This window comes from Schistocerca americana, unplaced genomic scaffold, assembly GCF_021461395.2.
Source record: "Schistocerca americana isolate TAMUIC-IGC-003095 unplaced genomic scaffold, iqSchAmer2.1 HiC_scaffold_25, whole genome shotgun sequence".
Taxonomy (NCBI): Eukaryota; Metazoa; Arthropoda; class Insecta; order Orthoptera; family Acrididae; genus Schistocerca; species Schistocerca americana.
Genome location: NW_025725961.1, coordinates 806838 through 878926, shown reverse-complemented (window position 1 = coordinate 878926; position 72089 = coordinate 806838).

Below are 72089 nucleotides of genomic sequence, written 5' to 3'. Positions count from 1 at the left end.
CAGTCCTCTTGTACTTAAGTCGGCATTGTGCCTTTTGAATTTATTTCCGATGCAATTTCTGTGTTTCATCGTCACTAAGAAGGTCCAAGGGATACACTAAACCTGTAGTGAAGCATCGGAATCTAAAACTGGACTCACAGGAGGGGTTAAAATCATAGAAGTTAGAGAGTCAGTCCTCTTGTACTAAGTTTTGCATTGTGCCCTTTGTATTAAATTCTAATGCATTTTCTGTGTTTCATCTTCAATAAGAAGGTCCAAGGTTACAGTAAAACTGAAGTGAAGCATCGGAACCTAAAACTGTACTCACAGGAGAGGTTCGAATCACTGAAAGTTAGAGTGTTAGTCCGCTTGTACTTAAGTCAACATTGTGTCTTTTGTATTAAATTCGGATGCAATTTCTGTGTTTCATCGTCAATAAGAAGGTCCAAGGTATACTATAAACCTGAAGTCAAGCATCGCAATCTAAAACTGGACTCACAGGAGCGGTTCAAATCATAGAAAGTTAGAGTGTCAGTCCTCTTGTACTTAAGTCGTCATTGTGCCTTTTGTATTAAATTCGGATGCAATTTCTGTGTTTCATCGTCAATAAGAAGGTCCAAGGGATACTGTAAACCTGAAGTGAAGCATCGGAACCTCAAACTGGACTCACAGGAGAGGTACAAATCATAGAAAGTTAGAGTGTCAGTCCTCTTGTACTTAAGTCGGCATTGTGCCTTTTGTTTTAAATTCGGATGCAATTTCTGTGTTTCATCGTCAATAAGAAGGTCCAAGGGATACTGTAAACCTGAAGTGAAGCATCGGAATCTAAAACTGGACTCACAGGAGAGGTTCATGTCATAGAAAGTTAGAGTGTCAGTCCTCTTGTACTTACGTCGGCATTGTGCCTTTTGTTTTAAATTCGGATGCAATTTCTGTGTTTCATCGTCAATAAGTAGGTCCAAGGGATACAGTAAACCTGAAATGAAGCATCGGAATCTAAAACTGAACTCACAGGAGAGGTTCAAATCCTAGAAAGTTAGAGTATCAGTCCTCTTGTACTTAAGTCGGAAATGTGCCTTTTGAATTTAATTCCGGTGTAATTTCTGTGTTTCATCGTCAATAAGACGTTCCAAGGTATACAGTAAACCTGAAGTGAAGCATCGGAATCTAAAACTGGACCCACAGGAGAGGTTCAAATCATAGTAAGTGAGTGTGTCAGTCCTCTTGTACCTAAGTCGGCATTGTGCCTTTTGTATTAAATTCGGATGCAATTTCTGTGTTTCATCGTCAATAAGAAGGTCCAAGGGATACAGTAAACCTGAAGTGAAGCATCGAAATCTAAAACTGGACTCACAGGAGAGGTTCAAATCATAGAAAGTTAGAGTGTCAGTCCTCCTGTACTTAAGTCGGCATTGTGCCTTTTGTATTAAATTCGGGTGCAATTTCTGTGTTTCATCCTCAATAAGAGGGTCCAAGGTATACAGTAAACCTGAAGTGAAGCATTGGAATCTAAGACTGGACTCACAGGAGAGATACAAATCATATAAGTTAGAGTGTCAGTCCTCTTGTACTTAATTCGGCATTCTGCCTTTTGAATTTAATTTCGATGCAATTTCTGTGTTTCATCGTCAATACGAAGGTCCAAAGGATACAGTAAACCTGAAGTGAAGCATTGGAATCTAAAACTGGACTCACAGGAGAGGTTCAAATCATGGAAAGTGAGAGTGTCAATGCTCTTGTACTTAAGTCGGCATTGTGCCCCTTTTATTAAATTCGGATGCAATTTCTGTGATTCATTGTCAATAAGAAGGTCCAAGGAATACTGTAAACCTGAAGTGAAGCATTGAAATCTAAAACTGGGCTCACAGGAGTGGTTCAAATGATAGAAAGTTAGAGTGTCAGTCCTCTTGTACTTATGTCGTCATTGTGCCTTTTGTATTAAATTCGGATGCAATTTCTGTGTTTCATCGTCACTAAGAAGGTCCAAGGGATACAGTAAACCTGAAGTGAAACATCGGAATCTAAAACTGGACCCACAGGAGAGGTCAAATCATAGAAAGTTAGAGTGTCGGTCCTCTTGTACTTAAGTCGGCATTGTGCCTTTTGAATTTAATTCCGATGCAATTTCTGTGTTTCATCGTCACTAAGAAGGTCCAAGGGATACACTAAACCTGTAGTGAAGCATCGGAATCTAAAACTGGGACTCACAGGAGGGGTTAAAATCATAGAAGTTAGAGAGTCAGTCCTCTTGTACTAAGTTTTGCATTGTGCCCTTTGTATTAAATTCTAATGCATTTTCTGTGTTTCATCTTCAATAAGAAGGTCCAAGGTTACAGTAAAACTGAAGTGAAGCATCGGAACCTAAAACTGTACTCACAGGAGAGGTTCGAATCACTGAAAGTTAGAGTGTTAGTCCGCTTGTACTTAAGTCAACATTGTGTCTTTTGTATTAAATTCGGATGCAATTTCTGTGTTTCATCGTCAATAAGAAGGTCCAAGGTATACTATAAACCTGAAGTCAAGCATCGCAATCTAAAACTGGACTCACAGGAGCGGTTCAAATCATAGAAAGTTAGAGTGTCAGTCCTCTTGTACTTCAGTCGTCATTGTGCCTTTTGTATTAAATTCGGATGCAATTTCTGTGTTTCATCGTCAATAAGAAGGTCCAAGGGATACTGTAAACCTGAAGTGAAGCATCGGAACCTCAAACTGGACTCACAGGAGAGGTACAAATCATAGAAAGTTAGAGTGTCAGTCCTCTTGTACTTAAGTCGGCATTGTGCCTTTTGTTTTAAATTCGGATGCAATTTCTGTGTTTCATCGTCAATAAGAAGGTCCAAGGGATACTGTAAACCTGAAGTGAAGCATCGGAATCTAAAACTGGACTCACAGGAGAGGTTCATGTCATAGAAAGTTAGAGTGTCAGTCCTCTTGTACTTACGTCGGCATTGTGCCTTTTGTTTTAAAATCGGATGCAATTTCTGTGTTTCATCGTCAATAAGTAGGTCCAAGGGATACAGTAAACCTGAAATGAAGCATCGGAATCTAAAACTGAACTCACAGGAGAGGTTCAAATCCTAGAAAGTTAGAGTATCAGTCCTCTTGTACTTAAGTCGGAAATGTGCCTTTTGAATTTAATTCCGGTGTAATTTCTGTGTTTCATCGTCAATAAGACATTCCAAGGTATACAGTAAACCTGAAGTGAAGCATCGGAATCTAAAACTGGACCCACAGGAGAGGTTCAAATCATAGTAAGTGAGTGTGTCAGTCCTCTTGTACCTAAGTCGGCATTGTGCCTTTTGTATTAAATTCGGATGCAATTTCTGTGTTTCATCGTCAATAAGAAGGTCCAAGGGATACAGTAAACCTGAAGTGAAGCATCGAAATCTAAAACTGGACTCACAGGAGAGGTTCAAATCATAGAAAGTTAGAGTGTCAGTCCTCCTGTACTTAAGTCGGCATTGTGCCTTTTGTATTAAATTCGGGTGCAATTTCTGTGTTTCACCCTCAATCTGAGGGTCCAAGGTATACAGTAAACCTGAAGTGAAGCATTGGAATCTAAAACTGGACTCACGGGAGAGATACAAATCATATAAAGTAAGAGTGTCAGTCCTCTTGTACTTAATTCGGCATTCTGCCTTTTGAATTTAATTTCGATGCAATTTCTGTGTTTCATCGTCAATACGAAGGTCCAAAGGATACGGTAAACCTGAAGTGAAGCATTGGAATCTAAAACTGGACTCACAGGAGAGGTTCAAATCATAGAAAGTGAGAGTGCCAATGCTCTTGTACTTAAGTCGGCATTGTGCCCCTTTTATTAAATTCGGATGCAATTTCTGTGATTCATTGTGAATAAGAAGGTCCAAGGAATACAGTAAACCTGAAGTGAAGCATTGAAATCTAAAACTGGGCTCACAGGAGTGGTTCAAATGATAGAAAGTTAGAGTGTCAGTCCTCTTGTACTTATGTCGGCATTGTGCCTTTTGTATTAAATTCGGATGCAATTTCTGTGTTTCATCGTCACTAAGAAGGTCCAAGGGATACAGTAAACCTGAAGTGAAACATCGGAATCTAAAACTGGACCCACAGGAGAGGTCAAATCATAGAAAGTTAGAGTGTCAGTCCTCTTGTACTTAAGTCGGCATTGTGCCTTTTGAATTTAATTCCGATGCAATTTCTGTGTTTCATCGTCACTAAGAAGGTCCAAGGGATACACTAAACCTGTAGTGAAGCATCGGAATCTAAAACTGGACTCACAGGAGGGGTTAAAATCATAGAAGTTAGAGAGTCAGTCCTCTTGTACTAAGTTTTGCATTGTGCCCTTTGTATTAAATTCTAATGCATTTTCTGTGTTTCATCGTCAATAAGAAGGTCCAAGGTTACAGTAAAACTGAAGTGAAGCATCGGAACCTAAAACTGTACTCACAGGAGAGGTTCGAATCACTGAAAGTTAGAGTGTTAGTCCGCTTGTACTTAAGTCAACATTGTGCCTTTTGTATTAAATTCGGATGCAATTTCTGTGTTTCATCGTCAATTAAAAGGTCCAAGGGATACAGTAAACCTGAAGTGAAGCATCGGAATCTAACACTGGACTCACAGGAGAGGTTCAAATCATAGAAAGTTAGAGTGTCAGTCCTCTTGTACTTAAGTCGGCATTGTGCCTTTTGAATTAAATTCCGATGCAATTTCTGTGTTTCATCGTCAATACGAAGGTCCAAGGGATACACTAAACCTGAAGTGAAGCATCGGAATCTAGAACTGGACTCACAGGAGAGGTTCAAATCAAAGAAAGTGAGAGTGTCAGTGATCTTGTACTTAAGTCGGCATTGTGCCCTTTGTATTAAATTCTAATGCAATTTCTGTGAATCGTTGTCAATAAGAAGGTCCAAGGAATACAGTAAACCTGAAGTGAAGCATTGGAATCTAAAACTGGGCTCACAGGAGTGGTTCAAATCATAAAAAGTTAGAGTGTCAGTCCTCTTGTACTTAAATCGGCACTGTGCCTTTTGTTTTAAATTCGGATGCAATTTCTGTGTTTCATCGTCAATAAGAAGGTCCAAGGAATACAGTAAATCTGAGGTCAAGCTTCGGAATCTAAAACTGGACTCACACGAGAGGTTCAAATCATAGAAAGTTAGATTGTCAGTCCTCTTGTACTTAAGTCGGCATTGTGCCTTTTGTATTAAATTCGGATGCAATTTCTGTGTTTCATCGTCAATTAAAAGGTCCAATGGATACAGTAAACCTGAAGTGAAGCATCGGAATCTAACACTGGTCTCACAGGAGAGGTTCAAATCATAGAAAGTTAGAGTGTCAGTCCTCTTGTACTTAAGTTAGCATTGTGACTTTTGTATTAAATTCGGAAGCAATTTCTATGTTTCATCGCCAATAAGTAGGTCCAAGGGATACAGTAAACCTGAAGTGAAGCATCGGAATCCAAAACTGGACTCACAGGAGAGGTTCAAATCATAGATTGTTAGAGTGTCAGTCCTCTTGTACGTAAGTCGGCATTCTGCATTTTGAATTTAATTCCGATGCAATTTCTGTGTTTCATCGTCAATACGAAGGTCCAAGGGATACAGTAAACCTGAAGTGAAGCATCGGAATCTAAAACTGGACTCACAGGAAAGGTTCAAATCATAGAAAGTGAAAGTGTCAGTGCTCTTGTACTTAAGTCGGCATTGTGCCCTGTGTATTAAATTCGGATACAATTTCTGTGATTCATTGTCAATAAGAAGGTCCAAGGAATACAGTAAACCTGAAGTGAAGCATAGGAATCTAAAACTGTACTCACAGGAGAGGTTCAAATCATAGAAAGTTAGAGTGTCAGTCCTCTTGTACTTAAGTCAACATTGTGCCTTTTGTATTAAATTCGAATGCAATTCCTGTGTTTCATCTTCAACAAGAAGGTCCAAGGTATACAGTAAAATTAAAGTGAAGCATCGGAATCTAAAACTGGACTCACAGGAGCGGTTCAAATCATAGATTGTTAGAGTGTCAGTCCTCTTGTACGTAAGTCGGCATTCTGCATTTTGAATTTAATTCCGATGCAATTTCTGTATTTCATCGTCAATAAGAAGGTCCAAGGTATACAGTAAACCTGAAGTGAAGCATCGGAATCTAAAACTGAACTCACAGGAGAGGTTCAAATCCTTGAAAGTTAGAGTGTCGGTCCTCTTGTACTTAAGTCGGCAATGTGCCTTTTGAATTTAATTCCGATGCAATTATGTGTTTCATCGCCAATAAGACGTTCCAAGGTATACAGTAAACCTGAAGTGAAGCATCGGAATCTAAATCTGGACCCACAGGAGAGGTTCAAATCATAGTAAGTGAGTGTGTCTGTCATCTTGTACCTAAGTCGGTATTGTGCCTTTTGTATTAAATTCGGATGCAATTTCTGTGTTTCATCGTGAATAAGAAGGTCCAAGGGATACAGTAAACCTAAAGTGAAGCATCGAAATCTAAAACTGGACCCACAGGAGAGGTTCAAATCATAGAAAGTTATAGTGTCAGTCCTCCTGTACTTAAGTCGGCATTGTGTCTTTTGTATTAAATTCGGATGCAATTTCTGTGTTTCATCGTCAATAAGAAGGTGCAAGGTATACTATAAACCTGAAGTCAAGCATCGCAATCTAAAACTGGACTCACAGGAGCGGTTCAAATCATAGAAAGTTAGAGTGTCAGTCCTCTTGTACTTAAGTCATCATTGTGCCTTTTGTATTAAATTCGGATGCAATTTCTGTGTTTCATCGTCAATAAGAAGGTCCAAGGGATACTCTAAACCTGAAGTGAAGCATCGGAACCTCAAACTGGACTCACAGGAGAGGTACAAATCATAGAAAATTAGAGTGTCAGTCCTCTTGTACTTAAGTCGGCATTGTGCCTTTTGTATTAAATTCGGATGCAATTTCTGTGTTTCATCGTCAATAAGAAGGTCCAAGGGATACTGTAAACCTGAAGTGAAGCATCGGAATCTAAAACTGGACTCACAGGAGAGGTTCATGTCATAGAAAGTTAGAGTGTCAGTCCTCTTGTACTTACGTCGGCATTGTGCCTTTTGTTTTAAATTCGGATGCAATTTCTGTGTTCCATCGTCAATAAGTAGGTCCAAGGGATACAGTAAACCTGAAATGAAGCATCGGAATCTAAAACTGAACTCACAGGAGAGGTTCAAATCCTAGAAAGTTAGAGTGTCAGTCCTCTTGTACTTAAGTCGGCAATGTGCCTTTTGAATTTAATTCCGATGTAATTTCTGTGTTTCATCGTCAATAAGACGTTCCAAGGCATACAGTAAACCTGAACTGAAGCATCGGAATCTAAAACTGGACCCACAGGAGAGGTTCAAATCATAGTAAGTGAGTGTGTCAGTCCTCTTGTACCTAAGTCGGCATTGTGCCTTTTGTATTAAATTCGGATGCAATTTCTGTGTTTCATCGTCAATAAGAAGGTCCAAGGGATACAGTAAACCTGAAGTGAAGCATCGAAATCTAAAACTGGACTCACAGGAGAGGTTCAAATCATAGAAAGTTAGAGTGTCAGTCCTCCTGTACTTAAGTCGGCATTGTGCCTTTTGTATTAAATTCGGGTGCAATTTCTGTGTTTCATCCTCAATAAGAGGGTCCAAGGTATACAGTAAACCTGAAGTGAAGCACTGGAATCTAAAACTGGACTCACAGGAGAGATACAAATCATATAAAGTTAGAGTGTCAGTCCTCTTGTACTTAATTCGGCATTCTGCCTTTTGAATTTAATTTCGATGCAATTTCTGTGTTTCATCGTCAATACGAAGGTCCAAAGGATACAGTAAACCTGAAGTGAAGCATTGGAATCTAAAACTGGACTCACAGGAGAGGTTCAAATGATAGAAAGTGAGAGTGTCAATGCTCTTGTACTTAAGTCGGCATTGTGCCCCTTTTATTAAATTCGGATGCAATTTCTGTGATTCATTGTCAATAAGAAGGTCCAAGGAATACAGTAAACCTGAAGTGAAGCATTGAAATCTAAAACTGGGCTCACAGGAGTGGTTCAAATGATAGAAAGTTAGAGTGTCAGTCCTCTTGTACTTATGTCGGCATTGTGCCTATTGTATTAAATTCGGATGCAATTTCTGTGTTTCATCGTCACTAAGAAGGTCCAAGGGATACAGTAAACCTGAAGTGAAACATCGGAATCTAAAACTGGACCCACAGGAGAGGTCAAATCATAGAAAGTTAGAGTGTCAGTCCTCTTGTACTTAAGTCGGCATTGTGCCTTTTGAATTTAATTCCGATGCAATTTCTGTGTTTCATCGTCACTAAGAAGGTCCAAGGGATACACTAAACCTGAAGTGAAGCATCGGAATCTAAAACTGGACTCACAGGAGGGGTTAAAATCATAGAAGTTAGAGAGTCAGTCCTCTTGTACTAAGTTTGGCATTGTGCCCTTTGTATTAAATTCTAATGCATTTTCTGTGTTTCATCGTCAATAAGAAGGTCCAAGGTTACAGTAAAACTGAAGTGAAGCATCGGAACCTAAAACTGTACTCACAGGAGAGGTTCGAATCACTGAAAGTTAGAGTGTTAGTCCGCTTGTACTTAAGTCAACATTGTGCCTTTTGTATTAAATTCGGATGCAATTTCTGTGTTTCATCGTCAATTAAAAGGTCCAAGGGATACAGTAAACCTGAAGTGAAGCATTGGAATCTAAAACTGGGCTCACAGGAGAGGTTCAAATCATAGAGAGTTAGAGTGTACTTAAGTCGGCATTGTGCCTTTTGTATTAAATTCGGATGCAATTTCAGTGTTTCGTCGTCAATAAGAAGGTCCAAGGGATACAGTAAACCTGAAGTGAAACATCGGAATCTAAAACTGGACCCACATTAGAGGTCAAATCGTAGAAAGTTAGAGTGTCAGTCCTCTTGTACTTAAGTCGGCATTGTGCCTTTTGTATTAAATTCGGATGCAATTTCTGTATTTCATCGTCAATAAGAAGGTCCAAGGTATACAGTAAACCTGAAGTGAAGCATCGGAATCTAAAACTGGACTCACAGGAGCGGTTCAAATCATAGATTGTTAGAGTGTCAGTCCTCCTGTACGTAAGTCGGCATTCTGCATTTTGAATTTAATTCCGATGCAATTTCTGTGTTTCATCGTCAATACGAAGGTCCAAGGGATACAGTAAACCTGAAGTGAAGCATCGGAATCTAAAACTGGACTCACAGGAGAGGTTCATGTCATAGAAAGTTAGAGTGTCAGTCCTCTTGTACTTACGTCGGCCTTGTGCCTTTTGTTTTAAATTCGGATGCAATTTCTGTGTTTCATCGTCAATAAGTAGGTCCAAGGGATACAGTAAACCTGAAGTGAAGCATCGGAACCTCAAACTGGACTCACAGGAGAGGTACAAATCATAGAAAGTTAGAGTGTCAGTCCTCTTGTACTTAAGTCGGCATTGTGCCTTTTGTATTAAATTCGGATGCAATTTCTGTGTTTCATCGTCAATAAGAAGGTCCAAGGTATACAGTAAACCTGAAGTGAAGCATCGGAATCTTAAACTTGACTCACAGGAGCGGTTCAAATCATAGATAGTTAGAGTGTCAGTCCTCTTGTCCTTAAGTCGGCATTGTGCCTTTTGAATTTAATTCCGATGCAATTTCTGTGTTTCATCGTCACTAAGAAGATCCAAGGGATACAGTAAACCTGAAGTGAAACATCGGAATCTAAAACTGGACCCACAGGAGAGGTCAAATCATACAAAGTTAGTGTGTCAGTCCTCTTGTAATTAAGTCGGCATTGTGCCTTTTGTATTAAATTCGGATGCAATTTCTGTGTTTCATGGTCAATAAGAAGGTTCAAGGTATACAGTAAACCTGAAGTGAAGCATCGGAATCTAAAACTGGACACACAGGAGCGGTTCAAATCATAGATAGTTAGCGTGTCAGTCCATTTGTACTTAAGTCGGCATTGTGCCTTTTGAATTTAATTCGGATGCAATTTCTGTGTTTCATCGTCAACAAGAAGGTCCAAGGTATACAATAAAATTGAAGTGAAGCATCGAAATCTAAAACTGGTCTCACAGAAGAGGTTCAAATCATAGAAAGTTAGAGTGTCAGTCCTCTTGTACTTAAGTCGGCATTGTGCCTTTTGTATTAAATTCGGATGCAATTTCTGTGTATCATCGTCAATAAGAAGGTCCAAGGGATACTGTAAACCTGAAGTGAAGCATCGGAATCTAAAACTGGACTCACAGGAGAGGTTCAAATCATAGTAAGTGAGTGTGTCTGTCCACTTGTACCTAAGTCGGTATTGTGCCTTTTGTATTAAATTCGGATGCAATTTCTGTGTTTCATCGTGAATAAGAAGGTCCAAGGGATACAGTAAACCTAAAGTGAAGCATCGAAATCTAAAACTGGACCCACAGGAGAGGTTCAAATCATAGAAAGTTATAGTGTCAGTCCTCCTGTACTTAAGTCGGCATTGTGTCTTTTGTATTAAATTCGGATACAATTTCTGTGTTTCATCGTCAATAAGAAGGTCCAAGGTATACTATACCCCTGAAGTCAAGCATCGCAATCTAAAACTGGACTCACAGGAGCGGTTCAAATCATAGAAAGTTAGAGTGTCAGTCCTCTTGTACTTAAGTCGTCATTGTGCCTTTTGTATTAAATTCGGATGCAATTTCTGTGTTTCATCGTCAATAAGAAGGTCCAAGGGATACTGTAAACCTGAAGTGAAGCATCGGAACCTCAAACTGAACTCACAGGAGAGGTACAAATCATAGAAAGTTAGAGTGTCAGTCCTCTTGTACTTAAGTCGGCATTGTGCCTTTTGTATTAAATTCGGATGCAATTTCTGTGTTTCATCGTCAATAAGAAGGTCCAAGGGATACTGTAAACCTGAAGTGAAGCATCGGAATCTAAAACTGGACTCACAGGAGCGGTTCAAATCATAGATTGTTAGAGTGTCAGTCCTCTTGTACGTAAGTCGGCATTCTGCATTTTGAATTTAATTCCGATGCAATTTCTGTGTTTCATCGTCAATACGAAGGTCCAAGGGATACAGTAAACCTGAAGTGAAGCATCGGAATCTAAAACTGGACTCACAGGAGAGGTTCAAATCATAGAAAGTGAGAGAGAGTGTCAGTGCTCTTGTACTTAAGTCGGCATTGTTCCCTGTGTATTAAATTCGGATGCAATTTCTGTGATTCATTGTCAATAAGAAGGTCCAAGGAATACAGTAAACCTGAAGTGAAGCATAGGAATCTAAAACTGTACTCACAGGAGAGGTTCAAATCATAGAAAGTTAGAGTGTCAGTCCTCTTGTACTTAAGTCAACATTGTGCCTTTTGTATTAAATTCGAATGCAATTCCTTTGTTTCATCTTCAACAAGAAGGTCCAAGGTATACAGTAAAATTGAAGTGAAGCATCGGAATCTAAAACTGGACTCACAGGAGCGGTTCAAATCATAGATTGTTAGAGTGTCAGTCCTCTTGTACGTAAGTAGGCATTCTGCATTTTGAATTTAATTCCGATGCAATTTCTGTATTTCATCGTCAATAAGAAGGTCCAAGGTATACAGTAAACCTGAAGTGAAGCATCGGAATCTAAAACTGAACTCACAGGAGAGGTTCAAATCCTTGAAAGTTAGAGTGTCAGTCCTCTTGTACTTAAGTCGGCAATGTGCCTTTTGAATTTAATTCCGATGCAATTATGTGTTTCATCGCCAATAAGACGTTCCAAGGTATACAGTAAACCTGAAGTGAAGCATCGGAATCTAAATCTGGACCCACAGGAGAGGTTCAAATCATAGTAAGTGAGTGTGTCTGTCCTCTTGTACCTAAGTCGGTATTGTGCCTTTTGTATTAAATTCGGATGCAATTTCTGTGTTTCATCGTGAATAAGAAGGTCCAAGGGATACAGTAAACCTAAAGTGAAGCATCGAAATCTAAAACTGGACCCACAGGAGAGGTTCAAATCATAGAAAGTTATAGTGTCAGTCCTCCTGTACTTAAGTCGGCATTGTGTCTTTTGTATTAAATTCGGATGCAATTTCTGTGTTTCATCGTCAATAAGAAGGTCCAAGGTATACTATAAACCTGAAGTCAAGCATCGCAATCTAAAACTGGACTCACAGGAGCGGTTCAAATCATAGAAAGTTAGAGTGTCAGTCCTCTTGTACTTAAGTCGTCATTGTGCCTTTTGTATTAAATTCGGATGCAATTTCTGTGTTTCATCGTCAATAAGAAGGTCCAAGGGATACTGTAAACCTGAAGTGAAGCATCGGAACCTCAAACTGGACTCACAGGAGAGGTACAAATCATAGAAAGTTAGAGTGTCAGTCCTCTTGTACTTAAGTCGGCATTGTGCCTTTTGTATTAAATTCGGATGCAATTTCTGTGTTTCATCGTCAATAAGAAGGTCCAAGGGATACACTAAACCTGAAGTGAAGCATCGGAATCTAAAACTGGACTCACAGGAGGGGTTAAAATCATAGAAGTTAGAGAGTCAGTCCTCTTGTACTAAGTTTGGCATTGTGCCCTTTGTATTAAATTCTAATGCATTTTCTGTGTTTCATCGTCAATAAGAAGGTCCAAGGTTACAGTAAAACTGAAGTGAAGCATCGGAACCTAAAACTGTACTCACAGGAGAGGTTCGAATCACTGAAAGTTAGAGTGTTAGTCCGCTTGTACTTAAGTCAACATTGTGCCTTTTGTATTAAATTCGGATGCAATTTCTGTGTTTCATCGTCAATTAAAAGGTCCAAGGGATACAGTAAACCTGAAGTGAAGCATTGGAATCTAAAACTGGGCTCACAGGAGAGGTTCAAATCATAGAGAGTTAGAGTGTACTTAAGTCGGCATTGTGCCTTTTGTATTAAATTCGGATGCAATTTCAGTGTTTCGTCGTCAATAAGAAGGTCCAAGGGATACAGTAAACCTGAAGTGAAACATCGGAATCTAAAACTGGACCCACATTAGAGGTCAAATCGTAGAAAGTTAGAGTGTCAGTCCTCTTGTACTTAAGTCGGCATTGTGCCTTTTGTATTAAATTCGGATGCAATTTCTGTATTTCATCGTCAATAAGAAGGTCCAAGGTATACAGTAAACCTGAAGTGAAGCATCGGAATCTAAAACTGGACTCACAGGAGCGGTTCAAATCATAGATTGTTAGAGTGTCAGTCCTCCTGTACGTAAGTCGGCATTCTGCATTTTGAATTTAATTCCGATGCAATTTCTGTGTTTCATCGTCAATACGAAGGTCCAAGGGATACAGTAAACCTGAAGTGAAGCATCGGAATCTAAAACTGGACTCACAGGAGAGGTTCATGTCATAGAAAGTTAGAGTGTCAGTCCTCTTGTACTTACGTCGGCCTTGTGCCTTTTGTTTTAAATTCGGATGCAATTTCTGTGTTTCATCGTCAATAAGTAGGTCCAAGGGATACAGTAAACCTGAAGTGAAGCATCGGAACCTCAAACTGGACTCACAGGAGAGGTACAAATCATAGAAAGTTAGAGTGTCAGTCCTCTTGTACTTAAGTCGGCATTGTGCCTTTTGTATTAAATTCGGATGCAATTTCTGTGTTTCATCGTCAATAAGAAGGTCCAAGGTATACAGTAAACCTGAAGTGAAGCATCGGAATCTTAAACTTGACTCACAGGAGCGGTTCAAATCATAGATAGTTAGAGTGTCAGTCCTCTTGTCCTTAAGTCGGCATTGTGCCTTTTGAATTTAATTCCGATGCAATTTCTGTGTTTCATCGTCACTAAGAAGATCCAAGGGATACAGTAAACCTGAAGTGAAACATCGGAATCTAAAACTGGACCCACAGGAGAGGTCAAATCATACAAAGTTAGTGTGTCAGTCCTCTTGTAATTAAGTCGGCATTGTGCCTTTTGTATTAAATTCGGATGCAATTTCTGTGTTTCATGGTCAATAAGAAGGTTCAAGGTATACAGTAAACCTGAAGTGAAGCATCGGAATCTAAAACTGGACACACAGGAGCGGTTCAAATCATAGATAGTTAGCGTGTCAGTCCATTTGTACTTAAGTCGGCATTGTGCCTTTTGAATTTAATTCGGATGCAATTTCTGTGTTTCATCGTCAACAAGAAGGTCCAAGGTATACAATAAAATTGAAGTGAAGCATCGAAATCTAAAACTGGTCTCACAGAAGAGGTTCAAATCATAGAAAGTTAGAGTGTCAGTCCTCTTGTACTTAAGTCGGCATTGTGCCTTTTGTATTAAATTCGGATGCAATTTCTGTGTATCATCGTCAATAAGAAGGTCCAAGGGATACTGTAAACCTGAAGTGAAGCATCGGAATCTAAAACTGGACTCACAGGAGAGGTTCAAATCATAGTAAGTGAGTGTGTCTGTCCACTTGTACCTAAGTCGGTATTGTGCCTTTTGTATTAAATTCGGATGCAATTTCTGTGTTTCATCGTGAATAAGAAGGTCCAAGGGATACAGTAAACCTAAAGTGAAGCATCGAAATCTAAAACTGGACCCACAGGAGAGGTTCAAATCATAGAAAGTTATAGTGTCAGTCCTCCTGTACTTAAGTCGGCATTGTGTCTTTTGTATTAAATTCGGATACAATTTCTGTGTTTCATCGTCAATAAGAAGGTCCAAGGTATACTATACCCCTGAAGTCAAGCATCGCAATCTAAAACTGGACTCACAGGAGCGGTTCAAATCATAGAAAGTTAGAGTGTCAGTCCTCTTGTACTTAAGTCGTCATTGTGCCTTTTGTATTAAATTCGGATGCAATTTCTGTGTTTCATCGTCAATAAGAAGGTCCAAGGGATACTGTAAACCTGAAGTGAAGCATCGGAACCTCAAACTGAACTCACAGGAGAGGTACAAATCATAGAAAGTTAGAGTGTCAGTCCTCTTGTACTTAAGTCGGCATTGTGCCTTTTGTATTAAATTCGGATGCAATTTCTGTGTTTCATCGTCAATAAGAAGGTCCAAGGGATACTGTAAACCTGAAGTGAAGCATCGGAATCTAAAACTGGACTCACAGGAGCGGTTCAAATCATAGATTGTTAGAGTGTCAGTCCTCTTGTACGTAAGTCGGCATTCTGCATTTTGAATTTAATTCCGATGCAATTTCTGTGTTTCATCGTCAATACGAAGGTCCAAGGGATACAGTAAACCTGAAGTGAAGCATCGGAATCTAAAACTGGACTCACAGGAGAGGTTCAAATCATAGAAAGTGAGAGAGAGTGTCAGTGCTCTTGTACTTAAGTCGGCATTGTTCCCTGTGTATTAAATTCGGATGCAATTTCTGTGATTCATTGTCAATAAGAAGGTCCAAGGAATACAGTAAACCTGAAGTGAAGCATAGGAATCTAAAACTGTACTCACAGGAGAGGTTCAAATCATAGAAAGTTAGAGTGTCAGTCCTCTTGTACTTAAGTCAACATTGTGCCTTTTGTATTAAATTCGAATGCAATTCCTGTGTTTCATCTTCAACAAGAAGGTCCAAGGTATACAGTAAAATTGAAGTGAAGCATCGGAATCTAAAACTGGACTCACAGGAGCGGTTCAAATCATAGATTGTTAGAGTGTCAGTCCTCTTGTACGTAAGTAGGCATTCTGCATTTTGAATTTAATTCCGATGCAATTTCTGTATTTCATCGTCATTAAGAAGGTCCAAGGTATACAGTAAACCTGAAGTGAAGCATCGGAATCTAAAACTGAACTCACAGGAGAGGTTCAAATCCTTGAAAGTTAGAGTGTCAGTCCTCTTGTACTTAAGTCGGCAATGTGCCTTTTGAATTTAATTCCGATGCAATTATGTGTTTCATCGCCAATAAGACGTTCCAAGGTATACAGTAAACCTGAAGTGAAGCATCGGAATCTAAATCTGGACCCACAGGAGAGGTTCAAATCATAGTAAGTGAGTGTGTCTGTCCTCTTGTACCTAAGTCGGTATTGTGCCTTTTGTATTAAATTCGGATGCAATTTCTGTGTTTCATCGTGAATAAGAAGGTCCAAGGGATACAGTAAACCTAAAGTGAAGCATCGAAATCTAAAACTGGACCCACAGGAGAGGTTCAAATCATAGAAAGTTATAGTGTCAGTCCTCCTGTACTTGAGTCGGCATTGTGTCTTTTGTATTAAATTCGGATGCAATTTCTGTGTTTCATCGTCAATAAGAAGGTCCAAGGTATACTATAAACCTGAAGTCAAGCATCGCAATCTAAAACTGGACTCACAGGAGCGGTTCAAATCATAGAAAGTTAGAGTGTCAGTCCTCTTGTACTTAAGTCGTCATTGTGCCTTTTGTATTAAATTCGGATGCAATTTCTGTGTTTCATCGTCAATAAGAAGGTCCAAGGGATACTGTAAACCTGAAGTGAAGCATCGGAACCTCAAACTGGACTCACAGGAGAGGTACAAATCATAGAAAGTTAGAGTGTCAGTCCTCTTGTACTTAAGTCGGCATTGTGCCTTTTGTATTAAATTCGGATGCAATTTCTGTGTTTCATCGTCAATAAGAAGGTCCAAGGGATACTGTAAACCTGAAGTGAAGCATCGGAATCTAAAACTGGACTCACAGGAGAGGTTCATGTCATAGAAAGTTAGAGTGTTAGTCCTCTTGTACTTACGTCGGCATTGTGCCTTTTGTTTTAAATTCGGATGCAATTTCTGTGTTTCATCGTCAATAAGTAGGTCCAAGGGATACAGTAAACCTGAAGTGAAGCATCGGAACCTCAAACTGGACTCACAGGAGAGGTACAAATCATAGAAAGTTAGAGTGTCAGTCCTCTTGTACTTAAGTCGGCATTGTGCCTTTTGTATTAAATTCGGATGCAATTTCTGTGTTTCATCGTCAATAAGAAGGTCCAAGGGATACTGTAAACCTGAAGTGAAGCATCGGAATCTAAAACTGAACTCACAGGAGAGGTTCAAATCCTAGAAAGTTAGAGTGTCAGTCCTCTTGTACTTAAGTCGGCAATGTGCCTTTTGAATTTAATTCCGATGTAATTTCTGTGGTTCTTCGTCAGCAAGACGTTCCAAGGTATACAGTAAACCTGAAGTGAAGCATCGGAATCTAAAACTGGACCCACAGGAGAGGTTCAAATCATAGTAAGTGAGTGTGTCAGTCCTCTTGTACCTAAGTCGGCATTGTGCCTTTTGTATTAAATTCGGATGCAATTTCTGTGTTTCTTCGTCAATAAGAAGGTCCAAGGTATACAGTAAACCTGAAGTGAAGCATTGGAATCTAAAACTGGACTCACAGGAGAGATACAAATCATAGAAAGTTAGAGTGTCAGTCCTCTTGTACTTAATTCGGCATTCTGCCTTTTGAATTTAATTTCGATGCAATTTCTGTGTTTCATCGTCAATACGAAGGTCCAAAGGATACAGTAAACGTGAAGTGAAGCATTGGAATCTAAAACTGGACTCACAGGAGAGGTTCAAATCATAGAAAGTGAGAGTGTCAATGCTCTTGTACTTAAGTCGGCATTGTGCCCCTTTTATTAAATTCGGATGCAATTTCTGTGATTCATTGTCAATAAGAAGGTCCAAGGAATACAGTAAACCTGAAGTGAAGCATTGAAATCTAAAACTGGGCTCACAGGAGTGGTTCAAATGATAGAAAGTTAGAGTGTCAGTCCTCTTGTACTTATGTCGGCATTGTGCCTTTTGTATTAAATTCGGATGAAATTTCTGTGTTTCATCGTCACTAAGAAGGTCCAAGGGATACAGTAAACCTGAAGTGAAACATCGGAATCTAAAACTGGACCCACAGGAGAGGTCAAATCATAGAAAGTTAGAGTGTCAGTCCTCTTGTACTTAAGTCGGTATTGTGCCTTTTGTATTAAATTCGGATGCAATTTCTGCATTTCATCGTCAATAAGAAGGTCCAAGGTATACAGTAAACCTGAAGTGAAACATCGGAATCTAAAACTGGACTCACAGGAGCGGTTAAAATCATAGATTGTTAGAGTGTCAGTCCTCTTGTACGTAAGTCGGCATTCAGCATTTTGAATTTAATTCCGATGCAATTTCTGTGTTTCATCGTCAATACGAAGGTCCAAGGGATACAGTAAACCTGAAGTGAAGCATCGGAATCAAAAACTGGACTCACAGGAGAGGTTCAAATCATAGAAAGTGAGAGTGTCAGTGCTCTTGTACTTAAGTCGGCATTGTGCCCTGTGTATTAAATTCGGATGCAATTTCTGTGATTCATTGTCAATAAGAAGGTCCAAGGAATACAGTAAACCTGAAGTGAAGCATAGGAATCTAAAACTGTACTCACAGGAGAGGTTCAAATCATAGAAAGTTAGAGTGTCAGTCCTCTTGTACTTAAGTCAACATTGTGCCTTTTGTATTAAATTCGAATGCAATTCCTGTGTTTCATCTTCAACAAGAAGGTCCAAGGTATACAGTAAAATTGAAGTGAAGCATCGGAATCTAAAACTGGACTCACAGGAGCGGTTCAAATCATAGATTGTTAGAGTGTCAGTCCTCTTGTACGTAAGTCGGCATTCTGCATTTTGAATTTAATTCCGATGCAATTTCTGTATTTCATCGTCAATAAGAAGGTCCAAGGTATACAGTACACCTGAAGTGAAGCATCGGAATCTAAAACTGAACTCACAGGAGAGGTTCAAATCCTTGAAAGTTAGAGTGTCAGTCCTCTTGTACTTAAGTCGGCAATGTGCCTTTTGAATTTAATTCCGATGCAATTATGTGTTTCATCGCCAATAAGACGTTCCAAGGTATACAGTAAACCTGAAGTGAAGCATCGGAATCTAAATCTGGACCCACAGGAGAGGTTCAAATCATAGTAAGTGAGTGTGTCTGTCCTCTTGTACCTAAGTCGGTATTGTGCCTTTTGTATTAAATTCGGATGCAATTTCTGTGTTTCATCGTGAATAAGAAGGTCCAAGTAATACAGTAAACCTAAAGTGAAGCATCGAAATCTAAAATTGGACCCACAGGAGAGGTTCAAATCATAGAAAGTTATAGTGTCAGTCCTCCTGTACTTAAGTCGGCATTGTGTCTTTTGTATTAAATTCGGATGCAATTTCTGTGTTTCATCGTCAATAAGAAGGTCCAAGGTATACTATAAACCTGAAGTCAAGCATCGCAATCTAAAACTGGACTCACAGGAGCGGTTCAAATCATAGAAAGTTAGAGTGTCAGTCCTCTTGTACTTAAGTCGTCATTGTGCCTTTTGTATTAAATTCGGATGCAATTTCTGTGTTTCATCGTCAATAAGAAGGTCCAAGGGATACTGTAAACCTGAAGTGAAGCATCGGAACCTCAAACTGGACTCACAGGAGAGGTACAAATCATAGAAAGTTAGAGTGTCAGTCCTCTTGTACTTAAGTCGGCATTGTGCCTTTTGTATTAAATTCGGATGCAATTTCTGTGTTTCATCGTCAATTAGAAGGTCCAAGGGATACTGTAAACCTGAAGTGAAGCATCGGAATCTAAAACTGGACTCACAGGAGTGGTTCAAATGATAGAAAGTTAGAGTGTCAGTCCTCTTGTACTTATGTCGGCATTGTGCTTTTTGTATTAAATTCGGATGCAATTTCTGTGTTTCATCGTCACTAAGAAGGTCCAAGGGATACAGTAAACCTGAAGTGAAACATCGGAATCTAAAACTGGACCCACAGGAGAGGTCAAATCATAGAAAGTTAGAGTGTCAGTCCTCTTGTACTTAAGTCGGTATTGTGCCTTTTATATTAAATTCGGATGCAATTTCTGTATTTCATCGTCAATAAGAAGGTCCAAGGTATACAGTAAACCTGAAGTGAAGCATCGGAATCTAAAACTGGACTCACAGGAGCGGTTCAAATCATAGATTGTTAGAGTGTCAGTCCTCTTGTACGTAAGTCGGCATTCTGCATTTTGAATTTAATTCCGATGCAATTTCTGTGTTTCATCGTCAATACGAAGGTCCAAGGGATACAGTAAACCAGAAGTGAAGCATCGGAATCTAAAACTGGACTCACAGGAGAGGTTCAAATCATAGAAAGTGAGAGTGTCAGTGCTCTTGTACTTAAGTCGGCATTGTGCCCTGTGTATTAAATTCGGATGCAATTTCTGTGATTCATTGTCAATAAGAAGGTCCAAGGAATACAGTAAACCTGAAGTTAAGCATAGGAATCTAAAACTGTACTCACAGGAGAGGTTCAAATCATAGAAAGTTAGAGTGTCAGTCCTCTTGTACTTAAGTCAACATTGTGCCTTTTGTATTAAATTCGAATGCAATTCCTGTGTTTCATCTTCAACAAGAAGGTCCAAGGTATACAGTAAAATTGAAGTGAAGCATCGGAATCTAAAACTGGACTCACAGGAGCGGTTCAAATCATAGATTGTTAGAGTGTCAGTCCTCTTGTACGTAAGTCGGCATTCGCATTTTGAATTTAATTCCGATGCAATTTCTGTATTTCATCGTCAATAAGAAGGTCCAAGGTATACAGTAAACCTGAAGTGAAGCATCGGAATCTAAAACTGAACTCACAGGAGAGGTTCAAATCCTTGAAAGTTAGAGTGTCAGTCCTCTTGTACTTAAGTCAGCAATGTGCCTTTTGAATTTAATTCCGATGCAATTATGTGTTTCATCGCCAATAAGACGTTCCAAGGTATACAGTAAACCTGAAGTGAAGCATCGGAATCTAAATCTGGACCCACAGGAGAGGTTCAAATCATAGTAAGTGAGTGTGTCTGTCCTCTTGTACCTAAGTCGGTATTGTGCCTTTTGTATTAAATTCGGATGCAATTTCTGTGTTTCATCGTGAATAAGAAGGTCCGAGTGATACAGTAAACCTAAAGTGAAGCATCGAAATCTAAAACTGGACCCACAGGAGAGGTTCAAATCATAGAAAGTTATAGTGTCAGTCCTCCTGTACTTAAGTCGGCATTGTGTCTTTTGTATTAAATTCGGATGCAATTTCTGTGTTTCATCGTCAATAAGAAGGTCCAAAGTATACTATAAACCTGAAGTCAAGCATCGCAATCTAAAACTGGACTCACAGGAGCGGTTCAAATCATAGAAAGTTAGAGTGTCAGTCCTCTTGTACTTAAGTCGTCATTGTGCCTTTTGTATTAAATTCGGATGCAATTTCTGTGTTTCATCGTCAATAAGAAGGTCCAAGGGATACTGTAAACCTGAAGTGAAGCATCGGAACCTCAAACTGGACTCACAGGAGAGGTACAAATCATAGAAAGTTAGAGTGTCAGTCCTCTTGTACTTAAGTCGGCATTGTGCCTTTTGTATTAAATTCGGATGCAATTTCTGTGTTTCATCGTCAATAAGAAGGTCCAAGGGATACTGTAAACCTGAAGTGAAGCATCGGAATCTAAAACTGGACTCACAGGAGAGGTTCATGTCATAGAAAGTTAGAGTGTCAGTCCTCTTGTACTTACGTCGGCATTGTGCCTTTTGTTTTAAATTCGGATGCAATTTCTGTGTTTCATCGTCAATAAGTAGGTCCAAGGGATACAGTAAACCTGAAATGAAGCATCGGAATCTAAAACTGAACTCACAGGAGAGGTTCAAATCCTAGAAAGTTAGAGTGTCAGTCCTCTTGTACTTAAGTCGGCAATGTGCCTTTTGAATTTAATTCCGATGTAATTTCTGTGTTTCATCGTCAATAAGACGTTCCAAGGTATTCAGTAAACCTGAACTGAAGCATCGGAATCTAAAACTGGACCCACAGGAGAGGTTCAAATCATAGTAAGTGAGTGTGTCAGTCCTCTTGTACCTAAGTCGGCATTGTGCCTTTTGTACTAAATTCGGATGCAATTTCTGTGTTTCATCGTCAATAAGAAGGTCCAAGGGATACAGTAAACCTGAAGTGAAGCATCGAAATCTAAAACTGGACTCACAGGAGAGGCTCAAATCATAGAAAGTTAGAGTGTCAGTCCTCCTGTACTTAAGTCGGCATTGTGCCTTTTGTATTAAATTCGGGTGCAATTTCTGTGTTTCATCCTCAATAAGAGGGTCCAAGGTATACAGTAAACCTGAAGTGAAGCATTGGAATCTAAAACTGGACTCACAGGAGAGATACAAATCATATAAAGTTAGAGTGTCAGTCCTCTTGTACTTAATTCGGCATTCTGCCTTTTGAATTTAATTTCGATGCAATTTCTGTGTTTCATCGTCAATACGAAGGTCCAAAGGATACAGTAAACCTGAAGTGAAGCATTGGAATCTAAAACTGGACTCACAGGAGAGGTTAAAATCATAGAAAGTGAGAGTGTCAATGCTCTTGTACTTAAGTCGGCATTGTGCCCCTTTTATTAAATTCGGATGCAATTTCTGTGATTCATTGTCAATAAGAAGGTCCAAGGAATACAGTAAACCTGAAGTGAAGCATTGAAATCTAAAACTGGGCTCACAGGAGTGGTTCAAATGATAGAAAGTTAGAGTGTCAGTCCTCTTGTACTTATGTCGGCATTGTGCCTTTTGTATTAAATTCGGATGCAATTTATGTGTTTCATCGTCACTAAGAAGGTCCAAGGGATACAGTAAACCTGAAGTGAAACATCGGAATCTAAAACTGGACCCACAGGAGAGGTCAAATCATAGAAAGTTAGAGTGTCAGTCCTCTTGTACTTAAGTCGGCATTGTGCCTTTTGAATTTAATTCCGATGCAATTTCTGTGTTTCATCGTCACTAAGAAGGTCCAAGGGATACACTAAACCTGAAGTGAAGCATCGGAATCTAAAACTGGACTCACAGGAGGGGTTAAAATCATAGAAGTTAGAGAGTCAGTCCTCTTATACTAAGTTTGGCATTGTGCCCTTTGTATTAAATTCTAATGCATTTTCTGTGTTTCATCGTCAATAAGAAGGTCCAAGGTTACAGTAAAACTGAAGTGAAGCATCGGAACCTAAAACTGTACTCACAGGAGGGGTTCGAATCACTGAAAGTTAGAGTGTTAGTCCGCTTGTACTTAAGTCAACATTGTGCCTTTTGTATTAAATTCGGATGCAATTTCTGTGTTTCATCGTCAATTAAAAGGTCCAAGGGATACAGTAAACCTGAAGTGAAGCATCGGAATCTAACACTGGACTCACAGGAGAGGTTCAAATCATAGAGAGTTAGAGTGTACTTAAGTCGGCATTGTGCCTTTTGTATTAAATTCGGATGCAATTTCAGTGTTTCGTCGTCAATAAGAAGGTCCAAGGGATACAGTAAACCTGAAGTGAAGCATCGGAATCTAAAACTGGACTCACAGGAGGGGTTAAAATCATAGAAAGTTAGAGTGTCAGTCCTCTTGTACTAAGTTTGGCATTGTGCAATTTGTATTAAATTCTAATGCATTTTCTGTGTTTCATCGTCAATAAGAAGGTCCAAGGTTACAGTAAACCTGAAGTGAAGCATCGGAACCTAAAACTGTACTCACAGGAGGGGTTCAAATCATAGAAAGTTAGGGTGTCAGTCCTCTTGTACTTAAGTCGGCATTGTGCCCTGTGTATTAAATTCGGATGCAATTTCTGTGATTCATTGTCAATAAGAAGGTCCAAGGAATACAGTAAACCTGAAGTGAAGCATAGGAATCTAAAACTGTACTCACGGGAGAGGTTCAAATCATAGAAACTTAGAGTGTCAGTCCTCTTGTACTTAAGTCAACATTGTGCCTTTTGTATTAAATTCGAATGCAATTCCTGTGTTTCATCTTCAACAAGAAGGTCCAAGGTATACAGTAAAATTGAAGTGAAGCATCGGAATCTAAAACTGGACTCACAGGAGCGGTTCAAATCATAGATTGTTAGAGTGTCAGTCCTCTTGTACGTAAGTCGGCATTTGCATTTTGAATTTAATTCCGATGCAATTTCTGTATTTCATCGTCAATAAGAAGGTCCAAGGTATACAGTAAACCTGAAGTGAAGCATCGGAATCTAAAACTGAACTCACAGGAGAGGTTCAAATCCTAGAAAGTTAGAGTGTCAGTCCTCTTGTACTTAAGTCGTCATTGTGCCTTTTGTATTAAATTCGGATGCAATTTCTGTGTTTCATCGTCAATAAGAAGGTCCAAGGGATACTGTAAACCTGAAGTGAAGCATCGGAACCTCAAACTGGACTCACAGGAGAGGTACAAATCATAGAAAGTTAGAGTGTCAGTCCTCTTGTACTTAAGTCGGCATTGTGCCTTTTGTATTAAATTCGGATGCAATTTCCGTGTTTCATCGTCAATAAGAAGGTCCAAGGGATACTGTAAACCTGAAGTGAAGCATCGGAATCTAAAACTGGACTCACAGGAGAGGTTCATGTCATAGAAAGTTAGAGTGTCAGTCCTCTTGTACTTACGTCGGCATTGTGCCTTTTGTTTTAAATTCGGATGCAATTTCTGTGTTTCATCGTCAATAAGTAGGTCCAAGGGATACAGTAAACCTGAAATGAAGCATCGGAATCTAAAACTGAACTCACAGGAGAGGTTCAAATCCTAGAAAGATAGAGTGTCAGTCCCCTTGTACTTAAGTCGGCAATGTGCCTTTTGAATTTAATTCCGATGTAATTTCTGTGTTTCATCGTCAATAAGACGTTCCAAGGTATACAGTAAACCTGAAGTGAAGCATCGGAATCTAAAACTGGACCCACAGGAGAGGTTCAAATCATAGTAAGTGAGTGTGTCAGTCCTCTTGTACCTAAGTCGGCATTGTGCCTTTTGTATTAAATTCGGATGCAATTTCTGTGTTTCATCGTCAATAAGAAGGTCAAAGGGATACAGTAAACCTGAAGTGAAGCATCGAAATCTAAAACTGGACTCACAGGAGAGGTTCAAATCATAGAAAGTTAGAGTGTCAGTCCTCCTGTACTTAAGTCGGCATTGTGCCTTTTGTATTAAATTCGGGTGCAATTTCTGTGTTTCATCCTCAATAAGAGGGTCCAAGGTATACAGTAAACCTGAAGTGAAGCATTGGAATCTAAAACTGGACTCACAGGAGAGATACAAATCATATAAAGTTAGAGTGTCAGTCCTCTTGTACTTAATTCGGCATTCTGCCTTTTGAATTTAATTTCGATGCAATTTCTGTGTTTCATAGTCAATACGAAGGTCCAAAGGATACAGTAAACCTGAAGTGAAGCATTGGAATCTAAAACTGGACTCACAGGAGAGGTTCAAATCATAGAAAGTGAGAGTGTCAATGCTCTTGTACTTAAGTCGGCATTGTGCCCCTTTTATTAAATTCGGATGCAATTTCTGTGATTCATTGTCAATAAGAAGGTCCAAGGAACACAGTAAACCTGTAGTGAAGCATTGAAATCTAAAACTGGGCTCACAGGAGTGGTTCAAATGATAGAAAGTTAGAGTGTCAGTCCTCTTGTACTTATGTTGGCATTGTTACTTTTGTATTAAATTCGGATGCATTTTCTGTGTTTCATCGTCACTAAGAAGGTCCAAGGGATACAGTAAACCTGAAGTGAAACATCGGAATCTAAAACTGGACCCACAGGAGAGGTCAAATCATAGAAAGTTAGAGTGTCAGTCATCTTGTACTTAAGTCGGCATTGTGCCTTTTGAATTTAATTCCGATGCAATTTCTGTGTTTCATCGTCACTAAGAAGGTCCAAGGGATACAGTAAACCTGAAGTGAAGCATCGGAATCTAAAACTGGACTCACAGGAGGGGTTAAAATCATAGAAAGTTAGAGTGTCACTCCTCTTGTACTAAGTTTGGCATTGTGCAATTTGTATTAAATTCTAATGCATTTTCTGTGTTTCATCGTCAATAAGAAGGTCCAAGGAATACAGTAAACCTGAAGTGAAGCATTGGAATCTTAAACTGGGCTCACAGGAGTGGTTCAAATCATAGAAAGTTAGAGTGTCAGTCCTCTTGTACTTAAGTCGGCATTCTGCCATTTGAATTTAATTCCGATGCAATTTCTGTGTTTCATCGTCAATACGAAGGTCCAAGGGATACAGTAAACCTGAAGTGAAGCATCGGAATGTAAAACTGTACTCACAGGAGAGGTTCAAATCATAGAAAGTGAGAGTGTCGGTGCTCTTGTACTTAAGTCGGCATTGTGCCCATTTTATTATATTCGGATGCAATTTCTGTGTTTCATCGTCAATAAGAAGGTCCAAGGAATACAGTAAATCTGAGGTCAAGCTTCGGAATCTAAATCTGGACTCACAGGAGAGGTCCAAATCATAGAAAGTTTGAGTGTCAGTCCTCTTGCACTTAACTCGGCATTGTGCCTTTTGAATTTAAATCCGATGCAATTTCTGTGTTTCATCGCCACTAAGAAGGTCCAAGGGATACAGTAAACCTGAAGTGAAGCATAGGAATCTAAAACTGTACTCACAGGAGAGGTTCAAATCATAGAAAGTTAGAGTGTCAGTCCTCTTGTACTTAAGTCAACATTGTGCCTTTTGTATTAAATTCGAATGCAATTCCTGTGTTTCATCGTCAACAAGAAGGTCCAAGGTATACAATAAAATTGAAGTGAAGCATCGAAATCTAAAACTGGTCTCACAGAAGAGGTTCAAATCATAGAAAGTTAGAGTGTCAGTCCTCTTGTAGTTAAGTTGGCTTTGTGCCTTTTGTATTAAATTTGGATGCAATTTCTGTGTTTCATCGTCAATTAAAAGGTCCAAGGGATACAGTAAACCTGAAGTGAAGCATCGGAATCCAAAACTGGACTCACAGATTGGTTCAAATCATAGAAAGTGAGAGTGTCAGTGCTCTGGTACTTAGGTCAGCATTGTGCCTTTTGCATTAAAATCGGATGCAATGTCTGTTTTTCGTCATCAATAAGAAGGTCCATGGTATACAGTAAACATGAAGTGAAGCATTGGAATCTAAAACTGGGCTCACAGGAGAGGTTCAAATCATAGAGAGTTAGAGTGTACTTAAGTCGGCATTGTGCCTTTTGTATTAAATTCGAATGCAATTTCAGTGTTTCGTCGTCAATAAGAAGGTCCAAGGGATACAGTAAACCTGAAGTGAAACATCGGAATCTAAAACTGGACCCACATTAGAGGTCAAATCATAGAAAGTTAGAGTGTCAGTCCTCTTGTACTTAAGTCGGCATTGTGCCTTTTGTATTAAATTCGGATGCAATTTCTGTGTTTCATCGTCAATAAGAAGGTCCAAGGTATACAGTAAACCTGAAGTGAAGCATCGGAATCTAAAACTGGACTCACAGGAGCGGTTCAAATCATAGATTGTTAGAGTGTCAGTCCTCTTGTACGTAAGTCGGCATTCTGCATTTTGAATTTAATTCCGATGCAATTTCTGTGTTTCATCGTCAATACGAAGGTCCAAGGGATACAGTAAACCTGAAGTGAAGCATCGGAATCTAAAACTGGACTCACAGGAGAGGTTCAAATCATAGAAAGTGAGAGTGTCAGTGCTCTTGTACTTAAGTCGGCATTGTGCACTTTGTATTAAATTCGGATGCAATTTCTGTGATTCATTGTCAATAAGAAGGTCCAAGGAATACAGTAAACCTAAAGTGAAGCATAGGAATCTAAAACTGTACTCACAGGAGAGGTTCAAATCATAGAAAGTTAGAGTGTCAGTCCTCTTGTACTTAAGTCAACATTGTGCCTTTTGTATTAAATTCGAATGCAATTCCTGTGTTTCATCTTCAACAAGAAGGTCCAAGGTGTACAGTAAAACTGAAGTGAAGCATCGAAATCTAAAACTGGTCTCACAGAAGAGGTTCAAATAATAGAAAGTTAGAGTGTCAGTCCTCTTGTACTTAAGTTGGCTTTGTGCCTTTTGTATTAAATTTGGATGCAATTTCTGTGTTTCATCGTCAATTAAAAGGTCCAATGGATACAGTAAACCTGAAGTGAAGCATCGGAAGCTAACACTGGTCTCACAGGAGAGGTTCAAATCATAGAAAGTTAGAGTGTCAGTCCTCTTGTACTAAAGTTAGCATTGTGACTTTTGTATTAAATTCGGAAGCAATTTCTATGTTTCATCGCCAATAAGTAGGTCCAAGGGATACAGTAAACCTGAAGTGAAGCATCGGAATCCAAAACTGGACTCACAGGAGAGGTTCAAATCATAGAAAGTGAGAGTGTCAGTGCACTTGTACTTAGGTCGGCATTGTGCCTTTTGCATTAAAATCGGATGCAATGTCTGTTTTTCGTCGTCTATAAGAAGGTCCATGGTATACAGTATACATGAAGTGAAGCATTGGAATCTAAAACTGGGCCCACAGGAGAGGTTCAAATCATTGAGAGTTAGAGTGTACTTAAGTCGGCATTGCGCCTTTTGTATTACATTCGGATGCAATTTCTGTGTTTCATCGTCAATAAGAAGGTCCAAGGTATACAGTAAACCTGAAGTGAAGCATCGGAATCTTAAACTTGACTCACAGGAGCGGTTCAAATCAGAGATAGTTAGAGTGTCAGTCCTCTTGTCCTTAAGTCGGCATTGTGCCTTTTGAATTTAATTCCGATGCAATTTCTGTGTTTCATCGTCACTAAGAAGGTCAAAGGGATACAGTAAACCTGAAGTGAAGCATCGGAATCTAAAACTGGACTCACAGGAGGGGTTAAAATCATAGAGAGTTAGAGTGTCAGTCCTCTTGTACTAAGTTTGGCATTGTGCAATTTGTATTAAATTCTAATGCATTTTCTGTGTTTCATCGTCAATAAGAAGGTCCAAGGTTACAGTAAACCTGAAGTGAAGCAACGGAACCTAAAACTGTACTCACAGGAGGGGTTCAAATCATAGAAAGTTAGAGTGTCAGTCCTCTTGTACTTAAGTCAACATTGTGCCTTTTGTATTAAATTCGGATGCAGTTTCTGTGTTTCATCGTCAATTAAAAGGTCCAAGGGATACAGTAAACCTGAAGTGAAGCATCGGAATCTAACACTGGACTCATAGGAGAGGTTCAAATCATAGAAAGTTAGAGTGCCAGTCCTCTTGTACTTAAGTCGGCATTGTGACTTTTGTATTAAATTCGGAAGCAGTTTCTATGTTTCATCGCCAATAAGAAGGTCCAAGGCATACAGTAAACCTGAAGTGAATCATCGGAATCCAAAACTGGACTCACTGGAGATATTCAAATCATAGAAAGTGAGAGTGTCAGTGCTCTTGTACTTAAGTCGGCATTGTGCCCTTTGTATTAAATTCGGATGCAATTTCTGTAATTCATTGTCAATAAGATGGTACATGGTATACAGTAAACATGAAGTGAAGCATTGGAATCCAAAACGGGGATCACAGGAGAGGTTCAAATCATAGAGAGTTAGAGTGTACTTAAGTCGGCATTGTGCCTTTTGTATTAAATTCGGATGCAATTTCTGTGTTTCATCGTCAATAAGAAGGTCCAAGGTATACAGTAAATCTGAAGTGAACCATCGGAATCTTAAACTTGACTCACAGGAGCGGTTCAAATCATAGATAGTTAGAGTGTCAGTCCTCTTGTACTTAAGTCGGCATTGTGCCTTTTGAATTTAATTCCGATGCAATTTCTGTGTTTCATCGTCACTAAGAAGGTCCAAGGGATACAGTCAACCTGAAGTGAAACATCGGAATCTAAAACTGAACCCACAGGAGAGGTCAAATCATAGAAAGTTAGAGTGTCAGTCCTCTAGTACTTAAGTCAGCATTGTGCCTTTTGTATTAAATTCGGATGCAATTTCTGTGTTTCATCGTCAATAAGAAGGTACAAGGTATACAATAAACCTGAAGTGAAGCATCGGAATCTAAAACTGGTCTCACAGAAGGGGTTCAAATCATAGAAAGTTAGAGTGTCAGTCCTCTTGTACTTAAGTCGGCATTGTGACTTTTGTATTAAATTCGGAAGCAATTTCTATGTTTCATCGCCAATAAGATGGTCCAAGGGATACAGTAAACCAGAAGTGAAGCATCGGAATCCAAAACTGGACTCACAGGAGACGATCAAATCATAGAAAGTGAGAGTGTCAGTGCTTTTGTACTTAAGTCGGCATTGTGCCCTTTGTATTAAATTCGGATGCAATTTCTGTGATTCATTGTCAATACGAAGGTCCAAGGAATACAGTCAACCTGAAGTGAAACATCGGAATCTAAAACTGGACCCACAGGAGAGGTCAAATCATAGAAAGTTAGAGTGTCAGTCCTCTTGTACTTAAGTCGGCATTGTGCCTTTTGTATTAAATTCGGATGCAATTTCTGTGTTTCATCGTCAATAAGAAGGTCCAAGGTATACAGTAAATCTGAAGTGAACCATCGGAATCTTAAACTTGACTCACAGGAGCGGTTCAAATCATAGATAGTTAGAGTGTCAGTCCTCTTGTACTTAAGTCGGCATTGTGCCTTTTGAATTTAATTCCGATGCAATTTCTGTGTTTCATCGTCACTAAGAAGGTCCAAGGGATACAGTCAACCTGAAGTGAAACATCGGAATCTAAAACTGAACCCACAGGAGAGGTCAAATCATAGAAAGTTAGAGTGTCAGTCCTCTAGTACTTAAGTCGGCATTGTGCCTTTTGTATTAAATTCGGATGCAATTTCTGTGTTTCATCGTCAATAAGAAGGTACGAGGTATACAATAAACCTGAAGTGAAGCATCGGAATCTAAAACTGGTCTCACAGAAGGGGTTCAAATCATAGAGAGTTAGAGTGTCAGTCCTCTTGTACTTAAGTCGGCATTGTGACTTTTGTATTAAATTCGGAAGCAATTTCTATGTTTCATCGCCAATAAGATGGTCCAAGGGATACAGTAAACCAGAAGTGAAGCATCGGAATACAAAACTGGACTCACAGGAGACGATCAAATCATAGAAAGTGAGAGTGTCAGTGCTTTTGTACTTAAGTCGGCAATGTGCCCTTTGTATTAAATTCGGATGCAATTTCTGTGATTCATTGTCAATAAGAAGGTCCAAGGAATACAGTCAACCTGAAGTGAAACATCGGAATCTAAAACTGGACCCACAGGAGAGGTCAAATCATAGAATGTTAGAGTGTCAGTCCTCTTGTACTTAAGTCGGCATTGTGCCTTTTTTATTAAATTCGGATGCAATTTCTGTGTTTCATCGTCAATAAGAAGGTACAAGGTATACAATAAACCTGAAGTGAAGCATCGGAATCTAAAACTGGTCTCACAGGAGGGGTTCAAATCATAGATAGTTAGAGTGTCAGTCCTCTTGTACTTAAGTCGGCATTGTGCCTTTTGAATTTAATTCCGATGCAATTTCTGTGTTTCATCGTCACTAAGAAGGGCCAAGGGATACAGTCAACCTGAAGTGAAGCATCGGAATCTAAAACTGGACTCACAGGAGCGGTTCAAATCATAGATAGTTAGAGTGTCAGTCCCCTTGTACTTAAGTCGGCATTGTGCCTTTTGAATTTAATTCCGATGAAATTTCTGTGTTTCATCGTCACTAAGAAGTTCCAAGGGATACAGTAAACCTGAAGTGAAGCATCGGAATCTAAAACTGGACTCACAGGAGGGGTTAAAATCATTGAAAGTTAGAGTGTCAGTCCTCTTGTACTAAGTTTGGCATTGTGCCCTTTGTATTAAATTCTAATGCATTTTCTGTGTTTCATCGTCAATAAGAAGGTCCAAGGTTACAGTAAACCTGAAGTGAAGCATCGGAACTCAAAACTGTACTCACAGGAGAGGTTCAAATCATAGAAATTTAGAGTGTCAGTCCTCTTGTACTTAAGTCGGCATTGTGCCTTTTGTATTAAATTCGGATGCAAATTCTGTGTTTCATCGTCAATAAGAAATTCCAAGGGATGCAGTAAACCTGAAGTGAAGAATCGGAATCTAAAACTGGACTCACAGGAGAGGTTCAAATCATAGAAAGTTAGATTGTCAGTCCTCTTGTACTTAAGTCGGCATTGTGCCTTTTGTATTAAATCCGAATGCAATTCCTGTGTTTCATCGTCAACAAGAAGGTCCAAGGTATACAGTAAATTTGAAGTGAAGCATCGAAATCTAAAACTGGTCTCACAGGAGAGGTTCAAATCATAGAAAGTTAGAGTGACAGTCCTCTTGTACTAACGTCAGCATTGTGACTTTTGTATTAAATTCGGAAGCAATTTCTATGTTTCATCGCCAATAAGAAGGTCCAAGGGATACAGTAAACCTGAAGTGAAGCATCGGAATCCAAAACTGGACTCACAGGAGAGGTTCAAATCATAGAAAGTGAGAGTGTCAGTGCTCTTGTACTTAGGTCGGCATTGTGCCTTTTGCATTAAAATCGGATGCAATGTCTGTTTTTCGTCGTCAATAAGATTGTACATGGTATACAGTAAACATGAAGTGAAGCATTGGAATCTAAAACTGGGATCAAAGGAGAGGTTCAAATCATAGAGAGTTAGAGTGTACTTAAGTCGGCATTGTGCCTTTGTATTAAATTCGGATGCAATTTCTGTGTTTCATCGTCAATAAGAAGGTCCAAGGTATACAGTAAACCTGAAGTGAACCATCGGAATCTTAAACTTGACTCACAGGAGCGGTTCAAATCATAGATAGTTAGAGTGTCAGTTCTCTTGTACTTAAGTCGGCATCGTGCCTTTTGTATTAAATTCGGATGCAATTTCTGTGTTTCATCGCCAATAAGAAGGTACAAGGTATACAATAAACCTGAAGTGAAGCATCGGAATCTAAAACTGGTCTCACAGGAGGGGTTCAAATCATAGAAAGTTAGAGTGTCAGTCCTCTTGTACTTAAGTCGGCATTGTGGCTTTTGTATTAAATTAGGAAGCAATTTCTATGTTTCATCGCCAATAAGAAGGTCCAAGGGATACAGTAAACCAGAAGTGAAGCATCGGAATCCAAAACTGGACTCACAGGAGACGTTCAAATCATAGAAAGTGAGAGTGTCAGTGCTCTTGTACTTAAGTCGGCATTGTGCCCTTTGTATTAAATTCGGATGCAATTTCTGTGATTCATTGTCAATAAGAAGGTCCAAGGAATACAGTCAACCTGAAGTGAAACATCGGAATCTAAAACTGGACCCACAGGAGAGGTTAAATCACAGAAAGTTAGAGTGTCAGTCCTCTTGTACTTAAGTCGGCATTGTGCCTTTTGTATTAAATTCGGATGCAATTTCTGTGTTTCATCGTCAATAAGAAGGTACAAGGTATACAATAAACCTGAAGTGAAGCATCGGAATCTAAAACTGGTCTCACAGGAGGGGTTCAAATCATAGATAGTTAGAACGTCAGTCCTCTTGTACTTAAGTCGGCATTGTGCCTTTTGCATTTAATTCCGATGCAATTTCTGTGTTTCATCGTCACTAAGAAGGGCCAAGGGATACAGTCAACCTGAAGTGAAGCATCGGAATCTAAAACTGGACTCACAGGAGCGGTTCAAATCATAGATAGTTAGAGTGTCAGTCCCCTTGTACTTAAGTCGGCATTGTGCCTTTTGAATTTAATTCCGATGAAATTTCTGTGTTTCATCGTCACTAAGAATTTCCAAGGGATACAGTAAACCTGAAGTGAAGCATCGGAATCTAAAACTGGACTCACAGGAGGGGTTAAAATCATTGAAAGTTAGAGTGTCAGTCCTCTTGTACTAAGTTTGGCATTGTGCCCTTTGTATTAAATTCTAATGCATTTTCTGTGTTTCTTCGTCAATAACAAGGTCCAAGGTTACAGTAAACCTGAAGTGAAGCATCGGAACTCAAAACTGTACTCACAGGAGAGGTTCAAATCATAGAAAGTTAGAGTGTCAGTCCTCTTGTACTTATGTCAACATTGTGCCTTTTGTATTAAATTCGGATGCAATTTCTGTGTTTCATCGTCAATTAAAAGGTCCAAGGGATACAGTAAACCTGAAGTGAAGCATCGGAATCTAACACTGGACTCACAGGAGAGGTTCAAATCATAGAAAGTTAGAGTGTCAGTCCTCTTGTACTTAAGTCGGCATTGTGAATTTTGTATTAAATTCGGAAGCAATTTCTATGTTTCATCGCCAATAAGAAGGTCCAAGGGATACAGTAAACCAGAAGTGAAGCATCGGAATCCAAAACTGGACTCACAGGAGACGTTCAAATCATAGAAAGTGAGAGTGTCAGTGCTCTTGTACTTAAGTCGGCATTGTGCCCTTTGTATTAAATTCGGATGCAATTTCTGTGATTCATTGTCAATAAGAAGGTCCAAGGAATACAGTAAACCTGAAGTGAAGCATTGGAATCTAAAATCGGGCTCACAGGAGTGGTTCAAACCATAGAAAGTTAGAGTGTCAGTCCTCTTGTACTTAAGTCGGCATTCTGCCTTTTGAATTTAATTCCGATGCAATTTCTGTGTTTCATCGTCAATACGAAGGTCCAAGGGATACAATAAACCTGAAGTGAAGCATCGGAATCTAAAACTGGACTCACAGGAGAGATTCAAATCATAGAAAGTGAGAGTGTCAGTGCTCTTGTACTTAAGTCAGCATTGTGACTTTTGTATTAAATTCGGAAGCAATTTCTATGTTTCATCGCCAATAAGTAGGTCCAAGGGATACAGTAAACCTGAAGTGAAGCATCGGAATCCAAAACTGGACTCACAGGAGAGGTTCAAATCATAGAAAGTGAGAGTGTCAGTTCTCTTGTACTTAGGTCGGCATTGTGCCTTTTGCATTAAAATCGGATGCAATGTCTGTTTTTCGTCGTCATTAAGATGGTACATGGTATACAGTAAACATGAAGTGAAGCATTGGAATCTAAAACTGGGATCACAGGAGAGGTTCAAATCATAGAGAGTTAGAGTGTACTTAAGTCGGCATTGTGCCTTTTGTATTAAATTCGGATGCAATTTCTGTGTTTCATCGTCAATAAGAAGGACCAAGGTATACAGTAAACCTGAAGTGAAGCATCGGAATCTTAAACTTGACTCACAGGAGCGGTTCAAATCATAGATAGTTAGAGTGTCAGTCCTCTTGTACTTAAGTCGGCATTGTGCCTTTTGAATTTAATTCCGATGCAATTTCTGTGTTACATCGTCACTAAGAAGGTCCAAGGGATACAGTCAACCTGAAGTGAAACATCGGAATCTAAAACTGGACCCACAGGAGAGGTCAAATCATAGAAAGTTAGAGTGTCAGTCCTCTTGTACTTAAGTCGGCATTGTGCCTTTTGTATTAAATTCGGATGCAATTTCTGTGTTTCATCGTCAATAAGAAGGTACAAGGTATACAATAAACCTGAAGTGAAGCATCGGAATCTAAAACTGGTCTCACAGGAGGGGTTCAAATCATAGAAAGTTAGAGTGTCAGTCCTCTTGTACTTAAGTCGGCATTGTGACTTTTGTATTAAATTCGGAAGCAATTTCTATGTTTCATCGCCAATAAGAAGGTCCAAGGGAATACAGTAAACCAGAAGTGAAGCATCGGAATCCAAAACTGGACTCACAGAAGACGTTCAAATCATAGAAAGTGAGAGTGTCAGTGCTCTTGTACTTAAGTCGGCATTGTGCCCTTTGTATTAAATTCGGATGCAATTTCTGTGATTCATTGTCAATAAGAAGGTCCAAGGAATACAGTCAACCTGAAGTGAAACATCGGAATCTAAAACTGGACCCACAGGAGAGGTCAAATCATAGAAAGTTAGAGTGTCAGTCCTCTTGTACTTAAGTCGGCATTGTGCCTTTTGTATTAAATTCGGATGCAATTTCTGTGTTTCATCGTCAATAAGAAGGTACAAGGTATACAATAAACCTGAAGTGAAGCATCGGAATCTAAAACTGGTCTCACAGGAGGGGTTCAAATCATAGATAGTTAGAGTGTCAGTCCTCTTGTACTTAAGTTGGCATTGTGCCTTTTGAATTTAATTCCGATGCAATTTCTGTGTTTCATCGTCACTAAGAAGGGCCAAGGGATACAGTCAACCTGAAGTGAAGCATCGGAATCTAAAACTGGACTCACAGGAGCGGTTGAAATCATAGATAGTTAGTGTGTCAGTCCCCTTGTACTTAAGTCGGCATTGTGCCTTTTGAATTTAATTCCGCTGAAATTTCTGTGTTTCATCGTCACTAAGAAGTTCCAAGGGATACAGTAAACCTGAAGTGAAGCATCGGAATCTAAAACTGGACTCACAGGAGGGGTTAAAATCGATGAAAGTTAGAGTGTCAGTCCTCTTGTACTAAGTTTGGCATTGTGCCCTTTGTATTAAATTCTAATGCATTTTCTGTGTTTCATCGTCAATAAGAAGGTCCAAGGTTACAGTAAACCTGAAGTGAAGCATCGGAACTCAAAACTGTACTCACAGGAGAGGTTCAAATCATAGAAAGTTAGAGTGTCAGTCCTCTTGTACTTAAGTCAACATTGTGCCTTTTGTATTAAATTCGGATGCAATTTCTGTGTTTCATCGTCAATTAAAAGGTCCAAGGGATACAGTAAACCTGAAGTGAAGCATCGGAATCTAACACTGGACTCACAGGAGAGGTTCAAATCATAGAAAGTTAGAGTGTCAGTCCTCTTGTACTTAAGTCGGCATTGTGACTTTTGTATTAAATTCGGAAGCAATTTCTATGTTTCATCGCCAATAAGAAGGTCCAAGGGATACAGTAAACCAGAAGTGAAGCATCGGAATCCAAAACTGGACTCACAGGAGACGTTCAAATCATAGAAAGTGAGAGTGTCAGTGCTCTTGTACTTAAGTCGGCATTGTGCCCTTTGTATTAAATTCGGATGCAATTTCTGTGATTCATTGTCAATAAGAAGGTCCAAGGAATACAGTAAACCTGAAGTGAAGCATTGGAATCTACAATCGGGCTCACAGGAGTGGTTCAAATCATAGAAAGTTAGAGTGTCAGTCCTCTTGTACTTAAGTCGGCATTCTGCCTTTTGAATTTAATTCCGATGCAATTTCTGTGTTTCATCGTCAATACGAAGGTCCAAGGGATACAATAAACCTGAAGTGAAGCATCGGAATCTAAAACTGGACTCACAGGAGAGATTCAAATCATAGAAAGTGAGAGTGTCAGTGCTCTTGTACTTAAGTCGGCATTGTGCCCTTTGTATTAAATTCGGATGCAATTTCTGTGATTCATTGTCAATAAGCAGGTCCAAGGAATACAGTAAACCTGAAGTGAAGCATTGGAATCTAAATCTGGGCTCACAGGAGTGGTTCAAATCATAGAAATTTAGAGTGTCAGTCCTCTTGTACTTAAGTCGGCATTGTGCCTTTTGTATTAAATTCGTATGCAAATTCTGTGTTTCATCGTCAATAAGAAATTCCAAGGGATGCAGTAAACCTGAAGTGAAGCATCGGAATCTAAAACTGGACTCACAGGAGAGGTTCAAATCATAGAAAATTAGATTGTCAATCCTCTTGTACTTAAGTCGGCATTGTGCCTTTTGTATTAAATTCGAATGCAATTCCTGTGTTTCATCGTCAACAAGAAGGTCCAAGGTATACAGTAAAATTGAAGTGAAGCATCGAAATCTAAAACTGGTCTCACAGAAGAGGTTCAAATCATAGAAAGTTAGAGTGTCAGTCCTCTTGTACTTAAGTTGGCTTTGTGCCTTTTGTATTAAATTTGGATGCAATTTCTGTGTTTCATCGTCAATTAAAATGTCCAAGGGATACAGTAAACCTGAAGTGAACCATCGGAATGTAACACTGGACTCACAGGAGAGGTTCAAATCAAAGAAAGTTAGAGTGTCAGTCCTCTTGTACTTAAGTCAGCATTGTGACTTTTGTATTAAATTCGGAAGCAATTTCTATGTTTCATCGCCAATAAGAAGGTCCAAGGGATACAGTAAACCTGAAGTGAAGCATCGGAATCCAAAACTGGACTCACAGGAGTGGTTCAAATCATAGAAAGTGAGAGTGTCAGTGCTCTTGTACTTAGGTCGGCATTGTGCCTTTTGCATTAAAATCGGATGCAATGTCTGTTTTTCGTCGTCAATAAGAAGGTCCATGGTATACAGTAAACATGAAGTGAAGCATTGGAATCTAAAACTGGGATCACAGGAGAGGTTCAAATCATAGAGAGTTAGAGTGTACTTAGGTCGGCATTGTGCCTTTTGTATTAAATTCGGATGCAATTTCTGTGTTTCATCGTCAATAAGAAGGTCCAAGGTATACAGTAAACCTGAAGTGAAGCATCGGAATCTTAAACTTGACTCACAGGAGCGGTTCAAATCATAGATAGTTAGAGTGTCAGTCCTCTTTTACTTAAGTCGGCATTGTGCCTTTTGAATTTAATTCCGATGCAATTTCTGTGTTTCATCATCACTAAAGAGTTCCAAGGGATACAGTCAACCTGAAGTTAAACATCGGAATTAAAAACTGGACCCACAGGAGAGGTCAAATCATAGAAAGTTAGAGTGTCAGTCCTCTTGTTCTTAAGTCGGCATTGTGCCTTTTGTATTAAATTCGGATGCAATTTCTGTGTTTCATCGTCAATAAGAGGGTCCAAGGTATACAGTAAACCTGAAGTGAAGCATCGGAATCTAAAACTGGACTCACAGGACGGGTGAAATCATAGATAGTTAGAGTGTCAGTCCCCTTGTACTTAAGTCGGCATTGTTCCTTTTGAATTTAATTCCGATGAAATTTCTGTGTTTCATCGTTACTAAGAAGGTCCAAGGGATACAGTAAACCTGAAGTGAAGCATCGGAATCTAAAACTGGACTCACAGGAGGGGTTAAAATCATTGAAAGTTAGAGTGTCAGTCCTCTTGTACTAAGTTTGGCATTGTGCCCTTTGTATTAAATTCTAATGCATTTTCTGTGTTTCATCGTCAATAAGAAGGTAGAAGGTTACAGTAAACCTGAAGTGAAGCATCGGAACCTAAAACTGTACTCACAGGAGAGGTTCAAATCATAGAAAGTTAGAGTGTCAGTCCTCTTGTACTTAAGTCGGCATTCTGCCTTTTGAATTTAATTCCGATGCAATTTCTGTGTTTCACCGTCAATACGAAGGTCCAAGGGATACAATAAACCTGAAGTGAAGCATCGGAATCTAAAACTGGACTCACAGGAGAGATTCAAATCATAGAAAGTGAGAGTGTCAGTGCTCTTGTACTTAAGTCGGCATTGTGCCCTTTGTATTAAATTCGGATGCAATTTCTGTGATTCATTGTCAATAAGCAGGTCCAAGGAATACAGCAAACCTGAAGTGAAGCATAGGAATCTAAAACTGTGCTCACAGGAGAGGTTTAAATAATAGAAAGTTAGGGTATCAGTCCTCTTGTACTTAAGTTGGCTTTGTGCCTTTTGTATTAAATTTGGATGCAATTTCTGTGTTTCATCGTCAATTAAAAGGTCCAAGGGATACAGTAAATCTGAAGTGAAGCATCGGAATCTAAAACTGGACTCACAGGAGAGATTCAAATCATAGAAAGTTAGAGTGTCAGTCCTCTTGTACTTAAGTCAACATTGTGCCTTTTGTATTAAATTCGAATGCAATTCCTGTGTTCCATCGTCAACAACAATGTCCAAGGTATACAGTAAAACTGAAGTGAAGCATCGAAATCTAAAACTGGTCTCACAGAAGAGGTTTAAATAATAGAAAGTTAGGGTATCAGTCCTCTTGTACTTAAGTTGGTTTTGTGCCTTTTGTATTCAATTCGGATGCAATTTCTGTCTTTCATCGTCAATAAGAAGGTCCAAGGTATACAGTAAACCTGAAGTGAAGCATCGGAATCTTAAACTTGACTCACAGGAGCGGTTCAAATCATAGATAGTTAGAGTGTCAGTCCTCTTGTCCTTAAGTCGGCATTGTGCCTTTTGAATTTAATTCCGATGCAATTTCTGTGTTTCATCGTCGCTAAGAAGGTCCAAGGGATACAGTAAACCTGAAGTGAAACATCGGAATATAAAACTGGACCCACAGGAGAGGTCAAATCATAGAAAGTTAGAGTGTCAGTCCTCTTGTACATAAGTCGGCATTGTGCCTTTTGTATTAAATTCGGATGCAATTACTGTGTTTCATGGTCAATAAGAAGGTCCAAGGTATACAGTAAACCTGAAGTGAAGCATCGGAATCTAAAACTGGACTAACAGGAGCGGTTCAAATCATAGATAGTTAGAGTGTCAGTCCTCTTGTACTTAAGTTGGCATTGTGCCTTTTGAATTTAATTCGGATGCAATTTCTGTGTTTCATCGTCACTAAGAAGGTCCAAGGGATACGGTAAACCTGAAGTGAAGCATCGGAATCTAAAACTGGACTCACAGGAGGGGTTCAAATCATAGAAAGTTAGAGTGTCAGTCCTCTTGTACTAAGTTTGGCATTGTGCCCTTTGGATTAAATTCTAATGCATTTTCTGTGTTTCATCGTCCATAAGAAGGTCCAAGGTCACAGTAAACCTGAAGTGAAGCATCGGAACCTAAAACTGTACTCACAGGAGAGGTTCAAATCATAGAAAGTTTGAGTGTCAGGCCTCTTGTACTTAAGTCAACATTATGCCTTTTGTATTAAATTCGGATGCAATTTCTGTGTTTCATCGTCAATTAAAAGGTCCAAGGGATACCGTAAACCTGAAGTGAAGCATCGGAATCTAACACTGGATTCACAGGAGGGGTTCAAATCATAGAAAGTTAGAGTGTCAGTCCTCTTGTCTTTAAGTCGGCATTGTGACTATTGTATTAAATTCGGAAGCAATTTCTATGTTTCATCGCCAATAAGAAGGTCCAAGGGATAAAGTAAACCTGAAGTGAAGCATCGGAATCCAAAACTGGACTCACTGGAGAGGTTCAAATCATAGAAAGTGAGAGTGTCAGTGCTCTTGTACTTAAGTCGCCATTGTGCCCTTTGTATTAATTTCGGATGCAATTTCTGTGATTCATTGTCAATACGAAGGTCCAAGGAATACAGTAAACCTGAAGTGAAGCATTGGAATCTAAAACTGGGCTCACAGGAGTGGTTCAAATCATAGAAATTTAGAGTGTCAGTCCTCTTGTACTTAAGTCGGGCTTCTGCCTTTTGAATTTAATTCCGATGCAATTTCTGTGTTTCATCGTCAGTACGAAGGTCCAAGGGATACAGTAAACCTGAAGTGAAGCATCGGAATCTAAAACTGGACACACAGGAGAGGTTCAAATCATAGAAACTTAGAGTGTCAGTCCTCTTGTACTTAAGTCGGCTTTGTGCCTCTTGTGCTAAATTCGGATGCAATTTCTGTGTTTCATCGGCAATAAGAAGGTCCAAGGGATACAGTAAACCTGAAGTGAGTCATCAGAATCTAAAACTGTACTCATCGGAGAGTTTCAAATCATATAAAGTTAGAGTGTCAGTCCACTTGTACTTAAAACGGCATTGTGCCTTTGGTATTAAATTCACATCCAATTTCTGTGTTTCATCGTCAATAAGAAGGTCCAAGGAATACATTATATCTGAGGTCAAGCTTCGGAATCTAAATCTGGACTCACAGGAGAGATTCAAATCATAGAAAGTTTGAGTGTCAGTCCTCTTGCACTTAACTCGGCATTGTGCCTTTTGAATTTAATTCCGATGCAATTTCTGTGTTTCATCGTCACTAAGAAGGTCCAAGGGATACAGTAAACCTGAAATGAAGCATAGGAATCTAAAACTGTACACACAGGAGAGGTTCAAATCATAGAAAGTTAGAGTGTCAGTCCTCTTGTACTTAAGTCAACATTGTGCCTTTTGTATTAAATTCGAATGCAATTCCTGTATTTCATCGTCAACAAGAAGGTCCAAGGTATACAGTGAAGTTGAAGTGAAGCATCGAAATCTAAAACTGGTCTCACAGAAGAGGTTCAAATCACAGAAAGTTAGAGTGTCAGTCCTCTTGTACTTAAGTTGGCTTTGTGCCTTTTGTATTAAATTTGGATGCAATTTCTGTGTTTCATCGTCAATTAAAAGGTCCAGGGGATACAGTAAACCTGAAGTGAAGCATCGGAATCTAACACTGGACTCACAGGAGAGGTTCAGTTGATAGAAAGTTAGAGTGTCAGTCCTCTTGTACTTAAGTCAGCATTGTGACTTTTGTATTAAATTCGGAAGCAATTTCTATGTTTCATCGCCAATAAGAAGGTCCAAGGGATACAGTAAACCTGAAGTGAAGCATCGGATTCCAAAACTGGACTCACAGGAGAGGTTCAAATCATAGAAAGTGAGAGTGTCAGTGCTCTTGTACTTAAGTCGGCATTGTGCCCTTTGTATTAAATTCGGATGCAATTTCTGTGATTCATTGTCAATAAGCAGGTCCAAGGAATACAGTAAACCTGAAGTGAAGCATTGGAATCTAAATCTGGGCACACAGGAGTGGTTCAAATCATAGAAATTTAGAGTGTCAGTCCTCTTGTACTTAAGTCGGCATTGTGCCTTTTGTATTAAATTCGTATGCAAATTCTGTGTTTCATCGTCAATAAGAAATTCCAAGGGATGCAGTAAACCTGAAGTGAAGCATCGGAATCTAAAACTGGACTCACAGGAGAGGTTCAAATCATAGAAAATTAGATTGTCAATCCTCTTGTACTTAAGTCGGCATTGTGCCTTTTGTATTAAATTCGAATGCAATTCCTGTGTTTCATCGTCAACAAGAAGGTCCAAGGTATACAGTAAAATTGAAGTGAAGCATCGAAATCTAAAACTGGTCTCACAGATGAGGTTCAAATCATAGAAAGTTAGAGTGTCAGTCCTCTTGTACTTAAGTTGGCTTTGTGCCTTTTGTATTAAATTTGGATGCAATTTCTGTGTTTCATCGTCAATTAAAATGTCCAAGGGATACAGTAAACCTGAAGTGAACCATCGGAATGTAACACTGGACTCACAGGAGAGGGTCAAATCATAGAAAGTTAGAGTGTCAGTCCTCTTGTACTTAAGTCAGCATTGTGACTTTTGTATTAAATTCGGAAGCAATTTCTATGTTTCATCGCCAATAAGAAGGTCCAAGGGATACAGTAAACCTGAAGTGAAGCATCGGAATCCAAAACTGGACTCACAGGAGTGGTTCAAATCATAGAAAGTGAGAGTGTCAGTGCTCTTGTACTTAGGTCGGCATTGTGCCTTTTGCATTAAAATCGGATGCAATGTCTGTTTTTCGTCGTCAATAAGAAGGTCCATGGTATACAGTAAACATGAAGTGAAGCATTGGAATCTAAAACTGGGATCACAGGAGAGGTTCAAATCATAGAGAGTTAGAGTGTACTTAAGTCGGCATTGTGTTTTTTGTATTAAATTCGGATGCAATTTCTGTGTTTCATCGTCAATAAGAAGGTCCAAGGTATACAGTAAACCTGAAGTGAAGCATCGGAATCTTAAACTTGACTCACAGGAGCGGTTCAAATCATAGATAGTTAGAGTGTCAGTCCTCTTTTACTTAAGTCGGCATTGTGCCTTTTGAATTTAATTCCGATGCAATTTCTGTGTTTCATCCTCACTAAAGAGTTCCAAGGGATACAGTCAACCTGAAGTGAAACATCGGAATTAAAAACTGGACCCACAGGAGAGGTCAAATCATAGAAAGTTAGAGTGTCAGTCCTCTTGTTCTTAAGTCGGCATTGTGCCTTTTGTATTAAATTCGGATGCAATTTCTGTGTTTCATCGTCAATAAGAGGGTCCAAGGTATACAGTAAACCTGAAGTGAAGCATCGGAATCTAAAACTGGACTCACAGGACGGGTGAAATCATAGATAGTTAGAGTGTCAGTCCCCTTGTACTTAAGTCGGCATTGTTCCTTTTGAATTTAATTCCGATGAAATTTCTGTGTTTCATCGTCACTAAGAAGGTCCAAGGGATACAGTAAACCTGAAGTGAAGCATCGGAATCTAAAACTGGACTCACAGGAGGGGTTAAAATCATTGAAAGTTAGAGTGTCAGTCCTCTTGTACTAAGTTTGGCATTGTGCCCTTTGTATTAAATTCTAATGCATTTTCTGTGTTTCATCGTCAATAAGAAGGTCCAAGGTTACAGTAAACCTGAAGTGAAGCATCGGAACCTAAAACTGTACTCACAGGAGAGGTTCAAATCATAGAAAGTTAGAGTGTCAGTCCTCTTGTACTTAAGTCGGCATTCTGCCTTTTGAATTTAATTCCGATGCAATTTCTGTGTTTCACCGTCATTACGAAGGTCCAAGGGATACAATAAACCTGAAGTGAAGCATCGGAATCCAAAACTGGACTCACTGGAGAGGTTCAAATCATAGAAAGTGAGAGTGTCAGTGCTCTTGTACTTAAGTCGCCATTGTGCCCTTTGTATTAATTTCGGATGCAATTTCTGTGATTCATTGTCAATACGAAGGTCCAAGGAATACAGTAAACCTGAAGTGAAGCATTGGAATCTAAAACTGGGCTCACAGGAGTGGTTCAAATCATAGAAATTTAGAGTGTCAGTCCTCTTGTACTTAAGTCGGGCTTCTGCCTTTTGAATTTAATTCCGATGCAATTTCTGTGTTTCATCGTCAGTACGAAGGTCCAAGGGATACAGTAAACCTGAAGTGAAGCATCGGAATCTAAAACTGGACACACAGGAGAGGTCCAAATCATAGAAACTTAGAGTGTCAGTCCTCTTGTACTTAAGTCGGCTTTGTGCCTCTTGTGCTAAATTCGGATGCAATTTCTGTGTTTCATCGGCAATAAGAAGGTCCAAGGGATACAGTAAACCTGAAGTGAGTCATCAGAATCTAAAACTGTACTCATCGGAGAGTTTCAAATCATATAAAGTTAGAGTGTCAGTCCACTTGTACTTAAAACGGCATTCTGCCTTTGGTATTAAATTCGGATCCAATTTCTGTGTTTCATCGTCAATAAGAAGGTCCAAGGAACACATTATATCTGAGGTCAAGCTTCGGAATCTAAATCTGGACTCACAGGAGAGATTCAAATCATAGAAAGTTTGAGTGTCAGTCCTCTTGCACTTAACTCGGCATTGTGCCTTTTGAATTTAATTCCGATGCAATTTCTGTGTTTCATCGTCACTAAGAAGGTCCAAGGGATACAGTAAACCTGAAATGAAGCATAGGAATCTAAAACTGTACACACAGGAGAGGTTCAAATCATAGAAAGTTAGAGTGTCAGTCCTCTTGTACTTAAGTCAACATTGTGCCTTTTGTATTAAATTCGAATGCAATTCCTGTATTTCATCGTCAACAAGAAGGTCCAAGGTATACAGTGAAGTTGAAGTGAAGCATCGAAATCTAAAACTGGTCTCACAGAAGAGGTTCAAATCACAGAAAGTTAGAGTGTCAGTCCTCTTGTACTTAAGTTGGCTTTGTGCCTTTTGTATTAAATTTGGATGCAATTTCTGTGTTTCATCGTCAATTAAAAGGTCCAGGGGATACAGTAAACCTGAAGTGTAGCATCGGAATCTAACACTGGACTCACAGGAGAGGTTCAATTGATAGAAAGTTGGAGTGTCAGTCCTCTTGTACTTAAGTCAGCATTGTGACTTTTGTATTAAATTCGGAAGCAATTTCTATGTTTCATCGCCAATAAGAAGGTCCAAGGGATACAGTAAACCTGAAGTGAAGCATCGGATTCCAAAACTGGACTCACAGGAGAGGTTCAAATCATAGAAAGTGAGAGTGTCAGTGCTCTTGTACTTAGGTCGGCATTGTGACTTTTGTATTAAATTCGGAAGCAATTTCTATGTTTCATCGCCAATAAGAAGGTCCAAGGGATACAGTAAACATGAAGTGAAGCATTGTAATCCAAAACTGGGCTCACAGGAGAGGTTCAAATCATAGAGAGTTAGAGTGTACTTAAGTCGGCATTGTGCCTTTTGTATTAAATTCGGATGCAATTTCTGTGTTTCATCATGAATAAGAAATTCCAAGGGATACAGTAAACCTGAAGTGAAGCATCTGAATCTAAAACTGGACTCACAGGAGGGGTTCAAATCATAGAAAGTGAGATTGTCAGTCCTCTTGTACTTAAGTCGGCATTGTGCCTTTTGTATTAAATTCGGATGCAATTTCTGTGTTTCATCGTCAATAAGAAGGTCCAAGGGTTACAGTAAACCTGAAGTGAATTATCGGAATCTAAAACCGAACTCACAGAAGAGGTTCAAATCATAAAAAGTTAGAGTGTCAGTCCTCTTTTACTTAAATCGTCACTCTGCCTTTTGTTTTAAATTCGGATGCAATTTGTGCGTTTCATCGTCAATAAGAAGGTCCAAGGAATACAGTAAACCTGAGGTCAAGCTTCGGAATATAAAACTGGACTCACAGGAGAGGTTAAAATCATAGAAAATTTGAGTGTCAGTCCTCTTGTACTTAAGTCGGCATTGTGCTTTTTGAATTTAATTACGATGCAATTTCTGTCCCTCCTCGTCAAAAAGATTTTCCAAGGTATACAGTAAACCTGAAGTGAAACATCGGAATCTAAAACTGGACCCACAGGCGAGGTCAAATCATAGAAAGTTAGAGTGTCAGTCCTCTTGTACTTAAGTCGGCATTGTGCCTTTTGTATTAAATTCGGATGCAATTTCTGTGTTTCATCGTCAATAAGAAGGTCCAAGGTATACAGTAAACCTGAAGTGAAGCATCGGAATCTAAAACTGGACTCACAGGAGCGGTTCAAATCATAGATAGTTAGAGTGTCAGTCCTCTTGTACTTAAGTCCGCATTGTGCCTTTTGAATTTAATTCCGATGCAATTTCTGTGTTTCATCGTCACTAAGATGGTCCAAGGGATACAGTAAACCTGAAGTGAAGCATCGGAATCTAACACTGGACTCACAGGAGAGGTTCAAATCATAGAAAGTTAGAGTGTCAGTCCTCTTGTACTTAAGTCGGCATTGTGACTTTTGTATTAAATTGGGAAGCAATTTCTATGTTTCATCGCCAATAGGAAGGTCCAAGTGATACAGTAAACCTGAAATGAAGCATCGGAATCCAAAACTGAACTCACAGGAGAGGTTCAAATCATAGAAAGTGAGAGTGTCAGTGCTCTTGTACTTAGGTCGGCGTTGTGCCTTTTGTATTAAATTCGGATGCAATGTCTGTGTTTCATCGTCAATAAGAAGGTCCAAGGTATACAGTAAACATGAAGTGAAGCATTGGAATCTGAAACGGGGCTCACAGGAGAGGTTGAAATCATAGAAAGTTAGAGTGTACTTAAGTCGGCATTGTGCCATTTGTATTAAATTCGGATGCAATTTGTGTGTTTCATCGTCAATAAGAAATTCCAAGGGATACAGTAAACCTGAAGTGAAGCATCGGAATCTGAAACTGGACTCACAGGAGAGGTTCAAAGCATAGAAAGTTAGATTGTCAGTCCTCTTGTACTTAAGTCGGCATTGTGCCTTTGTATTAAATTCGGATGCAATTTCTGTGTTTCATCGTCAATAAGAAGGTCCAAGGGATACAGTAAACCTGAAGTCAATTACCGGAATCTAAAACCGAACTCACAGAAGAGGTTCAAATCATAAAAAGTTTGAGTGTCAGTCCTCTTGTACTTAAGTTGGCTTTGTGCCTTTTGTTTTATATTCGGATGCAATTTCTGTGTTTCATCGTCAGTAAGAAGGTCCAAGGAATACAGTAAATCTGAGGTCAAGCTTCTGAATCTAAAACTGGACTCACAGGAGAGGTTCAAATCACAGAAAGTTTGAGTATCAGTCCTCTTGCACTTAACTCGGCATTGTGCCTTTTGAATTTAATTCCGATGCAATTTCTGTGTTTCATCGTCACTAAGTAGGTCCAAGGGATACAGTAAAACTGAAGTGAAGCATAGGAATCTAAAACTGGTCTCACAGAAGAGGTTCAAATCATAGAAAGTTAGAGTGTCAGTCCTCTTGTACTTAAGTTGGCTTTGTGCCTTTTGTATTAAATTTGGATGCAATTTCTGTGTTTCATCGTCAATTAAAAGGTCCAAGGGATACAGTAAAACTAAAGTGAAGCATCGGAATCTAACACTGGACTCACAGGAGAGGTTCAAATCATAGAAAGGTAGAGTGTCAGTCCTCTTGTACTTAAGTCAGCATTGTGACTTTTGTATTAAATTCGGAAGCAATTTCTATGTTTCATCGCCAATAAGAAGGTCCAAGGGATACAGTAAACCTGAAGTGAAGCATCGGAATCCAAAACTGGACTCACAGGAGAGGTTCAAATCATAGAAAGTGAGAGTGTCAGTGCTCTTGTACTTAGGTCGGCATTGTGCCTTTTGCAATAAAATCTGATGCAATGTCTGTTTTTCGTCGTCAATAAGAAGGTCTATGGTATACAGTAATCATGAAGTGAAGCATTGGAATCTAAAACTGGGCTCACAGGAGAGGTTAAAATCACAGAGAGTTAGAGTGTACTTAAGTCGGCATTGTGCCTTTTGTATTAAATTCGGATGCAATTTCTGTGTTTCATCGTCAATAAGAAGGTCCAAGGGATACAGTAAACCTGAAGTGAATTATCGGAATCTAAAACCGAACTCACAGAAGAGGTTCAAATCATAAAAAGTTAGAGTGTCAGTCCTCTTTTACTTAAATCGTCACTCTGCCTTTTGTTTTAAATTCGGATGCAATTTGTGCGTTTCATCGTCAATAAGAAGGTCCAAGGAATACAGTAAACCTGAGGTCAAGCTTCGGAATATAAAACTGGACTCACAGGAGAGGTTCAAATCATAGAAAATTTGAGTGTCAGTCCTCTTGTACTTAAGTCGGCATTGTGCTTTTTGAATTTAATTACGATGCAATTTCTGTCCCTCCTCGTCAAAAAGATTTTCCAAGGTATACAGTAAACCTGAAGTGAAACATCGGAATCTAAAACTGGACCCACAGGCGAGGTCAAATCATAGAAAGTTAGAGTGTCAGTCCTCTTGTACTTAAGTCGGCATTGTGCCTTTTGTATTAAATTCGGATGCAATTTCTGTGTTTCATCGTCAATAAGAAGGTCCAAGGTATACAGTAAACCTGAAGTGAAGCATCGGAATCTAAAACTGGACTCACAGGAGCGGTTCAAATCATAGATAGTTAGAGTGTCAGTCCTCTTGTACTTAAGTCCGCATTGTGCCTTTTGAATTTAATTCCGATGCAATTTCTGTGTTTCATCGTCACTAAGATGGTCCAAGGGATACAGTAAACCTGAAGTGAAGCATCGGAATCTAACACTGGACTCACAGGAGAGGTTCAAATCATAGAAAGTTAGAGTGTCAGTCCTCTTGTACTTAAGTCGGCATTGTGACTTTTGTATTAAATTGGGAAGCAATTTCTATGTTTCATCGCCAATAGGAAGGTCCAAGTGATACAGTAAACCTGAAATGAAGCATCGGAATCCAAAACTGAACTCACAGGAGAGGTTCAAAACATAGAAAGTGAGAGTGTCAGTGCTCTTGTACTTAGGTCGGCGTTGTGCCTTTTGTATTAAATTCGGATGCAATGTCTGTGTTTCATCGTCAATAAGAAGGTCCAAGGTATACAGTAAACATGAAGTGAAGCATTGGAATCTGAAACGGGGCTCACAGGAGAGGTTGAAATCGTAGAAAGTTAGAGTGTACTTAAGTCGGCATTGTGCCATTTGTATTAAATTCGGATGCAATTTCTGTGTTTCATCGTCAATAAGAAATTCCAAGGGATACAGTAAACCTGAAGTGAAGCATCGGAATCTGAAACTGGACTCACAGGAGAGGTTCAAAGCATAGAAAGTTAGATTGTCAGTCCTCTTGTACTTAAGTCGGCATTGTGCCTTTGTATTAAATTCGGATGCAATTTCTGTGTTTCATCGTCAATAAGAAGGTCCAAGGGATACAGTAAACCTGAAGTCAATTACCGGAATCTAAAACCGAACTCACAGAAGAGGTTCAAATCATAAAAAGTTTGAGTGTCAGTCCTCTTGTACTTAAGTTGGCTTTGTGCCTTTTGTTTTATATTCGGATGCAATTTCTGTGTTTCATCGTCAGTAAGAAGGTCCAAGGAATACAGTAAATCTGAGGTCAAGCTTCAGAATCTAAAACTGGACTCACAGGAGAGGTTCAAATCATAGAAAGTTTGAGTATCAGTCCTCTTGCACTTAACTCGGCATTGTGCCTTTTGAATTTAATTCCGATGCAATTTCTGTGTTTCATCGTCACTAAGTAGGTCCAAGGGATACAGTAAAACTGAAGTGAAGCATAGGAATCTAAAACTGCACTCACAGGAGAGGTTCAAATCATAGAAAGTTTGAGTGTCAGGCCTCTTGTACTTAAGTCAACATTATGCCTTTTGTATTAAATTCGGATGCAATTTCTGTGTTTCATCGTCAATTAAAAGGTCCAAGGGATACCGTAAACCTGAAGTGAAGCATCGGAATCTAACACTGGATTCACAGGAGGGGTTCAAATCATAGAAAGTTAGAGTGTCAGTCCTCTTGTCTTTAAGTCGGCATTGTGACTATTGTATTAAATTCGGAAGCAATTTCTATGTTTCATCGCCAATAAGAAGGTCCAAGGGATAAAGTAAACCTGAAGTGAAGCATCGGAATCCAAAACTGGACTCACTGGAGAGGTTCAAATCATAGAAAGTGAGAGTGTCAGTGCTCTTGTACTTAAGTCGCCATTGTGCCCTTTGTATTAATTTCGGATGCAATTTCTGTGATTCATTGTCAATACGAAGGTCCAAGGAATACAGTAAACCTGAAGTGAAGCATTGGAATCTAAAACTGGGCTCACAGGAGTGGTTCAAATCATAGAAATTTAGAGTGTCAGTCCTCTTGTACTTAAGTCGGGCTTCTGCCTTTTGAATTTAATTCCGATGCAATTTCTGTGTTTCATCGTCAGTACGAAGGTCCAAGGGATACAGTAAACCTGAAGTGAAGCATCGGAATCTAAAACTGGACACACAGGAGAGGTTCAAATCATAGAAACTTAGAGTGTCAGTCCTCTTGTACTTAAGTCGGCTTTGTGCCTCTTGTGCTAAATTCGGATGCAATTTCTGTGTTTCATCGGCAATAAGAAGGTCCAAGGGATACAGTAAACCTGAAGTGAGTCATCAGAATCTAAAACTGTACTCATCGGAGAGTTTCAAATCATATAAAGTTAGAGTGTCAGTCCACTTGTACTTAAAACGGCATTCTGCCTTTGGTATTAAATTCGGATCCAATTTCTGTGTTTCATCGTCAATAAGAAGGTCCAAGGAATACATTATATCTGAGGTCAAGCTTCGGAATCTAAATCTGGACTCACAGGAGAGATTCAAATCATAGAAAGTTTGAGTGTCAGTCCTCTTGCACTTAACTCGGCATTGTGCCTTTTGAATTTAATTCCGATGCAATTTCTGTGTTTCATCGTCACTAAGAAGGTCCAAGGGATACAGTAAACCTGAAATGAAGCATAGGAATCTAAAACTGTACACACAGGAGAGGTTCAAATCATAGAAAGTTAGAGTGTCAGTCCTCTTGTACTTAAGTCAACATTGTGCCTTTTGTATTAAATTCGAATGCAATTCCTGTATTTCATCGTCAACAAGAAGGTCCAAGGTATACAGTGAAGTTGAAGTGAAGCATCGAAATCTAAAACTGGTCTCACAGAAGAGGTTCAAATCACAGAAAGTTAGAGTGTCAGTCCTCTTGTACTTAAGTTGGCTTTGTGCCTTTTGTATTAAATTTGGATGCAATTTCTGTGTTTCATCGTCAATTAAAAGGTCCAGGGGATACAGTAAACCTGAAGTGAAGCATCGGAATCTAACACTGGACTCACAGGAGAGGTTCAATTGATAGAAAGTTGGAGTGTCAGTCCTCTTGTACTTAAGTCAGCATTGTGACTTTTGTATTAAATTCGGAAGCAATTTCTATGTTTCATCGCCAATAAGAAGGTCCAAGGGATACAGTAAACCTGAAGTGAAGCATCGGATTCCAAAACTGGACTCACAGGAGAGGTTCAAATCATAGAAAGTGAGAGTGTCAGTGCTCTTGTACTTAGGTCGGCATTGTGACTTTTGTATTAAATTCGGAAGCAATTTCTATGTTTCATCGCCAATAAGAAGGTCCAAGGGATACAGTAAACATGAAGTGAAGCATTGTAATCTAAAACTGGGCTCACAGGAGAGGTTCAAATCATAGAGAGTTAGAGTGTACTTAAGTCGGCATTGTGCCTTTTGTATTAAATTCGGATGCAATTTCTGTGTTTCATCATGAATAAGAAATTCCAAGGGATACAGTAAACCTGAAGTGAAGCATTTGAATCTAAAACTGGACTCACAGGAGGGGTTCAAATCATAGAAAGTGAGATTGTCAGTCCTCTTGTACTTAAGTCGGCATTGTGCCTTTTGTATTAAATTCGGATGCAATTTCTGTGTTTCATCGTCAATAAGAAGGTCCAAGGGATACAGTAAACCTGAAGTGAATTATCGGAATCTAAAACCGAACTCACAGAAGAGGTTCAAATCATAAAAAGTTAGAGTGTCAGTCCTCTTTTACTTAAATCGTCACTCTGCCTTTTGTTTTAAATTCGGATGCAATTTGTGCGTTTCATCGTCAATAAGAAGGTCCAAGGAATACAGTAAACCTGAGGTCAAGCTTCGGAATATAAAACTGGACTCACAGGAGAGGTTAAAATCATAGAAAATTTGAGTGTCAGTCCTCTTGTACTTAAGTCGGCATTGTGCTTTTTGAATTTAATTACGATGCAATTTCTGTCCCTCCTCGTCAAAAAGATTTTCCAAGGTATACAGTAAACCTGAAGTGAAACATCGGAATCTAAAACTGGACCCACAGGCGAGGTCAAATCATAGAAAGTTAGAGTGTCAGTCCTCTTGTACTTAAGTCGGCATTGTGCCTTTTGTATTAAATTGGGAAGCAATTTCTATGTTTCATCGCCAATAGGAAGGTCCAAGTGATACAGTAAACCTGAAATGAAGCATCGGAATCCAAAACTGAACTCACAGGAGAGGTTCAAATCATAGAAAGTGAGAGTGTCAGTGCTCTTGTACTTAGGTCGGCGTTGTGCCTTTTGTATTAAATTCGGATGCAATGTCTGTGTTTCATCGTCAATAAGAAGGTCCAAGGTATACAGTAAACATGAAGTGAAGCATTGGAATCTGAAACGGGGCTCACAGGAGAGGTTGAAATCATAGAAAGTTAGAGTGTACTTAAGTCGGCATTGTGCCATTTGTATTAAATTCGGATGCAATTTCTGTGTTTCATCGTCAATAAGAAATTCCAAGGGATACAGTAAACCTGAAGTGAAGCATCGGAATCTGAAACTGGACTCACAGGAGAGGTTCAAAGCATAGAAAGTTAGATTGTCAGTCCTCTTGTACTTAAGTCGGCATTGTGCCTTTGTATTAAATTCGGATGCAATTTCTGTGTTTCATCGTCAATAAGAAGGTCCAAGGGATACAGTAAACCTGAAGTCAATTACCGGAATCTAAAACCGAACTCACAGAAGAGGTTCAAATCATAAAAAGTTTGAGTGTCAGTCCTCTTGTACTTAAGTTGGCTTTGTGCCTTTTGTTTTATATTCGGATGCAATTTCTGTGTTTCATCGTCAGTAAGAAGGTCCAAGGAATACAGTAAATCTGAGGTCAAGCTTCTGAATCTAAAACTGGACTCACAGGAGAGGTTCAAATCACAGAAAGTTTGAGTATCAGTCCTCTTGCACTTAACTCGGCATTGTGCCTTTTGAATTTAATTCCGATGCAATTTCTGTGTTTCATCGTCACTAAGTAGGTCCAAGGGATACAGTAAAACTGAAGTGAAGCATAGGAATCTAAATCTGCACTCACAGGAGAGGTTCAAATCATAGAAAGTTAGAGTGTCAGTCCTGTTGTACTTAAGTCAACATTGTGCCTTTTGTATTAAATTCGAATGCAATTCCTGTGTTTCATCGTCAACAAGAAGGTCCAAGGTACACAGTAAAATTGAAGTGAAGCATCGAAATCTAAAACTGGTCTCACAGAAGAGGTTCAAATCATAAAAAGTTAGAGTGTCAGTCCTCTTGTATCTAAGTTGGCTTTGTGCCTTTTGTATTAAATTTGGATGCAATTTCTGTGTTTCATCGTCAATTAAAAGGTCCAAGGGATACAGTAAAACTAAAGTGAAGCATCGGAATCTAACACTGGACTCACAGGAGAGGTTCAAATCATAGAAAGGTAGAGTGTCAGTCCTCTTGTACTTAAGTCAGCATTGTGACTTTTGTATTAAATTCGGAAGCAATTTCTATGTTTCATCGCCAATAAGAAGGTCCAAGGGATACAGTAAACCTGAAGTGAAGCATCGGAATCCAAAACTGGACTCACAGGAGAGGTTCAAATCATAGAAAGTGAGAGTGTCAGTGCTCTTGTACTTAGGTCGGCATTGTGCCTTTTGCAATAAAATCGGATGCAATGTCTGTTTTTCGTCGTCAATAAGAAGGTCTATGGTATACAGTAATCATGAAGTGAAGCATTGGAATCTAAAACTGGGCTCACAGGAGAGGTTAAAATCATAGAGAGTTAGAGTGTACTTAAGTCGGCATTGTGCCTTTTGTATTAAATTCGGATGCAATTTCTGTGTTTCATCGTCAATAAGAAGGTCCAAGGGATACAGTAAACCTGAAGTGAATTATCGGAATCTAAAACCGAACTCACAGAAGAGGTTCAAATCATAAAAAGTTAGAGTGTCAGTCCTCTTTTACTTAAATCGTCACTCGGCCTTTTGTTTTAAATTCGGATGCAATTTGTGCGTTTCATCGTCAATAAGAAGGTCCAAGGAATACAGTAAACCTGAGGTCAAGCTTCGGAATATAAAACTGGACTCACAGGAGAGGTTCAAATCATAGAAAATTTGAGTGTCAGTCCTCTTGTACTTAAGTCGGCATTGTGCTTTTTGAATTTAATTACGATGCAATTTCTGTCCCTCCTCGTCAAAAAGATTTTCCAAGGTATACAGTAAACCTGAAGTGAAACATCGGAATCTAAAATTGGACCCACAGGCGAGGTCAAATCATAGAAAGTTAGAGTGTCAGTCCTCTTGTACTTAAGTCGGCATTGTGCCTTTTGTATTAAATTCGGATGCAATTTCTGTGTTTCATCGTCAATAAGAAGGTCCAAGGTATACAGTAAACCTGAAGTGAAGCATCGGAATCTAAAACTGGACTCACAGGAGCGGTTCAAATCATAGATAGTTAGAGTGTCAGTCCTCTTGTACTTAAGTCCGCATTGTGCCTTTTGAATTTAATTCCGATGCAATTTCTGTGTTTCATCGTCACTAAGATGGTCCAAGGGATACAGTAAACCTGAAGTGAAGCATCGGAATCTAACACTGGACTCACAGGAGAGGTTCAAATCATAGAAAGTTAGAGTGTCAGTCCTCTTGTACTTAAGTCGGCATTGTGACTTTTGTATTAAATTGGGAAGCAATTTCTATGTTTCATCGCCAATAGGAAGGTCCAAGTGATACAGTAAACCTGAAATGAAGCATCGGAATCCAAAACTGAACTCACAGGAGAGGTTCAAATCATAGAAAGTGAGAGTGTCAGTGCTCTTGTACTTAGGTCGGCGTTGTGCCTTTTGTATTAAATTCGGATGCAATGTCTGTGTTTCATCGTCAATAAGAAGGTCCAAGGTATACAGTAAACATGAAGTGAAGCATTGGAATCTGAAACGGGGCTCACAGGAGAGGTTGAAATCATAGAAAGTTAGAGTGTACTTAAGTCGGCATTGTGCCATTTGTATTAAATTCGGATGCAATTTCTGTGTTTCATCGTCAATAAGAAATTCCAAGGGATACAGTAAACCTGAAGTGAAGCATCGGAATCTGAAACTGGACTCACAGGAGAGGTTCAAAGCATAGAAAGTTAGATTGTCAGTCCTCTTGTACTTAAGTCGGCATTGTGCCTTTGTATTAAATTCGGATGCAATTTCTGTGTTTCATCGTCAATAAGAAGGTCCAAGGGATACAGTAAACCTGAAGTCAATTACCGGAATCTAAAACCGAACTCACAGAAGAGGTTCAAATCATAAAAAGTTTGAGTGTCAGTCCTCTTGTACTTAAGTTGGCGTTGTGCCTTTTGTTTTATATTCGGATGCAATTTCTGTGTTTCATCGTCAGTAAGAAGGTCCAAGGAATACAGTAAATCTGAGGTCAAGCTTCAGAATCTAAAACTGGACTCACAGGAGAGGTTCAAATCATAGAAAGTTTGAGTATCATTCCTCTTGCACTTAACTCGGCATTGTGCCTTTTGAATTTAATTCCGATGCAATTTCTGTGTTTCATCGTCACTAAGTAGGTCCAAGGGATACAGTAAAACTGAAGTGAAGCATAGGAATCTAAAACTGCACTCACAGGAGAGGTTCAAATCATAGAAAGTTAGAGTGTCAGTCCTGTTGTACTTAAGTCAACATTGTGCCTTTTGTATTAAATTCGAATGCAATTCCTGTGTTTCATCGTCAACAAGAAGGTCCAAGGTATACAGTAAAATTGAAGTGAAGCATCGAAATCTAAAACTGGTCTCACAGAAGAGGTTCAAATCATAGAAAGTTAGAGTGTCAGTCCTCTTGTACTTAAGTTGGCTTTGTGCCTTTTGTATTAAATTTGGATGCAATTTCTGTGTTTCATCGTCAATTAAAAGGTCCAAGGGATACAGTAAAACTAAAGTGAAGCATCGGAATCTAACACTGGACTCACAGGAGAGGTTCAAATCATAGAAAGGTAGAGTGTCAGTCCTCTTGTACTTAAGTCAGCATTGTGACTTTTGTATTAAATTCGGAAGCAATTTCTATGTTTCATCGCCAATAAGAAGGTCCAAGGGATACAGTAAACCTGAAGTGAAGCATCGGAATCCAAAACTGGACTCACAGGAGAGGTTCAAATCATAGAAAGTGAGAGTGTCAGTGCCCTTGTACTTAGGTCGGCATTGTGCCTTTTGCAATAAAATCGGATGCAATGTCTGTTTTTCGTCGTCAATAAGAAGGTCTATGGTATACAGTAAACATGAAGTGAAGCATTGGAATCTAAAACTGGGCTCACAGGAGAGGTTAAAATCATAGAGAGTTAGAGTGTACTTAAGTCGGCATTGTGCCTTTTGTATTAAATTCGGATGCAATTTCTGTGTTTCATCGTCAATAGGAAGGTCCAAGGTATACAGTAAACCTGAAGTGAAGCATCGGAATCTAAAACTGGACTCACAGGAGCGGTTCAAATAATAGAAAGTTTGAGTGTCAGTCCTCTTGTACTTAAGTCAACATTGTGCCTTTTGTATTAAATTCGGATGCAATTTCTGTGTTTCATCGTCAATTAAAATGTCCAAGGGATACAGTAAACCTGAAGTGAAGCATCGGAATCTAACACTGGATTCACAGGAGAGGTTCAAATCATAGAAAGTTAGAGTGTCAGTCCTCTTGTACTTAAGTCGCCATTGTGACCTTTGTATTAAATTCGGAAGCAATTACTATGTTTCATCGCCAATAAGAAGGTCCAAGGGATACAGTAAACCCGAAATGAAGCATAGGAATCTAAAACTGTACACACAGGAGAGGTTCAAATCATAGAAAGTTAGAGTGTCAGTCCTCTTGTACTTAAGTCAACATTGTGCCTTTTGTATTAAATTCGAATGCAATTCCTGTATTTCATCGTCAACAAGAAGGTCCAAGGTATAAAGTAAAATTGAAGTGAAGCATCGAAATCTAAAACTGGTCTCACAGAAGAGGTTCAAATCACAGAAAGTTAGAGTGTCAGTCCTCTTGTACTTAAGTTGGCTTTGTGCCTTTTGTATTAAATTTGGATGCAATTTCTGTGTTTCATCGTCAATTAAAAGGTCCAAGGGATACAGTAAACCTGAAGTGAAGCATCGGAATCTAACACTGGACTCACAGGAGAGGTTCAATTCATAGAAAGTTAGAGTGTCAGTCCTCTTGTACTTATGTCAGCATTGTGACTTTTGTATTAAATTCGGAAGCAATTTCTATGTTTCATCGCCAATAAGAAGGTCCAAGGGATACAGTAAACCTGAAGTGAAGCATCGGATTCCAAAAGTGGACTCACAGGAGAGGTTCAAATCATAGAAAGTGAGAGTGTCAGTGCTCTTGTACTTAGGTCGGCATTGTGACTTTTGTATTAAATTCGGAAGCAATTTCTATGTTTCATCGCCAATAAGAAGGTCCAAGGGATACAGTAAACATGAAGTGAAGCATTGGAATCTAAAACTGGGCTCACAGGAGAGGTTCAAATCATAGAGAGTTAGAGTGTACTTAAGTCGGCATTGTGCCTTTTGTATTAAATTCGGATGCAATTTCTGTGTTTCATCATGAATAAGAAATTCCAAGGGATACAGTAAACCTGAAGTGAAGCATCTGAATCTAAAACTGGACTCACAGGAGAGGTTCAAATCATAGAAAGTGAGATTGTCAGTCCTCTTGTACTTAAGTCGGCATTGTGCCTTTTGTATTAAATTCGGATGCTATTTCTGTGTTTCATCGTCAATAAGAAGGTCCAAGGGATACAGTAAACCTGAAGTGAATTATCGGAATCTAAAACCGTACTCACAGAAGAGGTTCAAATCATAAAAAGTTAGAGTGTCAGTCCTCTTTTACTTAAATCGGCACTCTGCCTTTTGTTTTAAATTCGGATGCAATTTGTGCGTTTCATCGTCAATAAGAAGGTCCAAGGAATACAGTAAACCTGAGGTCAAGCTTCGGAATATAAAACTGGACTCACAGGAGAGGTTCAAATCATAGAAAGTTTGAGTGTCAGTCCTCTTGTACTTAAGTCGGCATTGTGCTTTTTGAATTTAATTACGATGCAATTTCTGTCCCTCCTCGTCAAAAAGATTTTCCAAGGTATACAGTAAACCTGAAGTGAAACATCGGAATCTAAAACTGGACCCACAGGCGAGGTCAAATCATAGAAAGTTAGAGTGTCAGTCCTCTTGTACTTAAGTCGGCATTGTGCCTTTTGTATTAAATTCGGATGCAATTTCTGTGTTTCATCGTCAATAAGAAGGTCCAATGTATACAGTAAACCTGAAGTGAAGCATCGGAATCTAAAACTGGACTCACAGGAGCGGTTCAAATCATAGATAGTTAGAGTGTCAGTCCTCTTGTACTTAAGTCCGCATTGTGCCTTTTGAATTTAATTCCGATGCAATTTCTGTGTTTCATCGTCACTAAGATGGTCCAAGGGATACAGTAAACCTGAAGTGAAGCATCGGAATCTAACACTGGACTCACAGGAGAGGTTCAAATCATAGAAAGTTAGAGTGTCAGTCCTCTTGTACTTAAGTCGGCAATGTGACTTTTGTATTAAATTGGGAAGCAATTTCTATGTTTCATCGCCAATAGGAAGGTCCAAGTGATACAGTAAACCTGAAATGAAGCATCGGAATCCAAAACTGAACTCACAGGAGAGGTTCAAATCATAGAAAGTGAGAGTGTCAGTGCTCTTGTACTTAGGTCGGCATTGTGCCTTTTGTATTAAATTCGGATGCAATGTCTGTGTTTCATCGTCAATAAGAGGGTCCAAGGTATACAGTAAACATGAAGTGAAGCATTGGAATCTGAAACGGGGCTCACAGGAGAGGTTGAAATCATAGAAAGTTAGAGTGTACTTAAGTCGGCATTGTGCCATTTGTATTAAATTCGGATGCAATTTCTGTGTTTCATCGTCAATAAGAAATTCCAAGGGATACAGTAAACCTGAAGTGAAGCATCGGAATCTGAAACCGGACTCACAGGAGAGGTTCAAAGCATAGAAAGTTAGATTGTCAGTCCTCTTGTACTTAAGTCGGCATTGTGCCTTTGTATTAAATTCGGATGCAATTTCTGTGTTTCATCGTCAATAAGAAGGTCCAAGGGATACAGTAAACCTGAAGTCAATTACCGGAATCTAAAACCGAACTCACAGAAGAGGTTCAAATCATAAAAAGTTTGAGTGTCAGTCCTCTTGTACTTAAATCGGCACTGTGCCTTTTGTTTTAATTTCGGATGCAATTTCTGTGTTTCATCGTCAATACGAAGGTCCAAGGGATACACTAAACCTGAAGTGAAGCATAGGAATCTATAACTGGACTCACAGGAGAGGTTCAAACCATTGAAAGTGAGAGTGACAGTGCTCTTGTACTAAAGTCGGCATTGTGCCCTTTGTATTAAATTCTAATGCAATTTCTGTGATTCATTGTCAATAAGAAGGTCCAAGGAATACAGAAAACCTGAAGTGAAGCATTGGAATCTAAAACTGGGCTCACAGGAGTGGTTCAAATCATAAAAAGTTAGATTGTCAGTCCTCTTGTACTTAAATCGGCACTGTGCCTTTTGTTTTATATTCGGATGCAATTTCTGTGTTTCATCGTCAGTAAGAAGGTCCAAGGAATACAGTAAATCTGAGGTCAAGCTTCAGAATCTAAAACTGGACTCACAGGAGAGGTTCAAATCATAGAAAGTTAGAGTGTCAGTCCTGTTGTACTTAAGTCAACATTGTGCCTTTTGTATTAAATTCGAATGCAATTCCTGTGTTTCATCGTCAACAAGAAGGTCCAAGGTATACAGTAAAATTGAAGTGAAGCATCGAAATCTAAAACTGGTCTCACAGAAGAGGTTCAAATCATAGAAAGTTAGAGTGTCAGTCCTCTTGTACTTAAGTTGGCTTTGTGCCTTTTGTATTATATTTGGATGCAATTTCTGTGTTTCATCGTCAATTAAAAGGTCCAACGGATACAGTAAAACTAAAGTGAAGCATCGGAATCTAACACTGGACTCACAGGAGAGGTTCAAATCATAGAAAGGTAGAGTGTCAGTCCTCTTGTACTTAAGTCAGCATTGTGACTTTTCTATTAAATTCGGAAGCAATTTCTATGTTTCATCGCCAATAAGAAGGTCCAAGGGATACAGTAAACCTGAAGTGAAGCATCGGAATCCAAAACTGGACTCACAGGAGAGGTTCAAATCATAGAAAGTGAGAGTGTCAGTGCTCTTGTACTTAGGTCGGCATTGTGCATTTTGCAATAAAATCGGATGCAATGTCTGTTTTTCGTCGTCAATAAGAAGGTCTATGGTATACAGTAAACATGAAGTGAAGCATTGGAATCTAAAACTGGGCTCACAGGAGAGGTTAAAATCATAGAGAGTTAGAGTGTACTTAAGTTGGCATTGTGCCTTTTGTATTAAATTCGGATGCAATTTCTGTGTTTCATCGTCAATAGGAAGGTCCAAGGTATACAGTAAACCTGAAGTGAAGCATCGGAATCTAAAACTGGACTTTCAGGAGCGGTTCAAATAATAGAAAGTTTGAAAGTCAGTCCTCTTGTACTTAAGTCAACATTGTGCCTTTTGTATTAAATTCGGATGCAATATCTGTGTTTCATCGTCAATTAAAAGGTCCAAGGGATACAGTAAACCTGAAGTGAAGCATCGGAATCTCACACTGGATTCACAGGAGAGGTTCAAATCATAGAAAGTTAGAGTGCCAGTCCTCTTGTACTTAAGTCGGCATTGTGACTTTTGTATTAAATTCGGAAGCTATTTCTATGTTTCATCGCCAATAAGAAGGTCCAAGGGATACAGTAAACCTGAAGTGAAGCATCGGAATCTAAAACTGGACTCACTGGAGAGGTTCAAATCATAGAAAGTTAGAGTGTCAGTGCTCTTGTACTTAAGTCGCCATTGTGCCCTTTGTATTAAATTCGGATGCAATTTCTGTGATTCATTGTCAATACGAAGGTCCAAGGAATACAGTAAACCTGAAGTGAAGCATTGGAATCTAAAACTGGGCTCACAGGAGTGGTTCAAATCATAGAAATTTAGAGTGTCAGTCCTCTTGTACTTAAGTCGGGCTTCTGCCTTTTGAATTAAATTCCGATGGAATATCTGTGTTTAATCGTCAATACGAAGGTCCAAGGGATACAGTAAACCTGAAGTGAAGCATCGGAATGTAAAACTGTACTCACAGGAGAGGTTCAAATCATAGAAAGTGAGAGTGTCAGTGCTCTTGTACTTAAGTCGGCATTGTGCCCTTTGTATTAAATTCGGATTCAATTTCTGTGATTCATTGTCAATAAGAAGGTCCAAGGAATACAGTAAACCTGAAGTGAAGCATTGGAATCTAAAACTGGGCTCACAGGAGTGGTTCAAATCATAGAAAGTTAGAGTGTCAGTCCTCTTGTACTTAAGTCGGCATTGTGCCTTTTTTATTAAATTCGGATGCAATTTCCGTGTTTCATCGTCAATAAGAAATGCCAAGGGATGCAGTAAACCTGAAGTGAAGCATCGGAATCTAAAACTGGACTCACAGGAGAGGTTCAAATCATAGAAAGTTAGATTGTCAGTCCTCTTGTACTTAAGTCGGCATTGTGCCTTTTGTATTAAATTCGGATGCAATTTCTAAGTTTCATCGTCAATAAGAAGGTCCAAGGGATACAGTAAACCTGAAGTGAAGCATCGGAATCAAAAACTGGACACACAGGAGAGGTTCAAATCATAGAAAGTTAGAGTGTCAGTCCTCTTGTACTTAAGTCGGCATTGTGCCTCTTGTGCTAAATTCGGATGCAATTTCTGTGTTTCATCGGCAATAAGAAGGTCCAAGGGATACAGTAAACCTGAAGTGAGTCATCAGAATCTAAAACTGGACTCATCGGAGAGTTTCAAATCATATAAAGTTAGAGTGTCAGTCCTCTTGTACTTAAGTCGGCATTGTGCCTTTTGTATTAAATTCGATCCAATTTCTGTGTTTCATCGTCAATAAGAAGGTCCAAGGAATACAGTATATCTGAGGTCAAGCTTCGGAATCTAAATCTGGACTCACAGGAGAGGTTCAAATCATAGAAAGTTTGAGTATCAGTCCTCTTGCACTTAACTCGGCATTGTGCCTTTTGAATTTAATTCCGATGCAATTTCTGTGTTTCATCGTCACTAAGAAGGTCCAAGGGATACAGTAAACCTGAAGTGAAGCATAGGAATCTAAAACTGTACTCACAGGAGAGGTTCAAATCATAGAAAGTTAGAGTGTCAGTCCTCTTGTACTGTAGTCAACATTGTGCCTTTTGTATTAAATTCAAATGCAACTCCTGTGTTTCATCGTCAACAAGAAGGTCCAAGGTATACAGTAAAATTGAAGTGAAGCATCGAAATCTAAAACTGGTCTCACAGAAGAGGTTCAAATCATAGAAAGTTAGAGTGTCAGTCCTCTTGTACTTAAGTTGGCTTTGTGCCTTTTGTATTAAATTTGGATGCAATTTCTGTGTTTCATCGTCAATTAAAAGGTCCAAGGGATACAGTAAACCTAAAGTGAAGCATCGGAATCTAACACTGGACTCACAGGAGAGGTTCAAATCATAGAAATGTAGAGTGTCAGTCCTCTTGTACTTAAGTCAGCATTGTGACTTTTGTATTAAATTCGGAAGCAATTTCTATGTTTCATCGCCAATAAGAAGGTCCAAGGGATACAGTAAACCTGAAGTGAAGCATCGGAATCCAAAACTGGACTCACAGGAGAGGTTCAAATCATAGAAAGTGAGAGTGTCAGTGCTCTTGTACTTAGGTCGGCATTGTGCCTTTTGCATTAAAATCGGATGCAATGTCTGTTTTTCGTCGTCAATAAGAAGGTCCATGGCATTCAGTAAACATGAAGTGAAGCATTGGAATCTAAAACTGGGCTCACAGGAGAGGTTCAAATCATAGAGAGTTAGAGTGTACTTAAGTCGGCATTGTGCCTTTTGTATTAAATTCGGATGCAATTTCTGTGTTTCATCGTCAATAAGAAGGTCCAAGGTATACAGTAATCCTGAAGTGAAGCATCGGAATCTAAAACTGGACTCACTGGAGAGGTTCAATTCATAGAAAGTTAGAGTGTCAGTCCTCTTGTACTTAAGTCGGCATTGTGCCTTTTGTATTGAATTCGGATGCAATTTCTGTGTTTCATCGTCTATTAAAAGGTCCAAGGGATACAGTAAACCTGAAGTGAAGCATCGGAATCTAACACTGGATTCACAGGAGAGGTTCAAATCATAGAAAGTTAGAGTGTCAGTCCTCTTGTACTTAAGTCGGCATTGTGACCTTTGTATTAAATTCGGAAGCAATTACTATGTTTCATCGCCAATAAGAAGGTCCAAGGGATACAGTAAACCTGAAGTGAAGCATCGGAATCCAAAACTGGACTCACTGGAGAGGTTCAAATCATAGAAAGTGAGAGTGTCAGTGCTCTTGTACTTAAGTCGCCATTGTGCCCTTTGTATTAAATTCGGATGCAATTTCTGTGATTCATTGTCAATACGAAGGTCCAAGGAATACAGTAAACCTGAAGTGAAGCATTGGAATCTAAAACTGGGCTCACAGGAGTGGTTCAAATCATAGAAATTTAGAGTGTCAGTCCTCTTGTACTTAAGTCGGGCTTCTGCCTTTTGAATTAAATTCCGATGCAATATCTGTTTTTCATCGTCAATACGAAGGTCCAAGGGATACAGTAAACCTGAAGTGAAGCATCGGAATGTAAAACTGTAGTCACAGGAGAGGTTAAAATCATAGAAAGTGAGAGTGTCAGTGCTCTTGTACTTAAGTCGGCATTGTGCCCTTTGTATTAAATTCGGATGCAATTTCTGTGATTCATTGTCAATAAGAAGGTCCAAGGAATACAGTAAACCTGAAGTGAAGCATTGGAATCTAAAACTGGGCTCACAGGAGTGGTTCAAATCATAGAAAGTTAGAGTGTCAGTCCTCTTGTACTTAAGTCGGCATTGTGCCTTTTGTATTAAATTCGGATGCAATTTCTGTGTTTCATCGTCAATAAGAAATTCCAAGGGATGCAGTATACCTGAAGTGAAGCATCGGAATCTAAAACTGGACTCACTGGAGAGGTTCAAATCATAGAAAGTTAGATTGTCAGTCCTCTTGTACTTAAGTCAGCATTGTGCCTTTTGTATTAAATTCGGATGCAATTTCTGAGTTTCATCGTCAATAAGTAGGTCCAAGGGATACAGTAAACCTGAAGTGAAGCATCGGAATCTAAAACTGGACACACAGGAGAGGTTCAAATCATAGAAAGTTAGAGTGTCAGTCCTCTTGTACTTAAGTCGGCATTGTGCCTCTTGTGCTAAATTCGGATGCAATTTCTGTGTTTCATCGGCAATAAGAAGGTCCAAGGGATACAGTAAACCTGAAGTGAGTCATCAGAATCTAAAACTGGACTCATCGGAGAGTTTCAAATCATATAAAGTTAGAGTGTCAGTCCTCTTGTACTTAAGTCGGCATTGTGCCTTTTGTATTAAATTCGGATCCAATTTCTGTGTTTCATCGTCAATCGAAGGTCCAAGGAATACAGTATATCTGAGGTCAAGCTTCGGAATCTAAATCTGGACTCACAGGAGAGGTTCAAATCATAGAAAGTTTGAGTGTCAGTCCTCTTGCACTTAACTCGGCATTGTGCCATCTGAATTTAATTCCGATGCAATTTCTGTGTTTCATCGTCACTAAGAAGGTCCAAGTGATACAGTAAACCTGAAGTGAAGCATAGGAATCTAAAACTGTACACACAGGAGAGGTTCAAATCATAGAAAGTTAGAGTGTCAGTCCTCTTGTACTTAAGTCAACATTGTGCCTTTTGTATTAAATTCGAATGCAATTCCTGTGTTTCATCGTCAACAAGAAGGTCCAAGGTATACAGTAAAATTGAAGTGAAGCATCGAAATCTAAAACTGGTCTCACAGAAGAGGTTCAAACCATAGAAAGTTAGAGTGTCAGTCCTCTTGTACTTAAGTTGGCTTTGTGCCTTTTGTATTAAATTTGGATGCAATTTCTGTGTTTCATCGTCAATTAAAAGGTCCAGGGGATACAGTAAACCTGAAGTGAAGCATCGGAATCTAACACTGGACTCACAGGAGAGGTTCAAATCATAGAAAGTGAGATTGTCAGTCCTCTTGTACTTAAGTCGGCATTGTGCCTTTTGTATTAAATTCGGATGCAATTTCTGTGTTTCATCGTCAATAAGAAGGTCCAAGGGATACTGTAAACCTGAAGTGAATTATCGGAATCTAAAACCGAACTCACAGAAGAGGTTCAAATCATAAAAAGTTAGAGTGTCAGTCCTCTTTTACTTAAATCGGCACTCTGCCTTTTGTATTAAATTCGGATGCAATTTGTGTGTTTCATCGTCAATAAGAAGGTCCAAGGAATACAGTAAACCTGAGGTCAAGCTTCGGAATATAAAACGGGACTCACAGGAGAGGTTCAAATCATAGAAAGTTTGAGTGTCAGTCCTCTTGTACTTAAGTCGGCATTGTGCTTTTTGAATTTAATTACGATGCAATTTCTGTCCCTCCTCGTCAAAAAGATGGTCCAAGGTATACAGTAAACCTGAAGTGAAACGTCGGAATCTAAAACTGGACCCACAGGCGAGGTCAAATCATAGAAAGTTAGAGTGTCAGTCCTCTTGTACTTAAGTCGGCATTGTGCCTTTTGTATTAAATTCGGATGCAATTTCTGTGTTTCATCGTCAATAAGAAGGTCCAAGGTATACAGTAAACCTGAAGTGAAGCATCGGAATCTAAAACTGGACTCACAGGAGCGGTTCATATCATAGATAGTTAGAGTGTCAGTCCTCTTGTACTTAAGTCGGCATTGTGCCTTTTGAATTTAATTCCGATGCAATTTCTGTGTTTCATCGTCACTAAGATGGTCCAAGGGATACAGTAAACCTGAAGTGAAGCATCGGAATGTAAAACTGGACTCACAGGAGGGGTTATAATCGTAGAAAGTTAGAGTGTCAGTCCTCTTGTACTAAGTATGGCATTGTGCCCTTTGTATTAAATTCTAATGCATTTTCTGTGTTTCATCGTCAATAAGAAGGTCCAAGGTTACAGTAAACCTGAAGTGAAGCATCGGAACCTAAAACAGTACTCACAGGAGAGGTTGAAATCATAGAAAGTTAGAGTGTCAGTCCTCTTGTACTTAAGTCAACATTGTGCCTTTTGTATTAAATTCGGATGCAATTTCTGTGTTTCATCGTCAATTAAAAGGTCCAAGGGATACAGTAAACCTGAAGTGAAGCATCGGAATCTAACACTGGACTCACAGGAGAGGTTCAAATCATAGAAAGTTTGAGTGTCAGTCCTCTTGTACTTAAGTCGGCATTGTGACTTTTGTATTAAATTCGGAAGCAATTTCTATGTTTCATTGCCAATAAGAAGGTCCAAGTGATACAGTAAACCTGAAGTGAAGCATCGGAATCCAAAACTGAACTCACAGGAGAGGTTCAAATCATAGAAAGTGAGAGTGTCAGTGCTCTTGTACTTAGGTCGGCATTGTGCCTTTTGTATTAAATTCGGATGCAATGTCTGTGTTTCATCGTTAATAAGAAGGTCCAAGGTATACAGTAAACATGAAGTGAAGCCTTGGAATCTAAAACGGGGCTCACAGGAGAGGTTGAAATCATAGAAAGTTAGAGTGTACTTAAGTCGGCATTGTGCCATTTGTATTAAATTCGGATGCAATTTCTGTGTTTCATCGTCAATAAGAAATTCCAAGGGATACAGTAAACCTGAAGTGAAGCATCGGAATCTAAAACTGGACTCACAGGAGAGGTTCAAAGCATAGAAAGTTAGATTGTCAGTCCTCTTGCACTTAAGTCGGCATTGTGCCTTTGTATTAAATTCGGATGCAATTTCTGTGTTTCATCGTCAATAAGAAGGTCCAAGGGATAGAGTAAACCTGAAGTCAATTACCGGAATCTAAAACCGAACTCACAGAAGAGGTTCAAATCATAAAAAGTTTGAGTGTCAGTCCTCTTGTACTTAAATCGGCACTGTGCCTTTTGTTTTAATTTCGGATGCAATTTCTGTGATTCATCGTCAATACGAAGGTCCAAGGGATACACTAAACCTGAAGTGAAGCATAGGAATCTATAACTGGACTCACAGGAGAGGTTCAAATCATTGAAAGTGAGAGTGTCAGTGCTCTTGTACTAAAGTCGGCATTGTGCCCTTTGTATTAAATTCTAATGCAATTTCTGTGATTCATTGTCAATAAGAAGGTCCAAGGAATACAGAAAACCTGAAGTGAAGCATTGGAATCTAAAACTGGGCTCACAGGAGTGGTTCAAATCAAAAAAAGTTAGAGTGTCAGTCCTCTTGTACTTAAATCGGCACTGTGCCTTTTGTTTTATATTCGGATGCAATTTCTGTGTTTCATCGTCAATAAGTAGGTCCAAGGGATACAGTAAACCTGAAGTGAAGCATTGGAATCTAAAACTGGACGCACAGGAGAGGTTCAAATCATAGAAAGTTAGAGTGTCAGTCCTCTTGTACTTAAGTCGGCATTGTGCCTCTTGTGCTAAATTCGGATGCAATTTCTGTGTTTCATCGGCAATAAGAAGGTCCAAGGGATACAGTAAACCTGAAGTGAAGCATCGGAATCTAAAACTGGACACACAGGAGAGGTTCAAATCATAGAAAGTTAGAGTGTCAGTCCTCTTGTACTTAAGTCGGCATTGTGCCTTTTGTATTAAATTCGGATGCAATTTCTGTGTTTCATCGTCAATAAGAAATTCCAAGGGATGCAGTATACCTGAAGTGAAGCATCGGAATCTAAAACTGGACTCACTGGAGAGGTTCAAATCATAGAAAGTTAGATTGTCAGTCCTCTTGTACTTAAGTCAGCATTGTGCCTTTTGTATTAAATTCGGATGCAATTTCTGAGTTTCATCGTCAATAAGTAGGTCTAAGGGATACAGTAAACCTGAAGTGAAGCATCGGAATCTAAAACTGGACACACAGGAGAGGTTCAAATCATAGAAAGTTAGAGTGTCAGTCCTCTTGTACTTAAGTCGGCATTGTGCCTCTTGTGTTAAATTCGGATGCAATTTCTGTGTTTCATCGGCAATAAGAAGGTCCAAGGGATACAGTAAACCTGAAGTGAGTCATCAGAATCTAAAACTGGACTCATCGGAGAGTTTCAAATCATATAAAGTTAGAGTGTCAGTCCTCTTGTACTTAAGTCGGCATTGTGCCTTTTGTACTAAATTCGGATCCAATTTCTGGGTTTCATCGTCAATAAGAAGGTCCAAGGAATACAGTATATCTGAGGTCAAGCTTCGGAATCTAAATCTGGACTCACAGGAGAGGTTCAAATCATAGAAAGTTTGAGTGTCAGTCCTCTTGCACTTAACTCGGCATTGTGCCATTTGAATTTAATTCCGATGCAATTTCTGTGTTTCATCGTCACTAAGAAGGTCCAAGTGATACAGTAAACCTGAAGTGAAGCATAGGAATCTAAAACTGTACACACAGGAGAGGTTCAAATCATAGAAAGTTAGAGTGTCAGTCCTCTTGTACTTAAGTCAACATTGTGCCTTTTGTATTAAATTCGAATGCAATTCCTGTGTTTCATCGTCAACAAGAAGGTCCAAGGTATACAGGAAAATTGAAGTGAAGCATCGAAATCTAAAACTGGTCTCACAGAAGAGGTTCAAACCATAGAAAGTTAGAGTGTCACTCCTCTTGTACTTAAGTTGGCTTTGTGCCATTTGTATTAAATTTGGATGCAATTTCTGTGTTTCATCGTCAATTAAAAGGTCCAAACGATACAGTAAACCTGAAGTGAAGCATCGGAATCTAACACTGGACTCACAGGAGAGGTTCAAATCATAGAAAGTGAGATTGTCAGTCCTCTTGTACTTAAGTCGGCATTGTGCCTTTTGTATTAAATTCGGATGCAATTTCTGTGTTTCATCGTCAATAAGAAGGTCCAAGGGATACTGTAAACCTGAAGTGAATTATCGGAATCTAAAACCGAACTCACAGAAGAGGTTCAAATCATAAAAAGTTAGAGTGTCAGTCCTCTTTTACTTAAATCGGCACTCTGCCTTTTGTATTAAATTCGGATGCAATTTGTGTGTTTCATCGTCAATAAGAAGGTCCAAGGAATACAGTAAACCTGAGGTCAAGCTTCGGAATATAAAACGGGACTCACAGGAGAGGTTCAAATCATAGAAAGTTTGAGTGTCAGTCCTCTTGTACTTAAGTCGGCATTGTGCTTTTTGAATTTAATTACGATGCAATTTCTGTCCCTCCTCGTCAAAAAGATTCTCCAAGGTATACAGTAAACCTGAAGTGAAACATCGGAATCTAAAACTGGACCCTCAGGCGAGGTCAAATCATAGAAAGTTAGAGTGTCAGTCCTCTTGTACTTAAGTCGGCATTGTGCCTTTTGTATTAAATTCGGATGCAATTTCTGTGTTTCATCGTCACTAAGATGGTCCAAGGGATACAGTAAACCTGAAGTGAAGCATCGGAATGTAAAACTGGACTCACAGGAGGGGTTATAATCGTAGAAAGTTAGAGTGTCAGTCCTCTTGTACTAAGTATGGCATTGTGCCCTTTGTATTAAATTCTAATGCATTTTCTGAGTTTCATCGTCAATAAGAAGGTCCAAGGTTACAGTAAACCTGAAGTGAAGCATCGGAACCTAAAACAGTACTCACAGGAGAGGTTCAAATCATAGAAAGTTAGAGTGTCAGTCCTCTTGTACTTAAGTCAACATTATGCCTTTTGTATTAAATTCGGATGCAATTTCTGTGTTTCATCGTCAATTAAAAGGTCCAAGGGATACAGTAAACCTGAAGTGAAGCATCGGAATCTAACACTGGACTCACAGGAGAGGTTCAAATCATAGAAAGTTTGAGTGTCAGTGTTCTTGTACTTAAGTCGGCATTGTGACTTTTGTATTAAATTCGGAAGCAATTTCTATGTTTCATTGCCAATAAGAAGGTCCAAGTGATACAGTAAACCTGAAATGAAGCATCGGAATCCAAAACTGAACTCACAGGAGAGGTTCAAATCATAGAAAGTGAGAGTGTCAGTGCTCTTGTACTTAGGTCGGCATTGTGCCTTTTGTATTAAATTCGGATGCAATGTCTGTGTTTCATCGTCAATAAGAAGGTCCAAGGTATACAGTAAACATGAAGTGAAGAAATGGAATCTAAAACGGGGCTCACAGGAGAGGTTGAAATCATAGAAAGTTAGAGTGTACTTAAGTCGGCATTGTGCCATTTGTATTAAATTCGGATGCAATTTCTGTGTTTCATCGTCAATAAGAAATTCCAAGGGATACAGTAAACCTGAAGTGAAGCATCGGAATCTAAAACTGGACTCACAGGAGAGGTTCAAAGCATAGAAAGTTAGATTGTCAGTCCTCTTGCACTTAAGTCTGCATTGTGCCTTTGTATTAAATTCGGATGCAATTTCTGTGTTTCATCGTCAATAAGAAGGTCCAAGGGATACAGTAAACCTGAAGTCAATTACCGGAATCTAAAACCGAACTCACAGAAGAGGTTCAAATCATAAAAAGTTTGAGTGTCAGTCCTCTTGTACTTAAATCGGCACTGTGCCTTTTGTTTTAATTTCGGATGCAATTTCTGTGTTTCATCGTCAATACGAAGGTCCAAGGGATACACTAAACCTGAAGTGAAGCATAGGAATCTATAACTGGACTCACAGGAGAGGTTCAAATCATTGAAAGTGAGAGTGTCAGTGCTCTTGTACTAAAGTCGGCATTGTGCCCTTTGTATTAAATTCTAATGCAATTTCTGTGATTCATTGTCAATAAGAAGGTCCAAGGAATACAGAAAACCTGAAGTGAAGCATTGGAATCTAAAACTGGGCTCACAGGAGTGGTTCAAATCATAAAAAGTTAGAGTGTCAGTCCTCTTGTACTTAAATCGGCACTGTGCCTTTTGTTTTATATTCGGATGCAATTTCTGTGTTTCATCGTCAGTAAGAAGGTCCAAGGAATACAGTAATTCTGAGGTCAAGCTTCAGAATCTAAAACTGGACTCACAGGAGAGGTTCAAATCATAGAAAGTTTGAGTGTCAGTCCTCTTGCACTTAACTCGGCACTGTGCCATTTGAATTTAATTCCGATGCAATTTCTGTGTTTCATCGACACTAAGAAGGTCCAAGTGATACAGTAAACCTGAAGTGAAGCATAGGAATCTAAAACTGTACACACAGGAGAGGTTCAAATCATAGAAAGTTAGAGTGTCAGTCCTCTTGTACTTAAGTCAACATTGTGCCTTTTGTATTAAATTCGAATGCAATTCCTGTGTTTCATCGTCAACAAGAAGGTCCAAGGTATACAGTAAAATTGAAGTGAAGCATCGAAATCTAAAACTGGTCTCACAGAAGAGGTTCAAACCATAGAAAGTTAGAGTGTCAGTCCTCTTGTACTTAAGTTGGCTTTGTGCCTTTTGTATTAAATTTGGATGCAATTTCTGTGTTTCATCGTCAATTAAAAGATCCAAGGGATACAGTAAACCTGAAGTGAAGCATCGGAATCTAACACTGGACTCACAGGAGAGGTTCAAATCATAGAAAGTGAGATTGTCAGTCCTCTTGTACTTAAGTCGGCATTGTGCCTTTTGTATTAAATTCGGATGCAATTTCTGTGTTTCATCGTCAATAAGAAGGTCCAAGGGATACTGTAAACCTGAAGTGAATTATCG